Source organism: Arachis ipaensis, chromosome B5 (assembly GCF_059453495.1).
Source record: "Arachis ipaensis isolate K30076 ecotype BB chromosome B5, ASM5945349v1, whole genome shotgun sequence".
NCBI lineage: Eukaryota > Viridiplantae > Streptophyta > Magnoliopsida > Fabales > Fabaceae > Arachis > Arachis ipaensis.
Window position 1 is genome coordinate 78,833,962 of NC_142440.1, and position 72,089 is coordinate 78,906,050.

The window sequence follows — 72,089 nt, forward strand, 5'->3', positions numbered from 1 at the left end:
ATTCAAAGAGTTAGTGTGTTAGTTAAAAATTAACGAAACAGAAAAGAAAAAGTGCTTGATCTAGATCTCCACTTCACTTAATCATTGTCAATCTAATCAATCCCCGGCAACGGCACCAAAAACTTGATGGTGTATTTTTGGAAAATGAATTCCAACACCCAAAACTAACCGGCAACTGTACTGGGTCGCATCAAGTAATAATAACTCACATGAGTGAGGTCGATCCCACAGGGATTGAAGGATTAAGCAATTTTAGTTTAGTGGTTGATTTAGTCAAGCGAATCAAGTGTTGATTTGAGTGGTTTGTAATTGACAGAAGCTAAATTGCATGAAATGTAAAGGGAGAGGGAAGAATTGCAGTAAATTAAAGAGAACAGAAAGTAAAAGTGCTGAATCTTAAAGAACAAGTAAATTAAATTGCAGAAGCTTAGATTGCAAGAAATGTAAATGACTGAATCTTAAAGAGCAAGGAAAGTAAATTGCTTGAATTATAAAAGGGTTCAGGGAGCTGAGATTGCAGAAATTAAACAAGCAGAAATGAAAATAACAATTAACAGAGAAGGAGATGAATTAAATTGAAGTAGATCTCAAACAGAAAAGTGAAAATGCTTGATGAATGAAAACAGAAAATAAATGTAGCTTAATTACAGAAGTTAAAAGAGAAATTGAAGATCTCAGGAGTGGAAGAGACTAGAAAATAAGTCTAGATCTCAAATCCTTCCTTGATCCAACAAGAACAATTGCAAAAGAAATTGGAAAATTAAATTGCAGAAGAAGTAGAAGAGTGAAAGCAGTAAACAGAATTTGCAATCAAATCAAAGTTCTTAGAATTATGCAAAAAGATAAAACAAGAGATCTCAAGGTGAGATTGAAACAGAATTTCTTCAATTCTTCACCCAAAATCCCAGACAATAAGTAAAGAGTGCTCAAGCAAGAACAAGGAAGAAGAGAGATCAATTCTCCATCCAAATTCTCCAAGATCAAAATTCAAAGTAAAAACTCTAAAAATTCTAAAATGAAAATTCTCAAAGAACCCAAAGGTCCTAACTAATTCAAACTAGCTTCTATTTATACACTTTCTATTCTTGGATTTTAGAATTTGGATGGGCTTTTTAATTTGGTGAATAATTGAATTAAATTGGATTTTTAATTGACTTTTCAGCCCATATGTTACTCCCAGTGGAGTGCTCTGCTCTTGTGGGGAGCGGAGCATCAATGCTTGTGTTGGAGCTCTTTGTTGCATGCCAAGTTGGGGAGCATTCAGGATAGCGCTCCGTTCTTGTGGGGAGCGGAGCATTGTGGCTTGTCTTGGCATGTCTTGCGCGCATCAAGTCCTCCTGGCCGTGTCAAGTTGTGCGCTCCAAGCTTCCCTGGCCGTGTCAAGCTTGTGCAAGGAATGATGAGAGTAGCGCTCTGCTCTCCTTGGGAGCGGAGCATTGGTACTTCCAAGGGAAGGTCCTTGGTTCGATTCTTGCTGGAGGCATGCTGGCTGTTTTTCTTTGTGAAGGAAACAAGGGTGGCGCATGCATTGAGTGGGAGTGTCTTGGGTTCGAAACTTGAGGGATGCCTTTGGCCAATTTTTGGCTTATTTCCTTTGTGAGTAGCGCTCTCCCACTCCCCCTTGCTCATGAGTTCGAGCCTTGTAGCCTTCACTAGCAAACTTCTTCCTTGAATTTATTTTTGAGTGAAGCCCGATAATGCTCTTGGCAAGAGCAGAGCATCATTCTTCTCCCCTCTCTTTCTTGGTTCAAAATTGTGCTCCACTCTCAAGGAGAGCGTAGCATCCAAGCTTGCTTCCCTCATTGTGCCACACCTCTTTGTTTCTTTTTCCACATTCTTCTCTTCCTTGGGCCACGCTTCTTAGGCCACGCTTTCTTATTTTCTTCTTTTCTTTACCTACAAGTAATCAAAACAACCAATCAAAGTATCACCAAATTCACAAGGTTTATAAATCATTTAAATATCAATTAAATTTAGCTTAAACTTCATGATTTAATATTAATTAAATAGTGGTTGATTGATTCAAAAAAACCATGCAATTCCATTCTAAATTACTTACTTACAATACAAGAAAGTGCATAAAATTTAATAAAAACAAAGAAATAGACTAGTAAAACTAGGCTAAAATGACTTGTCATCATTAGTCAGGCAGATCAGAAGGTTGTTGATTTTATGTCAGATATGGAGTTGTAAGAGTAATGTACGAAAGGAATAAAGCAAAAGAGGTAGAAAATACTGATAGGGATAGGGTTAAGTATTGGAGTTGCTTTGTCTTTCTGAATTAACTATGGTACTACTGTCTCCTTTGCTTGTGAATGATCTTCTTCTATGGCAGGCTGTATGTGATCAACGCCATGGTCCATGGTCATTGATCTCCTCTGCTACAGATTGAACGCCATTGGCCGTGGTCATCCTATCTGACGAAGGGTGAAGCGCTAGCAAGTCATTCTTCTGGCGATCCTACTCAAAGCGCCACAGGCAAGGTCGAATCTTCCAGATCAGAGAATGCTGATTCTTTGGATTCTAGCCTATACCACGGAGACCCTAATCTCCCCGAAAATTGACTGAACTGGTGTCTCGAGAAGTTTCCAACGAAGTCGTGGATTAACCGTCTGAAGGATGTATAAACATAGCTATTGGCTCGTGCTTTCCAGTCACGTATTCACACAAACCCAAGTAAGGGTAAAATAGTCTTAATGTGATGAACAGAGCTAATTTGTCAGATTATCCTATTCACCACGATGAAGATCAGATGTACATCTTAGAGATAGATCAAACATGGATCGAAGAAGAAACAGTAATACTTTTATTAATTCATAGGACTCAGTAGGGCTCCTCCCCTCAACCTAGGAGGTTTAGAAACTCATGCTGAAGTAAAATACAATGGTAAAACTCGAAAATAATGGCTGTCCTCCAAAAGAGATCTGAAGACATTGTGTAAAATAACTCTTAAATATTGAACAGATGACTAGTAAGGGTAAAATAGTCTATTTAGTGCTAAAATCCACTTCTGGGACCCACTTGGTTAGTGTTTGGGCTGAGCTTTGATGAGATCTACATGCTATGAGATCTCTTGGGCATGGAATGCCAGCTAGGGCCTCATTGGGCGTTTGGATATTGGTCTCTGCTCTTTGGGCGCTGGACGCCTAGAAGGGGGCAGGAAGTTGGCGTTGGACGCCAGTTTTGGGCCTTTTAATCCGAAGCAAAGTATAGACTATTATATATTGATGGAAAGCTCTGGAAGTCAGCTTTCCAAAGTCGTTGAGAGGGCTCCATTTGATCTTCTATAGCTCCAGAAAAGATCTTCCGAATGCAGGCAGGTCAGATCCGGAGAGCATCTACAATGCTTTCTCTGCCTCTGAATCAGACTTCTGCTCCAACTCCTCAACTTCAGCCAAAAAATACCTGAAATTATACAAAAACACAAAAAACTCATAGTAGAATCTAAAAATATGAATTTAACACTAAAACCTATAAAAAATTAATAAAAACTAAATAAAACATACTAAAAATAACATGAAAATGATGCCAAAAAGCGTATAAAATATCCGCTCATCACAAAACCAAACTTAAACTGTTGCTTGTCTCCAAGCAATTAAAACACAGTAGGATAAAAAGAAAATTAAGATACAATAAATTTCTAAGTTTTAAATGAAGCTTAGTTAAAATCAAATGAGCGGGACTTAGTAGCTTTTTGCTTCTGAATAGTTTTGGCATCTCACTATCCATTGAAACTCAGAATGGTTGGCATCTTTAGGAACTTAGAATCTAGATGATATTATTGACTCTCCTAATTAAGCTTATTTTGATTCTTGAACATAGCTTTCAGAGTCTTCGCCGTGACCCTAAGCACCTTGTTTTCCAGTATTACCACCGGATACAATAATGCCACAGACACTTTAACTGGGTGAACCTTTTCAGATTGTGACTCAGCTTTGTTAGAGTCCCTAGATAGAGGTGTCCAGAGTTCTTAAGCACACTCTTTTTACTTTGGACCACGACTTTAGCCACTCAGTCTCAAGCTTTTCACTTGACACCTTCACGCCACAAGCACATGGTTAGGGACAGCTTGGTTTAGCAGCTTAGGCCAGGATTTTATTCCTTCGGGCCCTCCTAACCACTGATGCTCAAAGCCTTGGGCCCTTTTACCCTTGTCTTTTGGTTTAAAGGGTTACTGGCTTTTTTAATCTGCCCTCCTTTTCCTGCATTTTTGGGCAGTAATAGATTTTTCTACTTTTTTATTTTATTTTTTTCTTTGGCTTTTTTGCCATTTTTTTTCTTTCTTGCAGGCATATATATTTTTTTCTTTTGCAACATGCTTTTTCTCTTTTTCTTTTTGTTGCTTTTTTTTTGCTTGAAGAATCAATAATATTTTTCCTTTTCCTTTATTCTTTCAAAAGCCAACATTCTAAAGTCACAACTTCAGTTATGCACTGTTTAATCATACATTCAGAAAACAAAAGTAAATGACACCACATCAACATAATTAAACTATTCTTATTTTAAACTTGAAATTCATGCATCTCTCAATTCTTTTCAATTAAAATTTTTTATTTAAGCAAGGTGAGAGATATATAGAACATTTTACAACTTTTAAGACATCAATGAAAATGATCATGCAACTAGAACACGAGCACAGATAAGTAAATAGACACAAAACAGAAAAATAATAGGAAAGGAGTAACAGAGAACGAATCCACCTTTAATGGTGGCGGCTAGTGCTCCTCCTTGAGGATGCAATGTGATGCTTGATCTCTTCTATGTCATCTCTTTGCCTTTGTTGCTCCTCCCTCATAGCCCTTTGGTCTTCCCTTATGGCTCTTTGATCTTCTCTTATTTCATTGAGGGTGGTAGCATGCTCTTGATGCTCCATCCTCAATTGCTCCATGTTGGTGCTTAGTTCTCCAAGAGAAGTCTTCCATTGATCCCAATAGCTTTTGGGAGGAAAATACATCCCTTGAGGTATCTCAGAGATCTCAGGATGAGGCAGATGCACAGGCTCTTGTGCATGCTCTTTGATTTGCTCCATCCTTTTCTTAGTGATGGGCTTATCCTCCCTAATGGAGACATCTCCATTTATGACAATTCCAACTGAATTACATAGGTGACAAATGAGGTATGGGAGTGCCAACCTGGCATTGGTGTGAGGCTTCTCAGCTACCTTGTATATTTCTTGAGTAATCACCTCGTGTACTTCCACCTCAGTTCTAATTATGATGCAATGAATCATGATGGCTCTGTCAACAGTCACTTTTGATTGATTGCTAGTGGGGATGATGGATCTTTGGGTGAATTCCAACCATCTTCTAGCTCTGGGCTTAAGGTCAACCCTTCATAACTAAATGGGCTTGCCTTGGAAATCCCTTTTCCACTGTGCTACTTCCACACAGATATCTGAGAGTACTTTATCCAATCTTTGATCAAAGTTGACTTTCCTAGTGTAAGGATAAGGATCTCCTTGCATTAGAGGCAAGTTGAATGCCAACCTCACACTTTCCGGGCTGAAATCTAAGATTTTTCCTCAGACCATGGTGATCTAATTCCTTGGATTTGGGTTCACACTACTGTCATAGTTTTTAGTAACCCATGTATTAGCATATAACTTTTGCACCATGAGAATCCCAACATCCTGAATGGAATTGGTTAGGACTTCCCAACATCTTTTCCGGATCTCTCTTCGGATTTTTTGATACTCATTCTTCTTAATCATGAAAGGGACCTCAGGGATCACTTTCTTCTCAGCCACTACTTCATAGAAGTGGTCTTGGTTGGCTTTGGTGATGAATCTCTCCATCTTTCAAGATTCAGAAGGATTGGCTACTGCCTTTCCTTTACTCTTCCTAAAGGATTCTCCAACCTTGGGTGCCATGAATGGTAATGGAAAGAAAAAAGCTATGCTTTTCCAACACCAAACTTAAAACTTTGCTCATCCTCGAGCAAAATTAAAGAGAATAGAAGAATGGAGTAGAAGGAGAAGAAAATAGAAGGATAGAGAGGGGGAGAGAGGGCTCGGCCTTGTGGGTCTCAAGAGTGTATGAGAGGTGTGTGTATGAAGGGTTATGGAGAGGGGTATTTATAGGATGAGGGTAGGTTAGGTTTCGGCCATAGGGTGGGTTTTGGGTGGGAAACTAGATTTTGAAGTGGGCAGGGGTAGATGGGAGTTATAATGGTTTGGGGAAATGGTATGGATGTGATTGGGCTAGGGTTTATAGGGAAGTATGTGTGGGGAAGTGTGAAAGTAGGTGGGAATAAATGGGGTAGGTGAAAGATACTGCAGGACCAACTAGTCTTGAGAGGCTAGGGAATCCAGATTCCCTGCTTCTCTGTACTGGCATCTAAACGCCCAGGGGCTGATCCCTGATGAGTGGAAATTAATGGTGTAGAATTTCACTAATGAAATCGCGTTGCAAATATAGTTTCTAAACCAACAATAATCTTTTCATGCAAAAATTTGATTGTCACAAGTACAAACCCCTATTTGATGAGTGGAAATTGATGGTGTAGAATTTCACTAATGAAATTGCGTTGCAAGTATAGTTTCTAAACTAACAATAATCATTTCATGCAAAAATTTTTTTGTCACAAGTACAAACCCCTAATAAATCTAATAACTGAAGTATTCAAACCTCGGGTCGTCTTTCAAAGGAATCGCAGGATAGTGTTCTTGTTATTGGCTATGGACATGTATATTTTGGGGTTTTGAATAAGAGATAAGAAAAGTAAGTGGTAAAGGAATTCAAATGATGAAAAGGTCTTGGCAGGGTATGGTGGTCAAGGATCTCTATCCTTATCACTAACCACAATATGATAATTGCAAGGATTAATCCCATTAAATCATTCCCTAACAAATAGAGGAAAGTCAAATGAGCTATATCAATCCAAGTACATAAGTCCTAGCTATTCACTAATTGAATTAATGAGAGCTAGAGTCAATGGCTACCAACTATCAATCACTTGGACATTAGTAACTCAAGAATTCCTAAGTTACCTTCCCAAGCCAAGAACATAAAATTCTACTCTAACATCCTTTCAAGCATTTTGACAAATACTTGGAAGGCATAAAAGAAAAGCATAGTAAATTGACAACAAGAATAAAATCTAACAACAATTTATTGCAAAGAATTAGCAACAACAAGCAAAGAGAATGCAATTAATATGAATTACCTCAAATTGTATTAAAAGAAAATAAAAGGAACAAGAGTAGATCAACAACAAAGTATAGAAACAAAATAAAGGGAATTAAAACAAGAGAATAGAAGAACAAGATGTAACAACAAAGAATTGAAAGGTAGAAGTAGATGAAAGCATGAATTAAAACCTAGATCTAAGCTTATTAACCTAAACCTAATCCTAATTCTAGAGAGAAGGGAGATATTCTCTCTCTAGAAACTAAACTAAAGCTAGTTCTCATGTGTGAATGATGGAATCCACCCAATGATGCCTCTCCCTTCAATACTTGGTCCTTTTAAGTGTTTTGGTGCCAAAGTTGGTTCAGATTGGCCCCACAGCCTTTGTGAATTCGCTGGGCATGATTTCACTCAAAAATCACGTGCCAACACTGACGCGTATGCGTACAACACGCATGCGCGTCCTTGGGGTTTCACAATCCACGCGTGCGCGTCCCTTGCACGTGCGCGTGGATGGGTGCATCCGAATCTTTGGCTTTTTCCGTGTGTTCTCCACTTTGCATGCTTCCCTCTTCACTCCTTTGATCCATTCCTAGCCTTTTTGATCTAAAATCACTAATAAACACATCAAGGCATCTAGTGGAATCAAAGGAAGATTAAAATTATCAAATTAAGGTTCTAAAAGCATGTTTTCACATTTAAGCACAAATTAAGGAAGAATCACAAAACCAAGCTATTTCATTGAATAAATGTGAGAAAAGGTTGATAAAATACTCTAAATTCAACACAAGATAAACCCTAAAAACAGGGTTTATCAACCTCCCCACACTTAAACCTTAGCATGTCCTCATGCTAAACCAAGAAGGAAACAAGGGGTATGACATTTATTCAATGCAACTAAACTATATGCAAACTATCTAAATGCAACTACCTATTATGAACGCAAGTGCTTGGTCGAAACAAATCAACTTCCAAGAGAACATATGTAGGGATAACGGCTATAGCAATAGGAATCAAATCCAACCCACAATTGTATTGAATTATCAAAAATATTTACAAACTTGCATGAATAAGAACGATTATGGTGAAAACATGTAATTGAGCAATCGAACCCTTACCGGATGTGTATCCGCTCTAGTCACTCAAGTGTTTAGGGGTTGATTCACTCAATTCCTCCCTAATCATGCTTTCCAAGATTTGTTCTTCATCTAATAATCAACAATTATTTAATGCATGCATACAATTATCATGAGGACTTTCTCAAATGTTGTAATGGGGCTAGGGTTAAGGTATGGTCATATGGTTAAGTGGACTATAATTTGAATCTTTGATTAACCTAGACTTTTCCACCTAACCTATGATAACCTATACAATTGAGTTCTAACCTAACTACCCATTCTTCACTTTTTCACATACTCATGCATTCCTTTTTATTTCACAACACTTATGTATTGATTCTTATTGTACTTTACTTTGGGGCATTTTGTCCCCTTTTATTGTCTTTCTCTCTAATTTTTTTTAATTTAATTTTTTTTCTTTTTTTTAATTTTCTTTTCTTTTTCTCATTTTTATTTCTTTCAAACTATATACAAGAACATCAATGCACAAGATTTAACATTTGATTAATGCATGCGTATGCACCCAATTCCCAAATATAAAAAATACAAAGCACCCTTTTATCCCAACCAATGTTTCCAAATCTCCCCAAACTTGAATAGTAAACACTCTCACTAGCCTAAGCTAATCCAAGATCCAAACAAGGGACATTTATTATTTTTACGCTTTAGGCTTGTAATGTGCTAAAATAAAGAATAATTGGGTTAAGCATAGGCTCAAAATTGGCTAACAATGGGAGGTAAAAGGTAGGCTATTTGGGTAGGTGAGCTTAATGAAACAATGGCCTCAATCATATAAATACATGTATACAAGGAATAATGGACATATAGAATTAAACAAATCAAGGATCACAATCATAGAAAGAGAACAATTGCACACAAGAAGGAAAATAAGTGGTTATAAGATGTAACCACATCATTAGGCTCAAATCTCACATGCTTATATTCTTAGCTCAAAACATGCTTCACAAAATATATAATTCAAGCAAGTTCCACAAAAATTTTCTCAATCAATTGGGGTGGTGCCTTATAGATAAATTCTTTGGAAAATTTTATTGTTTTGACTAAGCTTATCCTAAATGCAATGTTGTGATTTAGAAATTTCAAAATTTCCTTAGTTGATCCCTTCTTTTTCAATCAAACCAAATTTCTTATGTAAAAAGGGTAAACTTGCGTTTCAACAATCCAAATTGTTTTTCTAATCACAACTAAAGAGCTAAACCAACTACATAAAGCAAATCTAACTAGAAACGTAATATCTACTAACCAAGGTGTAAAATGAAACAACTAAAATAAAAGTACCAAAATAACAAATATATACAATAATCCCAAAAGTGCAGTAAAAATAAAGTGCAAAGTACTAAAAATAACACAAAATAAGTGATAGATGTCCGAAATTGTTCACCCAAAATAACAATCCACCGACGGTGACGACGATGACCTCCCCACACTTAGAATGAAGCATCGTCCTCGATGCTACTGCTCGGGCTTAGGGTGAGGTTCGACTGTCGCGTCTGGCTGGGGCTGAGGCTGTGATTCCTCGGGGGGCTGCTGCGCCTCCGGGGTAGCCTGGGTCTGTGGGGGTGCCTCTGGCTGAGCTTGCTCCTCCTCATGCTCCTCCTCCTCTGCTGAAGAAGGGTCGGCAATAGGGGGCAACTCGACGCCCAGTGCTATAAATATCTGATCCACTCTATCAAGGCGTCGCATGATGCAGCGCTCACTACACTCCATGAAGCAGAAAAGACCCTTACCAGTAGATATGTCGGCTGGGGTACTGGTGGTGCTATAGGTGCTGCTGGTGCTGTAGATGAACCTGCTATTGTTGAAGATCCAGGTGTCACTGCTGCGGAGGCTCGAGCTCTAGATCAACGCCGAGATGGAGGCTTCTTATTCACCCATGTCCCCCACGGAATCAGGCTCTCCTTCCCGTGGACTGGGGGAGGTGACTCATCATCCGCCCTCCGTGGAGCACTGGCTCGCTCAGCCATTTGAGTGACCAAAGTCGAGAATGGGAGTGTGCCACAGACATGCCCTTGCCACATGAATCTCCTGATCAATCGGGGAAAGTATACCTCCTTCCGCTCCATAATACAGCTAATCAGGATGAGCATGTCCACCGGAATCTTAGTAAAATATGTGGACGGCATGACATAGTGGGCAAGGATCTGCTGCCATGTCCTAGCCTCCCTCGTCAGATGAGCAAATAGCATCCCCTTGGGTTTCCTGTTATCAGCATCCATCTCCCAAGGGGCATAAGGGGTGGCAACAATACACCTCAAGGCATCATAATCATATGTCATACAGTGTATCTCGACTCCAGCCTGTACATACGCATCTGTGTCACTAGTCTTAGGCAGACAGCTGAGTGCATCCTCAATAGCGAAAATGACCAGTGACGCGTACGCGTGACTGACGCGTATGCATGACATGCGCTACCTGCAGAAATTGCAGAAAATGCTGGGGGCAATTTTGGGCCAAGTTTGGACCCAGTTTTCGGCCCAGAAACACAGACTAGAGCCAAGGGATAAGCAGAGACTAAACCGACATTCTCATTCGCATAGTTTTTAGTTTTAGATTAGAATGTTAGAGAGAAATCACTCTTCCTCTAGGTTTTCTACACACTCTTAGATATCTAGTTTTGATGCTTTTTCTTTGGATATTGAGAAGAGTCATTACCTCCGTTGAAGTTTTCATTATTCTAGTTTGCTTTCTTATTCCCTTACTCTTTTGATTACTAATAAACCCATATTTTATGATGTATTTTGTGCTTAATTTGAGTGATTTATTCAATCCTTCACACACTTATTCATATTAATTGCATGATTTTACTTTCCCTTCCTTATTATGTGATGTATGTGAAAAACATGTTTCCTATGCTTTAAAATTAATTATTAATTACCTTTATTTTCATTCGATGTCGTGATTAGTGTGTTGAGTAGTTTCAGATCTTCTAAGGTAGGAATGACTTAAAGGATGGAAAAGAAAACATACAAAAATGGAAGGAAAGCACAAAACAGAGTTTCTAAAGGAACTCTCATCCACGCGATCGCATGGGCGACACAGACGCATGCCAAGCGCGAATCAACAGCGACGCGGCCGCATGACTGACGCGACCGCGCGCCTTAAGCAAAACACATATGACGCGGCCGCATGACTGACGCGACCACGTGACAAGAAAAGCTCCGAATGACGCGACCGTGTGACCTATGCGAACGCGTGACAGAGGCCACGCACCAGAAATTGCAGAAAACGCTCCCAGCGATTTTTGAAGCCCTTTTTGGCCCAAATCCAAGTCCAGAAGGCATAGACCAGAGGTTATAAAGTGTGGGAATGCATCCATTCAAAGGGAGCTCGCCAATTTAGTTACTTCTCATGATTTAGATTAGTTTTGAGAGAGGTTCTCTCCTCTCTCTCTTAGGATTTAGGACTTCTCTTAGTTTTAGGAGTGACTCTCAATCCCAGGTTCTTTATTTTTATTTATTTTCCCAATTTAGTTTATGAATTCTTCTATGTTACAGATTACTCTTTTGAATTAATATTACTTGAGGTATTTCAGTTTAATATTACTTTCTTTTATTTATGCTATTATTGCTTTTACTCTGAAGACATCTTTATTCCAATAGATTTACTTTTCCCCTTTTGGTCTTGGTTAAGAAATCAGTAACTCAGGAGTTATCTCATATCAATATAATTGATAACTGTTATCTTTGCTAATTGAACTGAACTTCAATAATCCCAACCTTTTCTTAGGAAATAAATAGGATTCGAAGATCAAGCTAATTAGTCCCTTGACTTTCCTTTGCTTTAGTAAAGGTCAACTAAGTGGAATTAAGATACAATCTTCTTTATTATTGAGAAGGGTAACTAATCTGGACTTCCAATTTCTCATCCCTTGCCCAAAAGTTTGCTTTACAGTTATTTATTTATTTTTAATTGCCATTTAAATTATTTGTCATATTTGTTCCTCATTCTTGAAACCCCAAATCTACAATCTCCATAACCAATAATAAGAACATACTTCCCTACAGTTCCTTGAGAAGACGACCCGAGGTTTGAATACTTCGGTTATCAATTTGTAAGGGATTTGTTACTTGTGACAACCAAAACGTTTGTATGTAAGGACTTTTGAAGGTTTAGAAACTATACTTGCAACGAGGATTTATCCGCAAATTTCTAGACCACGCAAAAGCTCTCTCATCAAAATGGCGCCGTTGCCGGGGATTTGCTAACGTGTGCCTTATTATTGGTTATTGTAAATATTTTTCTTTTACTTGTTTATTTATTTCTATTTTTCCTTTTTAATTTTATTTGCTACTATGAAATCTCACCCTTCTCGCTTTGAGTTTGGTTCTAACTTTGTTGAAGGAAATAGAAGTTACAGCAGGAATATGCATCAAGGTCAGACCAATCAAGGATGGATGGAACCAAGAGTATCTAATCAATCCTTTAGGCAACAACACCCTCCAAGATATCATGGACAACGACCATTCTACAATGCATACCCAGCTGATAGATATGGTGGACAACCTTGTAACTACCAACAAGCCCTACCCCGTGCCTACAGACCATCCTCTCAACATAACCTCGAACCACCACACTCACAAGCTTCTCTTCACCATTCGCCACCACATGATCCCTATTTACCCCAGTTCCAATCCAATCACTCCCAAGCACCACCACTTTCCTATGTATCATGTCCAAATCCATCACCCCGAGAATCAGAGGTTCGCTTCAAGGAAGCAGTAAATAAGTTCAAACAACCATTCGACAACTGGAGCAAGCAGTAATTCAATTAGCTTCTAGACGTTCGAACATTCAAGGACCAACCACAGCCCCGTGTGAACAATCTAATGAAGAGCGTAGCATGAAGGAAATACTAGGAACTCCAGTGGACAAGACAGAGAATGAATTCGCACTAGAACAAGTAGAAGAAGCTGTCATTACGCAAGAAGAAGAGTTGGTTGAAGATCTAGGAGACGCTGAACCTCCATGGGAATTCAGAGCCGAAGAGAACTCCGTCAAGGACGTTACAGTTAATGCTAAGGAGGATATTGCACAATCCCCAAGGCAAGTCGTTTATGAAGAACTAGACGGAATAACCCAGGACACAAATTCCCTTGATGATGATAGTCACAAGTCAAGTTCTCTTAGTGATGAACTTGCATCCGCAAGTGAATTCTCTGAGATCGAAGAATCTTCCCCAAATGAATACGAAGATGATGCAGAGGTAGATTTCTCTCAACCTCCAATCTATGACTTAAGTGATGAGGAAGACACAGAAGACTTTGACCAGGACACAGATGCATTTGAAGAGTCTTGCAAAGAAGTGGAGGAATTCACAGAAGAGCACAAGGGAGTAGAACTTACAGAACCACTGGAAACACCTTCCCCAAGGCCATTACCACCCAATACAAGCTTCAAGTGGGTACAATCCTTAACCTTTAACTTTACTTTTTCACTTGAATACGGTTTGCTTGAAACATATGGCCAGCTTAGAGCTCTCTGCGGCTTTAAGAGTAAAAGGGAAATGGCTCGTGCTCAGAGCTGGTGCATAAGGTTCAATAAGGTTCCACGCTTCAACTTGAAGTGCACGGATTGGTATCATATTCAATCGAATGGATCTCAGTAAACGTTTGGTCACCATGGTGAGAATCTACTTTCTAAACCGCCCGAATGGAAAAATATAGATCAAGACAGAGGCGGATTTAAAAGCAAAGTTTGGGATCCTGGAATCTATCCTGACATTCGTCATTTCGGGAGCCTAAAAATTTGTTTGAAGCTGCTCAGGAGCTTTTCATGCCTAGTTTGGGACCCCGGAGGCTATTGGCATTCCAAGCATTGGTGGAGATTTTTGGATGAATTTAAGCATAAGCCGCCATAACAGGAAGCTCTTCCAATGTCCAACTTAAGGACTTTAACTAAAAGTGCTACGTGGGAGACAACCCACCATGGTATGATCGTTCATTTTTCAATTTTTATTTCGTTTTGCTTGTTTTCAAGTTTTATTTTATTTTATAATATTGAACCTGGAACTTTGCATCGCATTCCTATTAATCATTGCATTCTTCATACTGCATATAAAAAAAGGGTGCGCGATACGACCGCATCACTCATGCTATCGCGTCATATTGCGAAAAACACTACCCACGCGACCGCGTCATCCATGCGGTCGCGTGACCTGGAGATCGGCGTAAAGATCCAATGTCCAGAAAGTTAGGCTGGAATCGTGCGGCCATTGTGCGTTTCACACAAATGACCCACGCGATCGCATGCCCCATGCGATCACGTCACTTGCACAATGCCAACCCCATGCGACCGCGTGAGCGACACGACCGCGTCGCATGGATTGCACGAACACCCCAAAAGAGACAGAGAGTTGCGCTGAAACGACGCTGGATTCGTGCGTTTAGCACAAATCCCAGCGACACGATCGCATGCCCCAGGCGATCGTGTCATTCACTCTTTTAGCCATTCTATGCGATCGCGTCACCCCCCATTTTGCTCAAGCCACGCGACCGCGTGCCCCACGCAGCCGCGTGGATTCAAATTTATAACCCCCAAACCACGCGAACCCTATCAGTCGCGCCACCCCCCCTGAAATCCTCTCCTCCCTCTCTTCCCCTCCAATCCAACCACCACCCTCCAGCCATCATCACCGCCACCCCCAGACGCCGCTGCCACCTACCCCCTTCCTCCTCCCCCTTCTTTCTTCTTCCTTCTCCTTCTTCCCACCATCTCCGCCACTGCCCCCCTTTGCAACCACCACCAACCGCCACCGCCCGTCCCAGCCGCGCCCCCCCATCCGCCACGCACACACCTACCCCCTCCCTTCCCCTCTCACCCCCTACCCCATTAGCCAACCCTTCTACCCCCTGCCCCGAACAGCCGTGCCACCACCGCCAGCTGCCACACCAGATGCCGCCACCACCACCCCCAGCCCCCTTTCTGTCCACTCTCTTTATTCGGCCTACCAGGTTCCGACGAACGCCACCCTTCTATCCGTAGTCGTTATTTCATTATTTTCTGTTTATGTTCATGTTTAGGCTAGTTAGATATGCATGTTGTAGTGGATTTTAGGTTGTTAGGTAGCCTAGGATGTGGTTAGTGGATTTAGGCCTGTTTACTTGCACTGTTCATGTTTCTATTTTATCAAATTTGCAATTCTGCTGTTGTTGTGATATTTGTAATGTTCATATGCTGTGATTTCTTATTTCATGCTGCTCTTTACACTGAATTTTCATGATTATATTTCTTATATGTAATTGCAAGCTTCAATTTTAATTCATATGAACTATTTGATTGCTGTTTATTTTCCGGGACAATCCAATTTTAGCCGGAATGCTGCCCAAATTTCTATAAAAAATTTTTTCCTTCATGTTTTGGTTTTGGCATTTTGAAATCTGCTTCCTCTACTTTACCCAAACCCATTCATGAATGCCGGGCACGTATTCTTCTTCTCTTTGATTTCCTGGTTCATATATTACATTTTTGATGTTTGATTCCAATTTTTGCTATTCCTATATCTATTTGAATCATCATCAACCTGTTTTCCTTGTCGGTTATGAGTTACCTATAGCTTCTATTTATGAATGATTGTTACTTAGAAACTTATCCTTATGCCACTTACCTTAACCCATTTTTCATTAACTCACTAATCCTAATTTCCTGAACTCTTTTTTTTTTAATTCTAACTAAACTAACCTTTTAAAATCTTTTTTCTGGTTTTTCACTTTCTTTTAACCCTCTAACCATGGCATACTGATAATTTTTCCTACTTAACATGCCTTCTATTACATTTTAGATTGTAAATTTTTCCTTTCGAACTTTTAACTCCTATACAATCCTTAATGCACTTTCCTTAACTCATTTACCTCATTTTAATTCTCTTTTGCCACTGTGTGTTTCTTTTGACTATTTGCCTATTTGTTTTCCTATTTTTATTATATCATGGTTCTTTGTTTTTCAGGATGTCGGATTCCCAGAGAAAGGGAAAAGGAAAGGCTACCACTGGCAAACGGAAAAGAGGAGAAGCCTCTATGTCTATCATAGATCTCATGCATGATGCCTCCTGGCGAGAGAAAAACTTCACCCCGCAGGAGAAAGCCGACCAGCTGCTCCCTGCTAATGACCCAGTGAAGTTTGCAAACCGATACTGTGAGCTAAAGTATCTGGTATTCGCAAACTCCAGGAACCTATACCTGGAAAGGACCTTGAAAATCCCAGGAGAACTCCAGCAATACACCTCTGATTAGATCAAACAAAGAGGCTAGTTCTTCCTGGAGAGACCCCTGACTGAGGTCAATGCATCTTGGGTTAGAGAATTCTACTACAATTACTTCAAGACCTCCCTAGATGCAATAAACCTCAGAGGAAAGCAGATTCTGGTTACTGAAGAGGCAATAGAAGAGGTTCTGAAGCTTCTGCCTAAATCTGATCAGCCAGATGGTTATCAGAAAACTGAGGAAGACATGCGCTTTCTAAAGTTTGATTGGGATGCAGTCAAGGCCTGGATAACCCTTGACCCGACCGTTCCTTGGATTATGGGTCAGAACACCACCATGCCCAAGGGAATCAAGCGGGCATACTTGAATGATGAGGCTCGGCTGTGGCATCAGATACTTAGCAACTTCGTTATGCCGAGTACTCATGAGACAGATATACCTGCCGCTATGATCACCATCCTATGGTGTGTGATGGAGGGTAAGAACCTGTACCTGCCACGCTTTATCCGGTTCTACATGGCCAGGGTCCATGTCCGAGGCACTCTTCCCTTTCCATACTTGATCACACAGCTAGGCCGTCGAGCTGACGTGCCCTGGGAGGATGCTGATGAGAGGCCACCTGCTGCAGAATGCAAGAAGATCATCCCGCACAGCAGGAACTTTCTGGCCTTGGGCTACAGACCTCCAGTCCTCACTGCTCCTAGTGACACTGCCACACCATCTGCCGGCCCCTCTTCCTCTACAGCTACACCTTCCACCACCACTGCACCTCCACCTGCCCCAGAGCCCATCTATCATCTAGTGCACCGCCTGTTTCGACGGCTTGACCAGATGGAGCGTCGCAACAAGCGACGCTATGAGCACCTGAAGCTGATGATATGATCTGGCGACATCCCCTCCGAGCCTGACACACCATCCGAGGCATCTGAGTAGGAGGCGGATGCGCCCGAGGCAGAGACCCACCCACAGCAGGAGGCAGAGCAGGCAGGCACCCAGCAGGCAGCACACTATCAGGAGGCTCCGCCCCAGATCCAGGCTGTAGACCCTGAGATCCCTCTTCAGTCAGCACCTCCTCCACAGCAGTCAGACCCTCAGATCACCACCTCAGAGACTCCAGCTACCATCCCATCCAGTGATGACACTCCTTCACACCCTGCTTGAGTGAGCATCAGGGACGATGCTACATTTTAAGTGTGCGGAGGTCACCATCTCTGGCGTATTATTTTGGTGAACCACTACAGACTCTTTTTCTCTTATTTTGGATATTTTTCTGTATTTTTCTCTTTATTTTTATTTTATTTTCTGAGTACTTATACATTGCTACTTTCATGTATTTTTACTCCATTTCTGCATTTTGCATTTTTAGTTCATATTTTAGCCACTTAGTTTAGTTGCAATTCTAACTTATTAGTTATAGAAATTGTGGATTGATTAGTATAGTTTACCCTTTTTAGCATAAGATAACTCAGAATAGATTGAAAAGAAAAAAGAAGTAAGCTAGAGACTTTAACAGAATCAAAACAACCCACACCTTGTATATATAGCATTATATGTTAGTTAACAACACTTCATCAAGGAGAAACACTAGAACTTTAAAGCCATTTAATATAAGTTTTACATTGAGAATAATGAGAATTTTTAACTAAACCTGCATGACATACATAAGTGATAAATGATTTTTGAGCTAGAGAACACATAGCCTGTGAGTTTTGAGCTTAATTGTATGGTTACATTCAAACCATAATTTTTATTCCTGTGTGTTCCGCCCTTCTTTTATATTCTGGTGTTCTCTACTTTATTTTAATCTATATGTCTGATTATAGAATGTAGATACATACCAAGAGAGTGATTGAGGCCATTATTTGATTTTAGCTCACTTAATCCCAAAATAGCCTACCTTTTACATCACCCTTGTTAGCCCCCTTGAGCCTTTAAATCCCCTTTTATTCTATTAGCCACATTATTAGCCTTAAGCAGAAAAACAAAATAAAATCCCAAGTTGAATCCTTGGTTAGCTTAAGATAGAAAATTATGTATAGTTTAAATGTGGGAAAACCTATTGGGAACATGAAAAATAAAAACAAAGGGTAGAATGTTGAAAAAAAATAAAGATGTTTCAAAATAAGAATTTTTGGGAAACATACTCATGTGAAAGAAATTAAATTACCATGTGCATTAAAAAAAAAAGAGAGAGTGTTATGAATAAAGGGGACACAAAAAGAATTCCCCAATTATGAAATAAAGCAATGCACATGGGATAAAAATAAATATTGAGATATGAGCATGTAACATCAAAAGTGGGAAAATATGGAAAAAATAGGTAAAGAAGCTTTGATTTAGAAAGTATGTATGTTACGTGAGATCTTAGTCTAATTAAGGATTCACTTATTAGCTCACTTAGCCTTATACATATACCCTTACCTTTACCTTGGCCCCATTACAACCTTACTTAAGACCTCGTGATTTTTGGTATGACTATATTCTATGATTGTTGATTGGTTAGATGAAGAACAAAGTTATAGAAAGAGAGAATAAAAAGAAGAATAGAGTGATTAACCCAATAAACACTGAGTAATTAGAGAGTAACCACAAGATCCAGTGAGGGTTCAATAGCTCATTAACATTTATCTCTGTTTAAATTGTTAGTTGTCTTGCAAGTTTTTAAAATGTCTTTCACTCCCATCTCAATTGTAAAGGCACTTTATCACTATCTAAGGATTGGCTATATATATACATGACTCCTTGAGAATGTGAATTAATTTAACTACATACAAGCTTTATATTCAAGTAAATCAAAATTAGAATTGCATGATGCATCATTCATCTAGGTAGTTGCATTTAGATTAGGTTGCATTGCATGACATTCCACCACTTTAACCTTAACTTTTTGCCTTGGATTTAGCATGAGGACATGCTATTATTTAAGTGTGGGGAGGTTGATAAACCCATATTTTATGATGTATTTTGTGCTTAATTTGAGTGATTTATTCAATCCTTCACCCACTTATTCATATTAATTGCATGGTTTTACTTTCCCTTCCTTATTATGTGATGTATGTGAAAAACATGTTTCCTATGCTTTAAAATTAATTATTTTAATTACCTTTATTTTCATTTGATGCCGTGATTAGTGTGTTAAGTAGTTTCAGATCTTCTAAGGCAGGAATGACTTAAAGGATGGAAAAGGAAACATACAAAAATGGAAGGAAAGCACAAAACGGAGTTTCTAAAGAAACTGGCATCCACGCGATCGCATGGGCAACGCGGACGCATGCCAAGCGCGAATCAACAGTGACGCGGCCGCATGACTGACGCGACTGCGCGCCTTAAGCAAAACACATACGACGCGGCCGCATGACTGACGCGACCGCGTGACAAGAAAAGCTCCGAATGACGCGATCGCGTGACCCACGCGGACGCGTGACAGAGGCCACGCACCAGAAATTGCAAAAAATGCTCCCAACGATTTCTGAAGCCCTTTTTGGCCCAAATCCAAGTCCAGAAGGCATAGACCAGAGGTTATAAAGTGTGGGAATGCATCCATTCAAAGGGAGCTCGCCAATTTAGTTACTTCTCATGATTTAGATTAGTTTTGAGAGAGGTTCTCTCCTCTCTCTCTTAGGATTTAGGACTTCTCTTAGTTTTAGGAGTGACTCTCAATCCCAAGTTCTTTATTTTTATTTATTTTCCCAATTTAGTTTATGAATTCTTCCATGTTACAGATTACTCTTTTGAATTAATATTACTTGAGGTATTTCAGTTTAATATTGCTTTCTTTTATTTATGCTATTATTGCTTTTACTCTGAAGACATCTTTATTCCAATAGATTTACTTTTTCCCTTTTGGTCTTGGTTAAGAAATCAGTAACTCAGGATTTATCTCAGATCAATATAATTGATAACTGTTATCTTTGCTAATTGAACTGAACTTCAATAATCCCAACTTTTTCTTAGGAAATAAATAGGATTCGAAGATCAAGCTAATTAGTCCCTTGACTTTCCTTTGCTTTAGTAAAGGTCAACTAAGTAGAATTAAGATACAATCTTCTTTATTATTGAGAAGGGTAACTAATCTGGACTTCCAATTTCTCATCCCTTGCCAAAAGTTTGCTTTACAGTTATTTATTTATTTTTAATTGCCATTTAAATTATTTGTCATATTTGTTCCTCATTCTTGAAACCCCAAATCTACAATCTCCATAACCAATAATAAGAACATACTTCCCTGCAGTTCCTTGAGAAGACGACCCGAGGTTTGAATACTTCGGTTATCAATTTTTAAGGGGTTTGTTACTTGTGACAACCAAAACGTTTGTATGAAAGGACTTTTGAAGGTTTAGAAACTATACTTGCAACGAGGATTTATCCGCAAATTTCTAGACCATGCAAAAGCTCTCTCATCAATTACTTATTAACCCTGTTCAGATAAGGATGTTGCATTTTGGGATTTATTAATGCAAAGAACTATTTTTACTTTTAATTAATTTTCAATTCCTATTTTATTTAATTTATCATGTCTTCTTCTTATATTTCTGTGAATGTTATATTCATGTCAATGGAGTAGACCCCCAACTTGACTTGGGGGTTGATTAAAAGGAGGCCCTTGAGTTGGAATGCTCAAGTGATTAGTTAAATTAGAAGTTGTTGGCTAACTCTCTAGGCACTAACGCTAATTCTTCCCAAGGAAGAGGATTAGGACTTGTGAATAAGAGTTAGCTCAATCACTTGACTTTCCTTTATTTAGTAAGGGTTAACTAAGTGAAAACAACAACCTCTTGATACTATACTTGGAAAAATCTAACAAGGATAGAACTTCCAATTAATCTTCCCCCAGTCAAGACTTTTTATTTTGAATATATAAATCTCTTTTAATCCACATTACTTTAATTTACCATCATTTAATTTTCTGTTCTTCAACTCTTAAAATTTCTCGGAATAATTCTTGATTAATAAAATAGCACTCTTTTGTCAACTCGTTGGGAGATGACCTGGGATTTCTACTCCCATTATTTTTATTCTAATTTTGTGACAACCTTTCTAAATTGATAAGCGGATTTTTGTCGGTTAAGAACTGTACTTACAACGCTGTTCTTACTATAATTTCTTAATTGGCTGATTTCTTCCTCCATCAAAGCAAAAGAAGGTTCAAACTGATGAGTTAGGCAAGGTACTATTTGACACAGAAATCCGACAAATAATTCCTTGAACTAACATGTTTCAATGCGTATCAACGGGAAACAAAATAAAAACAAAAACGCCAACCAAAGTGGCCTAAGAATTGAACTTGGCGTAAGTGAAGTAAATCTCCAAGTCAAAAGGGTCAAGTTCAATTCCTAGGTCACAACTTGAAGAACAAAACAATTTCTAGAAATTTTGGCAGCATTCCAGCAGTAATTCGGAGGTTCCCGGGTAACAAAAAGCAGCAAATTAACACGTATGATCCATCAAATATGTAACAAGCAGCAAGTTCATATGGTTTAGGCGACATCAGGTAAAATTACTCAGCAAGGCAGCAGTGAAACAATATATGAACCAAAAGCCAACACAGCAATGACAGGAATGTACAGAACAGTAACATCAACCACCATTCAACAAAACAATTTCAATTTAGCCAATTCGGATAACAAGAACGGAGCACTTATTAGGCCTAGAATCCTCTAACCACAACCTAGCTACCTAACCACATGCATTTCTATCTAACCTAAGCAAAATAGAAATTAAGAAACAGCTAACACTACAGGATAGAATTGACAAAAGAAAAGTGAAAAACAGGGCAAAATATGTTGAAATAGAGGCATCTGGGAGCAGTAGCAGAAACAGAGTTGGAATACGAGTGGTAAAAGGAAATAGTGCCACCCAAGGACAGTGGTAGCTTGGTGACCCGCGGTGGTAGAACGGAGGTGCTGGGAAGGGGAGAAAATGGAAGAAAATGTGTTGGTGGTGATGATTGATGGTGGTTGAAAGGAGGGGCGACGGCGGCAATTGAGGCCGCGATGGAGCTCGGTGGCAGGGGCGAGAAAACGAGCGGAGAAGGAAAGAGAGGGCGAAGAAGAGACGGAGAAGAGAAGAAGAAAGAGAAGAGAGAGGGGAATAGGGTGGCGGTGGCGGTGGTGAGGTCAACGTATGGTGGTTGCAGAGCTTGGGGCAGCAGTTATAGGGGCTCTGTGATTAGGGGGAGGAGAAGTGAGCAGTGGAACATTGGAGATGAAAGGATGAGGATTGCGCGAATGGCTAGGGCTTCTGCGTCCTTGGGGGTTATGATTTTGAATCCACGTGTACGCGTCTATTGTGCATCCGCGTGGGTGGGCAAAAAGATGATGGGAGCGGAAGCGTCATGTACGCTTAAGCACGGTGGGAGAGAGTATGCGTTGACGCGCACGCGTGCTATACGCGTACGCGTGCATTGAGGATTGGGCCAGAAGCACAGCGTTGGCCCCAAGTTGGCATGACTCTCGGGTAGAAGTACGGGTGCTGCACCTGCATGTGGGTTGCGGCTTGTGCGAAAAGCCCAACGTTCGCACCAAACTTGCGCAACTCTCTGGAAAATATACGGGGCTGCATTCACTCATCGACGCATACGCATACAGCATGCGTACGCGTCCCGCCCCCTTTTTTTAGAAGTACTAAAAACAGCTTAAAATCCCCCTAATACTACCTACAAACCAAGACCAACCAAGAATGAAAAATCCAAAAAAAAATATTTTTAGCTTTTGAAGGATTTTCAAGTACAAGCAAGGGAAACTTGCATCACAAGCACTAGCAACCAAGTTATTAAAGTAATGATATGAAGAGGAAACTACTTACAATGGCAACTCAAATCACTTATTAATCAAATCCACAAGGGAGAATGGAAAGAGTTTACCATGGTTGGGTGTCTTCCACCTAGCACTTTTATTTTAAGTCCTTAAGTTGGACATTTGGGAGGCTCTTTGTCATGGTGGCTTATGTTTGTACTCATCCTTGAATCTCCAAAGATCTTTGCTCCTCAAATGGTTGATAGAAATTCCAACCATCTCCACTAAACTTGGGTGAAGTTCAACCCAAGATATGAGTTCCCAAAGTTGGTTGTCATGCTTCAATCTGGGATCCCATATCTTATTTTTGCACCCGTTCTGAAGTTGATTGTTATGGTTCTTCCATCCGGGTGGTTGACACATAGAATTCCCTTTAGCACACCAAAGTCTCCTCCTAGACCCACACAAAGTAGCATTCATCCAACCATGGTCCCTACGCCTTGAAAGTTCAAAATTAATGAGCCTAATACCAAACTTCCAACCACTACACAACTCCCTCTTACCATTAGCTCCACAAAGAGCTCTAAGTTGCCCATCCATCTCAATCAAGCCATATTCAAGTGAGAAAGTGAAGCTTAAGGGAAACAATTTTACCCACTTGAATGTTGTGTTGGATGGTAATTTAGGAAGGGGAACCTCCCCATACTTAGACCATGCGAGATTTACTCCCTTAGGCTCTTCCTTAGTTGTTTTTGCCTCTTGACAATTCCTTTCAATTTCTTCTTGCTTGTCAACTTCCTTCAATTCCTCCTCATCATCAATCGAATCAAGCTTTGGAGGTTGTGTGAAGTCTAATTCAATCTTAGCTTCACATCCAGTGGAAGGGTTTTCAACAAGGTCACCAATGTCACTTGGCTTGGAGCTGTCTTCAATAACTTTAATTTCTTGTCCAACGGGAGGTGATTCAATTTTGGATAGAAAGTCATTGATGATTGAATCCATCTCTTGATCAGCCTCTTCATATTCTTCAATTTGGATATTTTTCGGAGGTTTTTGAGACTCCCATGGAGGTTTTGCATCCCCGAAATCTTCAACCACGTCTCCCTTTTCTTCAATAATCGTAGGTTCCTCCAATTGCTCCAATACAAAACTCAACTCCTCTTTCTCCACCGGACTTTCCAATCTCTCCTCCATGCTTTGCTCTTCTTTGGAACCTTCACATATAGCTACGGAAGTACCTTGAGTGTTCAAGCATTGATAGGCTAGAGTGTGCACTACCTTGGTCAAGTTAGTCACAAACTCTAGTGTGTTCCTTTACATATCCGCTTGTCCTTGAAGTAGCAAGGTGAAAGAATCATCTATTGGGGCTTGGGGTGGATAAGAGGGTTCACCACTTTGGAGAAAGGGTTCATAGTAGGAAGGTGGTTCTACTTGGTAGGAGTATGGAGATGGTGTGTATTGAGGTGGTTCTTGGTAGTAATCATGATGGGATTGAGGTGGTTCTAAAGGTTCTTGCTCATAATGGTCACAAGGATATGGTATGGGTGGTTGGTCATATAATGGATATGGATCGTAGGAAGGTGTTCGGTAAGGAAGGGCTTGTGAGTATGGTTGAGGTTCATGTTGAGGATAGGATTCATAGGCATATGATGGTGGTTGTTGATTGTCACAAAAAGAGTTACCATAGCCATTGAATTGACATGCATTAGGATGGTGAGTATACCTATACGTATCCGGAGGTTGTTGCAAATAGCAGTGATCAATTCCTTGAGGCTTCTCCCATCTTTGTTGGCTCTGTCCTTGATACATGTGGTCATTATGATAAACCCCGATTTTGTGGTTTATCTTCTGCTTATTTTAGGGGATTTTATCGCCTTTTTCCATATTTATTCAATGAAATAGCATTGTTTTGTAATTCTCCCTTAATTTATACTTAAATGTAAAAACATGCTTTTTAGGCCTTAAATTGGTGATTTTAATTCACCTTAATTCCATTTGATACCTTGATGTGTTTGTTGAGTGATTTCAGGTTCATAAGGCAAGTATTGGATGGAAGAAATGAGGAGAAAAGCATACAAAGTGGAGAATGCATAAAGAAACAAAGATTGGGAATGCATTGATGGGCGCGCACGTGTACAAGGCACGCGCATGCGTACATGACTCGTCCGCACAGATGAAGAATTAAGCCAATCGACGCGCACACACACATGGCACGCGACTCACTTAAAGGCAAAATGCTGGGGGCGATTTCTGAGCTGCCCAGGCCCAAATCCAACTTGTTTCTGAGTGTATTTCATGCAGAATTGAAGTCCAAGCAAAGGGTGAGCAATTGTTTGGTAGTATAGCATCATGTAGGTTAGTTTCTAGAGAGAGAAGCTCCCTCTTCTCTCTAAAATTAGGTAAGGACAATCTCTTCTAGATTTAGATTCAATTACATATTTTCATCTTGTTCTCTTTACAATTTCATGCTTCTACTCTTTCATTCTCATGATTTGTAGTGTTAATTTCCCTTTTTGCTTTCTTTTGTGATGATGAACTCATGTTGGATTTGGATTTTCTTTTAATGAAATTTGATATTTGATGTTTCTTTATTGATGATTTGAATTGTGAATTTACTTTTCTTGCAATTGGTAGTTGGTAGATTTATTATTCTTGCATTTTTACTATGCTTTCCTTTTATGCCTTCCAAGTGTTTGACAAAATGCTTGGTTGGGCTTTAGAGTAGATTTTGAGCATTCTTGGCTTAGGAAGAGTAATTGGGCAATCTTGAGTCATTAATACCCAATTTAGATTGGTGATCTAGAGTTGTTAGTTAATATAATTTCCATTGACTCTAATCTCTTGCTAATTCCATTAGTAAGTTATTTAGGAAATTTGGATTGAGGTTAACTAGTCTTGTTTGACTCTCTCTAATGGAAGATAACTTACACCTTCTTCCAACATTGGGGATGACAAAATAAGATAAATTCTTGTTAAGTATTTTTATGATTAATGACTAGGATAGAAAGCCTATGATCTCAAACCTTGCCATGAATGTCTCTCTTTATTAATTGCTTTCTTTAATTGCTTGTTTGAATTACTTCTCTTGCCATTTATTTTCTTGTCCTCTTATCAAATCAACCCCCCCTTGCACCCTCATAGCCAATAATTGAGCACTTCATTGCAACTCCTTGTGAGACGACCCGGAGTTTAAATATTTCGGTTAATTTTTATTGGGGTTTGTACTTGTGACAACCAAAATTTTTGATGTGAGAATTGTTTGTTGGTTTAGAACTATGCTTACAACGAAGTAATTCTTTTCTATAAGAAGAAAATCTAGACCGACACGACAATTTTCTTAAATCAAAATGGCACCGTTACCGGGGAATTACAATGGTGTTAGGTTATTGGCTATTGTATATATGTTAATATGCTTCTTTGCTAGTTTTTGCTTATTTTAGGAGTTAGTTTTTATTAGTTCTTATTAGTATTTGTTTTATTTTCTCTTACCACTATGAATTCTCATCACTTTGGCTATGAGTTTGGTTCGAGTTATGTTGTAGGAAATGAAAGCTTTAATGAGGACATGCATCAAGGATTTGGAGATCAAAGGTGGGAGGAGCCCCAATCTTATGGACAACCTTCTTGGCAACAACCTCCTTCCGAATCAAGTCTGACAAGAGTACTTGGGGACATGACTACTATCCTCACGGAGATACACAAGGACCAAAGGGCATTCTATGCCACCCAAGCCGTCCAAGCATCACCCCAACGTAACTACTCTCTGGATTCTTATGGGTATAATTCTAATCCTAATGCATATCAATCTAATGGATGTGGTGACCCTTATTGTGATTGTCAACAACCACCACCACATGCCTATGAACCACCTCCCCAACAAAGTTTTGCACCACCGCACTCACAAGCCTCATACCACCAAACACCCCCATATGATCCTAACCCATATCCACCATACCAACCACCTTGTGAACCATATGAACCATATGAAGAACCATCCCAATTCAACCCTCAATACCCTCAAGAACCACCACCTCACTATTCTTACCAAGATGAATCACCTCCCATGTATGATAATTTTTAACCACAAAATGAATTCCCCTTTCCACCACAACCCTCTATGGAAGAATACCCATATCGATCAATCCAAGAGCAATATGATCCTGCTTATACTAGCCAAGTGGAACAAGAGCCAATGGATCATCTCAAGCAAGCAATGGATCGGCTTCAAGCGATATTCCGTCAAAAAGAGCAAGAGGAAGCCCAAAAGAGAAACAAAACTATCAAGGCTAACCTTGCCAAAATTAAAGCCAACTTGGACTCATGGGACTCATGCAACAAGCAAGGCATCTCCACGGATGAATGTGAGAAATCAACCGAAGAAAGGAGCATGAAGGAGATTTTAGAATCTCAACATGAGGACAAGGAGATGGGGTATGTCTTGCAACAAGTGGAGAGTAAAGAGATTGTTAATGAAGAAGAAGTGGTTGAAGAGCTAGAGGAAGTTGAACAAGAGGTGGATTTCAAGCTTGAAAACACTTCCACACCAAGTGATATTGTTGATGATCTTGTGGAAGTTGTTGAACATTCTTCCATTAAGCTTGAAGGCAATGTTAAGGAGGGTGCGCAATCTCCTAAGCATATAATAAATGATAAAGAATTAGAAGAAGGTGAGCAAATAACAAATCTTCCTCTTGGAGATGAGCCCACACCAACACATGATCCTTTGGTATTTGAGGAATTTTCTTCTATTGATATTGAAGTAAATGTTGAGATAAGTTTCACATTACCTCCATGTTGTGAAATGAAGAGTGGGGAAGAGCTAGAAGAAGTTGGTGAAGAGGTGGTTGAATGTGAAGAACTTTGTCAAGAGGAAGAGGTTGAAGTTGAAGAAGCTTGCCAAGAGGTGGAGGTAATCAAGAAAGAGCACAAGGGAGTAGACCTCGCATTGTCTAAGTGTGGGGAGGTCCCCCTTCCTAAGTCACCATCCAACATAACATTCAAGTGGGTAAAATTCTTATCTCTAATCTTTACTTTCCACTTGAATATGGTTTAATTAAGAATGATGGGCAACTTAGAGCTCTTTGTGGAACTAAGAGTAAGAGGGAGATGGTTAGTGGTTGGAAACATCACTCTAAGTTCATGATGGTTGCATGCTCAAAGTTGAATGGCAATGGTTGGTGTAAAACCAAATTGCATGGGTCTAGGAGAATGTTTGGAGATCTAATTGAGAATTCACAAGCCTTGTCACCCAAATTTAACTATGGCAGTCAACGAGAAGATGGGTGCAAGAACAAGGATTGGGACCTCGGAATTCATTTCAACAATCAAAACTCTTGGGGCTTTGTCATCTACCTAAGCTTACTTGAAGGCCTTGTGCGCCTAGTTTGGGATCCCGGTGGACATTGGAGATACAAGAAATGGTGGGGATTCAAGGATGAATTCAAGCATAAGCCACCCTAGCAAGGACCCCCACCAAATGTCCAACTTAAGGACTTAAACTAAAAGTGCTAGGTAGGAGACACCCCACCATGGTAAACTCTTTTCATTTTCTCTTTTGTAAATATTGGTAGAATAGGTTTGATTTCATATTTTATTTAGTTTGTTGAGTATATTTGGTAGTATAATATGTTAAATAAGGTTTTAGGGTGTTTTGGTAGCTGTTTGGAGGTTTGGAAGGCTTGGTTTGGTGCAAGAACTTGGAAAAATTTTGAAAAACAGAGTGCGCGCACGCGCGCCTCAAGCATTTTCGACCATCCACGCGGACGCGCCATGTACGCGTACGCGTGGATGGAAAAATTCCACCCCCAGCCAAAAACCCGAGAGTTAGGCCTGCACTGTGCGAACATTGGGCCTAAGGCACAAACCAACCCGCGCGTGAGCGCACCTAGCGCGTACGCGCCGTTGACTCTAATTGTGCAATGCACGCGCACGCACGCTGTGCGTGCGCGCACCGATAGCGCCACCTACCCTCCTGGTACAAAAACCAGAGAGTTGTGCCAAAGTTGTGCCTACTCTGTGCCTGCGACCAGACGCGCAAGCGTACGTGACGCGTCCGCATCGGTCGCCAACTTCATCAAGCACGCGTATGCGTACTGTACGTGTCCGCGTCGCTTGTTCCTTCGGCCAAACTGCGCATCGGTGCGTAAGCGTGCATGACGCGTCTGCGCTGGTAAAAAAAAGAGTTTTTTTTCTCATCTTCCATTTTCTTTTGTCCATTGCATTCGCATACTTTTATTCTTTGCATTTTTATTTTATTTTTTATAGCTTCTTTTTACCTTCTTTTTTGAGTTTCTTATTTGAATAATGGTGTTGTATTTTTCTACTCAATTGTTGAGAATTTCTTGGTTAATCTTGGTGCTTCTTGAATTCTTTGATATTGATGGGTAATGAAATCTCTAATTCAATGCTTACCCCTTGATGATCCTTGTATCCTTTGTGCATTGATATGAACTTGCATGTCTTTCATGACCCACTCTTTCTAGTTGAACTTGATGCTTTTGAGTGCTCTTCATGCTTTGACTTTACTCTTGCATCAAGAATTAGTTGATATGCCCTTTGCCTATATTGTTTTCTCCCTCAAATGCGTAGCTAACATGTAGTGAGAACCCTACTTTTATTTGGCATTAGCCCCCGCCTATGTTCTATTTGCTTTGATATCTTTGTCATAGGTTTAATTCTTCCTTCCTCTTCTTTCCTTTTAGGTTGGCTACCAAGAAGGAAAGGAATGGAAAAGCTTCTAATGGGGCAGCAAACAAGTTCATTCGCACAATCCTTTGAGGAAGCTCATCAATTATAGAAACCCGTCCACCTTGCTCTTCTTTGCATGCACCGAGGACAGTGCAAATTTCTAAGTGTGGGGAGGTCGTCCGACCGATCTCCATGGGTAACAATTTCTTTCTTTCAACACCAATTCTTGATTTCCTTTGCTAGTTAGTTGTTGCATTGCATGATAGGTTGCATGATTAGTTAGAATTTGTACATATTTCACAATTTCTTTTTATGTTAGGACTACTTGGTTAGGGTGATGATTTCTTTTCCAAGAAAAATTGTTCTAGGGCACCCTACCAATTTGAAAAATTTTTTTGTGATGAACTTGCTTGAAAAATGTATTTTGGAACATGGTTTTTGAGCTAAGAACACAAGCATGTGAGTTTTGAGCCCAATTGTGTGGTTACATCATATAACCACTTATTTTCCATTCTTGTGTGTATTTTTCCCTTTCTATGATTGTAATCTTTGATTTGTTTGATTCTTTATGTCCGTTATTCCATGTATACATACATTTATATGATTGAGGCCATCATTTCAATTAGCTCACTTAACCAAATAGCCTACCTTTCATCAACCATTGTTAGCCAATTTTAAGCCTATTTAATCCCTTTTGTTCTTAATTTTAGCACATCACTACCCGTAAGTGAAAAATAATAAATGTCCTTAATTTGGATCTTTGATTAGCTTAGGCTAGTGAGGGTGTGTATCATTTGGGTATGGGAAACTTGGGACAACAGTTGAGGTAAAAGTGTAATTTTTATTTTTGTTGAAAATATTGGAAATTGGGTACATATTCATGCACTATATGTAAAACCATATGCATTGATGCATTTGTATATACTTTAGAAAAAAATGATAAAAAAAACATATGTATATATATATATAATAAAATAGAAAAAGAAAAAAGAGAAAAAGAAATAAAAAGGGGACAAAGATACCCCAAAGTAAAGTTCAATAAAAATCAATGCATATGGAATGTGAATTAAAAAGAATGCATGAGTATGTGAAAAAAAGTGGGAATCATGGGTAGCTAGGTTGTGTATTAGAATTATATTACAATGCATATGGAATGTGAATTAAAAAGAAAGCATGATTAGAAGAGAATTGAGTGATCGAGCCTATACACTTGAGCGACTAGAGCGGATACACTTCCGGTGAGGGTTCGATGCTCAATTCCTTGTTCCCGGCTTTCATGAGCTTTTCTTCTTGCAAGTCTACTTGTACTTCAGTTTGATATTTGAATTGGTAGGATTCATGAGTCATCATTCTACTTACCCCTACACGTGCATATATGTTCTTGGGGATTGATTTACTTTTAACCAAGTAGATAGAGTCATATTGCATTTAGTTGGATGCATGTAGGTAGGTGCATATAGTTTATTTGCATTGAATAAATGTTCATACCCTTGTGAAGGGGGAGCAAAGGGGGAGCAATTGTTTGGTAGTATAGCATCATGTAGGTTAGTTTCTAGAGAGAGAAGCTCCCTCTTCTCTCTAGAATTAGGTTAGGACAATCTCTTCTAGATTTAGGTTCAATTACATGTTTTCATCTTGTTCTCTTTACAATTTCATGCTTCTACTCTTTCATTCTCATGATTTGTAGTGTTAATTTCCCTTTTTGCTCTCTTTTGTGATGATGAACTCATGTTAGATTTGGATTTTCCTTTAATGAGATTTGATATTTGATGTTTCTTTATTGATGATTTGAATTGTGAATTTACTTTTCTTGTAATTGGTAGTTGGTAGATTTATTATTCTTGCATTTTTACTATGCTTTCCTTTTATGCCTTCCAAGTGTTTGACAAAATGCTTGGTTAGGCTTTAGAGTAAATTTTGAGCATTCTTGGCTTGGAAAGAATAATTGGGCAATCTTGAGTCATTAATACCCAATTTAGATTGGTGATCTAGAGTTGTTAGTTAATATAATTTCTATTGACTTTAATCTCTTGCTAATTCCATTAGTAAGTTGATTAGGACATTTGGATTGAGGTTAACTAGTCTTGTTTGACTCTCTAATGGAAGATAACTTACACCTTCTTCCAACATTGGGGATGATGAAATAAGATAAATTCTTGTTAAGTATTGTTATGATTAATGACTAGGATAGAAAGCATATGATCTCAAACCTTGCCATGAATGTCTCTCTTTATTAATTGCTTTCCTTAATTGCTTGTTTGAATTACTTCTCTTGCCATTTATTTTCTTGTCCTCTTATCAAATCAACCCCCCTTGCACCCTCATAGCCAATAATTGAGCACTTCATTGCAACTCCTTGTGAGACGACCCGGAGTTTAAATACTTCAGTTAATTTTCATTGGGGTTTGTACTTGTGACAACCAAAATTTTTTATGTGAGAATTGTTTGTTGGTTTAGAACTATGCTTACAACGAAGTAATTCTTTTCTATAAGAAGAAAATCTAGACCGACACGACAATTTTCTTAAATCACATTGAAGTTCACATTTCCTACAACACAATTAGAACCAAACTCATAGCCAAAAGGGTGAGAATTCATAGTGGAAGCAAAAACAAACTAACTAAGTATTTCCTAAAGCTAATAAGAACTAACAACCGGGCAAAAGACAAACATATTCACAATATTCACATATATACAATAACCAATAACGAGGCACACAATTGCAAGTCCCCGGCAACGGCGCCATTTTGATGAGTGGAAATTGATGGTGTAGAATTTCACTAATGAAATCGCGTTGCAAGTATAGTTTCTAAACCAACAATAATCCTTTCATGCAAAAATTTGTTTGTCACAAGTACAAACCCCTAATAAATCTAATAACCAAAGTATTCAAACCCCGGGTCGTCTCTCAAAAGAATTGCAGGGTAGTGTTCTTGTTATTGGCTATGGCCATGTTTATTTTGGGGTTTTGAATAAGAGATAAGAAAAGTAAGTGGTAAAGGAATTCAAATGATGAAAAGGTCATGGCAGGGTATGGTGGTCAAGGATCTCTATCCTTATCACTAACCATAATATAATAATTGCAAGGATTAATCCCATTAAATCATCCCCTAACAAGTAGAAGAAATTCAAATGAGCTATATCAATCCAAGTACATAAGTCCTAGCTATTCACTAATTGAATTAATGAGAGCTAGAGTCAATGGCTACCAACTATCAATCACTTGGACATTAGTAACTCATGAATTACTAAGTTACCTTCCCAAGCCAAGAACATAAAATTCTACTCTAACATCCATTCAAGCATTTTGACAAACTGATAAACCACTATTTTATGGTTTATAATGTGTTTAATTGTGTGGTTTTATCATGATCTTTACCCACTTATTCATATGATTAGCATGCATTTATACTTCCTTCCTAAAATTATTGAATGATTGAAAACTTGCTTCCTAGATACTTTTAACTATGTATTTTAATTCTCCTTTATTCCATTCGATGCCGTGATCTATGTGTAAGTGTTTCAGGCTTTATAGGGCATGAATGAGTTGGAGATTGGAAAGGGAGCTTGCAAAATTGGAAGGAACACAGGAAATTAAGGAGATGACCAGCGAAAAGTGACGCGGCCGCATGGCTCACGCGACCGCGTGAAAGAGAGGAAATCGCAGTGACGCGGCCACATGGCTCACGCAACCGCGCGGATTGGAATAGCACAAGTGACGCGGAGGCGTGGACGACGCGCCCGCGTGGCAAGAAAAATGCCGAATGACGCGTCCGCATGAATGACGCGATCGCGTGACGTGCGCGATCTGCATAATCTGCAGAATTCGCTGGGGGCGATTTTGGGCCCTGTTTTGACCCAGTTTTCGGCCCAAAAAAGCATACTAGAGCCAGAAAACATGCAGAAACCAAGAACAACATTTATTCTACACAATTTTTAGTTTTTAGATCTAGTCTTACTCCTCCTCTAGGTTTTCTCTCTACACATTCATAATTCTTAGGATTTTTATTTCTATTGCTCTTTGCATTGGGATATTGAGAAGAGTTATTACCTCATCAAGACTTTGTCATTCTAGTTCGTTTTCTTTACTTGGCTTTACTCTTCCATGTCCTTTAATTTACTCAATTTTACTATTGGATTATTTTAGAATTTATTAATACAAGAATTACTTTTATTTTTAATTGATTCCTTTGAGTTTTATTTATCATGTCTTTCTTTAATTCCCTTTCCTATGTTATGAGTTCTACATTCACAATGAGCGAGTAGTTTCCTAACTTGATGGGGAGTTGATTGAAAGGAACCCTTGAGTTGGGATGCTTAAAAGAAAAATTGTAATCGGGTTTATTGTTGGAATGCTCTCTAGTCACTGACACTAATCCTTTTCAATAAAATAGAGAAAGAAAAAAGAGAAAAAGAAATAAAAAGGGGACAAAGATACCCCAAAGTAAAGTTCAATAAAAGTTCAATAAATTGAGTGGATTGGAACTTGTGAATAGAAACAGTATTCCAACTTGTTTGACTTTCTCTTACCTAGTAAAGGATAACTAAACAGAACAACCTTCAATTATCAATTAATCTTAAGAGTACTTCAACAAGAATAGGGCTTCCAACTAATCTACTCCCAGTCAAGGCTTTTATTTAACTTACTTAATTTCTCCAATTTAATTTCCTGTTTATTCAACTCAAACCCTTTTTGAAAACATCTGATTAATAAAATAGCACACCTTTCTGCAACTCGTTGGGGGACGACCTAGGATTCATACTCCCAGTATTTTAATTTTGATTTTTGTGACAACCCTTCTAAATTGATAAGCGGATTTCTGGTTGGTTAAGAACTATACTTGCAACGCATATCTCATAACAATTCTTAATTCGCCAATTTCCGCCACGTCAATTTTTGGCGCCGTTGTCGGGGAGTTGCAATAGAGTGCTAAAGTTATTAATTGGAATTTATTTATTTGCATTTTATTTTATCTTGCTACTATGAGCTGCTTGTTTCTTTCGCTAGATGACGCGTTCACTTCCTGATCCAAGCTTGCCAGTATTCGATCCTGAGATTGAAAGAACTATTTCACGAATAAGGCAAGCTCGGCGTCGGTTAGTCCTCTCTAATGGCGGATCTGAAACGTCATTTGAGGAAGAAATCAGCCCCCGTTCTACTGATTCGGTTGATTTACGTGTAGGTGATATGGCAGAACCTAGGAGAGTTACTATCCAGGAGGCTGGACCCCCTGATTTTACAATGCAACCATTTCAAGCGCATCACTCAGTGGTGGCTACAGACTTTGAAATAAAGACTTCACTGCTCAATTTGATGCCCAAGTTTCGTGGCTTACCTGCTCAAGAGCCTATCAAGCAACTGAGAGATTTTCAAGCAGCCTGTTCTACTGTCAGGCATGATGGTGCAGATGAAACTTCAATTTTATTGAAAGCTTTCCCATTTTCACTTGAGGAAAAGGTAGGAGAGTGGTACTACACTTAACCCGCAACAACTGTATCCAACTGGGATACACTTAGAAGAGAATTTTTGGAAAAGTTCTTTCCAGCTGAAGTTACTGATAAACTGAGGAAAGACATTTCCATGATTGTTCAGGACGAATCTGAGACTCTCTATGAATACTGGGAGCGCTTCAATAATCTTCTGGAAGCATGCCCCCACCATATGATTGACAAGATAGTGTTGTTCGGTTACGTCACACAGGGCATGAGGCCCCAAGATAAGACCACATTGGAAAGTGCTAGCAATGGGTCTATGAAAAAGTACAAGACCACTAATGAGGCATGGCAATTGATCAGCGACTTAGCTGAATCTACTCGGAATCACAGGCAAAAACAAGGCCATTCAAAAGCCTTTGTAGAAGTATCCTCTAGCAGAGAGACTGCTGCTCTAACTCAGAGTATCTGTGAAATGACCAACTTGCTGAAGCAGATGCAATTGAATCAACAACAAGTTCAGCAAGCTCAACCTTCTCCACCACAGCAAAGCCAACAGTTAGTCCCACAGAGAGTTTGCAGAATCTGTGCTGATTATAGCCATTATACTGACGAATGTCCACAGCTCCAGTAGGAAGACAACACTGTGGCAGCCACTCATAACTTCTATGAACGCCCCAACCAAGGGTACAATCAAGGTGGCAATTACAGCCATGGATGGTAGGACAATTCTAACCAGAATTGGAGGGACAACAACAACAGAGGTGGCAGAGACAATCAGGGAAATCAGAGGTGGAATAACAACAACAACAGGCAGCAGAACCAGAACCAGCCTTACAGAGCACCTCACCTGAGGCAATCACAAGGACCACAGAATATCCAACAGTAGACCTCTCAAATTACTTATCCTTCTTCATCTGCTAATGATGACTTACTATAATCTATTGATCAAAGACAACAGACCATGGAAAATAACCTTTATGCTACACTAAATGGTCTTAACTCTACCCTGCAAGCTCTTGTCTCACAGATTGGATAAATGAATAACTCCAATAACCAGCCTTTGAGCTCCAATGGAATTTCCTCTCAACCATTACCCAATCCAAAGGGTGGCATTAATGCCATCACCCTAAGGTCCGGAACCACACTGCAGGAGAGGAATCAGGAGGAGCCAAGCCCACCAGAACACGCCTCAGCTGAAGAGGTAGTGGAAATAGAAGATGTTGAAGAGGAAGAGGACATACAGGACATAGATGAAAAAGAAGAAGTTCAACCACAGGAGGAAGCACCAAAGGGCACAGACACTGCAGAAGACACCACTCCCATTCCATTTCCACAACTTGCAAGGAAGCCCAGGAAACAGCTGGAACCTGATCCCAAAATGGTAGAGATATTCAAAAAAGTTGAGGTAACTGTTCCTCTTTTTGATGTTATTCAACAGGTACCTAAATATGCCAAGTTTCTAAAAGATTTATGTATACATAAAGACAAAATTAATGAATTAGAAACTATTCCTTTAGGTAGTTCCATATCTGCTTTAATTGTATGGTTAATTATATTATTGGTGGTGTGGTATTTTCTGACTGCATGTATGATTTAGGAGCATGTGTGAGTATGATGCCTTTGTCTATATATGATATTTTGAGCCTCCCTCCCTTAAAAAGGTCGGCAGCTCGTTTTGTGTTAGCAGATAAAAGCATTATTACAGTGGCTGGAGTTATTGAAGATGTATTAGTGGGCATTAAGGGGCTCACATTTCCCATTGATTTTTATATCCTGGAGATGCCCCAAAATGACTCAGAGAAGCCATCATCAATCCTACTCGGAAGACCATTCCTGAAGACCTCGAAGTTCAAATTAGATGCTTTTTCAGGAACATACTCTTTTGAAATAGATGGCCGAGTAGTAATCTTCAATCTGAATGGAGTTATGAAGCATCCTCCGGAGGATCATTCTATCCTCCAGTGTGACATCATAGATGAAACCGTGGCTGAAGTTCACCATGAGGAATTTGAAGAGAAGTACATAGGATAAGGTCCAAGTGTGGGGACATTCTTAGAGGACAATGACAGTGCTTTACCTTTGTCACCAGCTCCAGACAACCCAGAGCCTGACCATGATCAGAAGTTAGAATTAAAACCCCTTCCTCCACACCTCAAATATGCTTACCTTGAGGACGAGCAGAAGTTTCCAGTTATCATTGCAAGGGAACTCACTTCTCAACAGGAAGAGCAGTTACTTAGTGTGCTGAGGAGGCACAAGAAGGCAATTGGTTGGAGTTTGTCAGACATAGTAGGCATCAACCCTCAAGTCTGTGAGCATAGAATATTTTTAGAAGGGGGAGCAAGACCTGTCCGTCAACCCTAGAGAAGACAAAACCCCACTATCTTAGAGGTTGTCAAAAAGGAAGTGACCAGACTACTTGAGGCAGATATCATCTATCCCATCTCAGACAGTGAATGGGTAAGCCCAGTACAAGTGGTGCCCAAGAAGTCTGGAGTCACTACAGTGAAGAATGAGCATGGAGATCTCATTGCAACCAGAGTTCAGAACGCTTGGAGGGTCTGCATTAACTACAGACGCCTCAACCAGGCCACTCGTAAGGATCACTATCCTCTTCCATTCATTGATCAAATGCTGGATTGCCTGTCAGGTAAATCACATTATTATTTTTTAGATAGATGTGTCAGTACAAACCTTGTATTAAATTTTGAAAAATGTCACTTTATGGTAAAACAAGGTATTGTACTAGGACATGTTGTGTCTAATACTGGCATTTCTGTAGATCCAGCAAAGCTGGATGTTATTTCTAGTTTACCTTACCCCTCTTCTATGAGGGAAGTCCGTTCGTTCCTTGGCCATACAGATTTTTACAGGAGATTCATTAAGGACTTCAGTAAGGTAGCAATTCCTTTATCTAGACTACTGCAGAAGGATATTGAGTTCGAGTTCAGTGAGGATTACAAACAAGCATTTGATAAGCTGAAGACTGCCCTGACTTGGGCTCCAATTGTGAGAGAACTAGACTGGAGCCAGCCATTTGAAATAATGTGCGACACCTCCAACCATGCAATAGGAGCAGCACTGGCTCAGCGTGAAGGTAAGGACTCCTTTGTTATTGCTTATGCGTCTAAAACTTTAGATGCCGCTCAGTCCAATTACACTACTACTAAGAAAGAGCTTCTTGCTATTGTTTTTGCTCTGGATAAATTTAGAGCCTATTTACTTGGTACGAAGGTAGTAGTGTACTCAGACCACGCAGCTCTAAAGTATCTATTAGCTAAAAAGGAGTCCAAACCAAGGCTTATACGTTGGATACTGCTATTACAAGAATTTGATTTAGAAATTAAGGATAGGAGTGGTAACCAGAATTTAGTGGCAGATCATTTGAGTCACCTTGAGCACATTACAGATAACCCCACTCTTATAGCTGATAATTTCCCATTTGATAACCTGCAAGCGGTATCTGAGGTAGTCCCTTGGTATGCACCTGTAGCTAATTATCTAGTTAGCCGCACCTTTCCTCCAAACTTTTCTAAGCATCAAAGAGACAAGCTGAAAAGCGAGTCTAAATATTATATATGGGATGACCTATATTTATGGAGATGTGGCGCTGACCAGGTAATTAGACGGTTTGTACCTCAATCAGAATTCCAGTCCATCTTAGAGGCATGTCACTCGTCTGAGAGTGGAGGACATTTTGGCCCTCAAAGAACAGCTAGAAAAATCTTAGACTGTGGATTCTGGTGGCCTACACTTTTTAGAGACGCTGCTGAATTTTGTAGATCTTTTTTCCCATGCCAAAAATTTGGTAATATATCCAAGAGGGATGAGATGCCTCAACGAATTATGCTTTTCTGTGAAATTTTTGATGTTTGGGGCATTGACTTCATGGGTCCAGTTCCAAATTCTAATGGTTATTTTTATATATTGTTAGCTGTGGATTACGTTTCCAAATGGGTGGAAGCAATTCCTACCCGCACTGATGATGCTAACACTGTTGTTTCCTTTGTGAGAAACCACATTATTTGTCGCTTTGGATCACCACAAGCAATCGTGAGCGATCAAGGCACCCATTTTTGTAACAGAAGACTAACAGGATTAATGAAGAAGCATGGGATAATTCATAAGGTTGCAACAGCCTACCATCCTCAAACTAACGGGCAAGCCGAGGTGTCAAACAGAGAGATAAAGCGTATCTTGCAGAAGATAGTCAAACCTCATAGAAGAGACTGGAGCACTAGGCTACAAGATGCACTCTGGGCATACAGAACAGCATACAAAACACCCATTGGGATGAGTCCTTTCCGCTTAGTTTATGGCAAAGCTTGTCATCTCCCTGTTAAAATAGAGCACAAAGCCTTTTGGGCAGTAAAGAAGTGCAACATGGGAATTGAGAAAGCCGGAACTGAAAGGAAGTTGCAACTGCAAGAACTGGAAAGCCTTCGCCTAGAAGCTTATGAGAATTCAAGGCTTTACAAGGAGACGATAAAGGCTGTACATGATCAGCACATCAAGAGAAAAGAGTTCCAACCTGGGGATTTAGTCCTCCTTTACAAATCTCGACTGACGCTAATGCCAGGCAAGTTGAGATCAAGATGGGAAGGTCCATACAGAGTAGAGAAGGCCGAACCGTACGGAGTTTATCACCTAAGCCATCCTTCAAGCTCTGAACTTATCAAAGTTAATGGACATCGTTTAAAGCTGTACCATGGCGAGAAGCTGAAGAAAAACAAGGAGCTCGAGATCTTCCTCTTGGAAGATCCCCACATAGCCGAAGCCTAAGCTAGTGGAGCGTCCAACTTACGGACTTTAAAGCAAAGTGCTAGGTGGGAGACAACCCACCATGGTATGATCGTTCTTTTCTTTATTTTTAGTTTTCTCTATTCAATAACTCTTCTCTTTATCAGTACATTTTGGGCATCTGCATTTACATATTTAAAAAAAAATTTACGCGACATGACCGCCTCATTGACGCGTCCGCGTCACAGGAGATGGGAGGAAATAATAAAACGAACAGAGAGTCCCGCAAGAGCGTGGCTGGAGGCGTGCCAGTGGCACAAATCGCCCCATGTGACCGCGTCGCTGACGCGTCCGCGTCAAATGGGAACATTGGCCTCCCACGCGACCGCATCACTCACGCGGCCGCTTGCCCTGGAATTCGACGTAAAAAGGGTGCACGACCGAAAGTTATGCGAGAGTGGTGCTGGATTGGTGCTGAACACACAATTCTTTCCACGCGGCCGCGTGACCGACGCGACCGCGTCATATCCTTCTCATGGCCACTCACGCGATCGCATGCCCCACACGATCGCATGCCCCACGGGATCGCGTCACCCCAGATTTGGCAATAAATAAAATTTCGAACAGAGAGTTGTGCAAGCGCGAGGCTGCCCTCGCGCCAGTAGCATAAAACGGGTCACGCGACCGCGTGACCAACGCGATCACGTCAATTATTATAAGCACAATTCGCACGACCGCGTGCCCCACGCGACTGCGTTGCTTGCGCCGCAGCTTCCCTGATTTGCCAATTATCTTATCTTTCTTTTCCCCAAATCCTATTTTCTCTTTTTTCCCCCTTATTTCTTCTTTCTTCCTTCTTCCTTCTTTCTCCCTTTCTACTCTTTCTCTCTCTCTCTCTCTCTCATTCCCATTAACAATGTTTTCTTTTCTTCTCCCCCCCTTACTTTTCTATTATTCTTCTTATTTTTATATGTCACATTCTTTTCTTTTCTTTTTACTTTCATTATCCATATTTTCTTTTTTCTTTCTTTTTCCTTTTTACTTGGTGTTGGAAATTTAATTGAGTCATTATTTCTCATTATATGCTTGTGGATCGTTGTAAAATTGTTTGGCAATTATATATTACCTTTTTAAAGGGTTGCTTGCATGTTCACTTTAATACTTTCTATACCTTATTTACCATGCATGCTATGTGTTTGTGAAAAGGCCAATATAGCATTATGCATTTTTCTACGTTATTCTATTCTACTATTAAATGCTTATTTTTCACAAAACCCCTTTCATATTTTATTTGTTGAAAATAATTGTCAATACAAATGTGATGGTTTGTTACGAGTGATGCTTGACCTATGCTACTCATGCCTTTGCCGGCATGCCAATAAACATCTTGCATCTAATTACCCAAACATGCACTTGCTTTATTCCCTTTGATGAACTTTTCACATGTAGTCATGACTATGTGTTCACTTCATTCATCTTTAATGTGCATTGATTGCCACCAATACCATCATATTCCTTGCTTTACCCCTTGACATTTTGACATACTTCCTCTTTTCTCCCTTTCAGGATGGCCACCAAGAAAGAAAAAGAGAAAGCTACTCCTAAACCACCAGCAAGAAGAGGAACAAAAAGAGCATTAGTGGCAGAGCCCTCTTCAACTGCGGTTAAACCCTCAACAAAAAGAACTAAGAGGATTATAAAGGTTGATGATAAAGAAAAAGCCTTCCCAGCAAAGGACACTGCGCGATTTCCCAATCGCTGCTGTGAGCAGATGTTCCCCATCCTGGCAGAAAGGAGTTACAACAACGAATACCTTCTTCTCCTCCCAAACCATATTGCTACCTTTGTTGAGCCGCAAATTGCACAAAGACAATGGGGTTTCCTACAGAGACAGCCGAGGCATGTCAATCTTTCTTGGGTAGTCGAGTTCTACTCCAACTTCCACCTGCCAACCCTGCAGTCTGTCTTTGTCCGTCAGAAGCAAGTCCCCATTACAGAAGAGGCCATTCAAAGAGCTCTAGATCTTCCCCCTACTCCGAAAGGATTGGACACCTTTCAAGAAGCCGCACTCAAGCGCCAGATGTACCAATTTGACTGGGACGCCGTTCTCAGAGTTATCGCACTACCTGGCAGCCGTTGGATCTACAGATACCATCGTACCCGCCCTAAGGGAATATCGGCTTCAGCACTTACCTTGGAGGCTCACGTATGGGCAGAGATCATGTCTCATTACGTCTTTTTGAGCACTCACGAGTCCTCCTTCACTGCGGACATGGCCGTTCTACTATGGTGCATCCTTACAGACCAACCTCTGAACCTACCAAGACACATCCGGAATGCCATGGGACACGTACAAATTGCGGACAACTTACCTTTTCCCGCCTTAGTCTCAGATCTTGTCTCAGCAGTTGGAGTCTCCTACAGAGCTGGGGACACCAAAGCCATGCTTCCACGGGATGATCAGTATGTCCCTAACGGGAAATACATCAGACCTCCACCAGCTGCCACAAGCCATCCTACTAAACCGGTTGAAGATATACCTTCTTCAACACCACAAGCACCTACTACAGACCAACTGCTCCATCAGATACTCAAAAGGTTGGATCGGCAGGAACACAAAGCTAAGATGAGAGAGCGCCATAACAAGCGCCGATTCACATACCTCAAGGAGCTGATTATGGGAAAATTCAAGGACTCAGACACCCCGGACTCCACGTCCTTTACTAGCACAGGAAGCCATGATGGCCCAGACTGTGGAGATACTACTACCAGCCCACCTTTGTTTCTGACAGATGGCACCGAGGACGGTGCAAACCCTTAAGTGTGGGGAGGTCGGTCAGTACCTGACTTCCGGAGGTAATTTCTCTTCCCTAAACACCAATAAATTAGGATATTTAGTTAGTTTTTCTTTTGTAGAATAGGATAAATTGCATAGTAATAGATTAGTTGCATGCATGTTCTACTTGATTAAAAAGACAATAAGTTTCTTCTAAGACTCTATTTTTGGAACAAAATTTCACTAATTTTAATTAAAACTTTTATGTTAAATTTGCTTGAAGTTGTATTTGAAACATGATTTTTGAGCTAAAGAATACACAACCTGTGAGATTCGAGCCTTTATGCATGGTTACACTATTTAACCATAATTATTTTATTCTTGTGTGTTTACTTCTCTATGATTGTAATATATATTTTGTTTCATCCTATATGTCCAATGTTTATTATATTTATATGTTTGCATATGATTGAGGCCACTAATTGTTTAGCTCACTTATCCAAATTAAGCCTACCCTTTCAATTACCTTTGTTAGCCACTTTGAGCCTTTAAATCCCATTTGTTCTATATTTTACCACATTACTACCCTTAAGCAGAAAAATAATTATATATCCCAAACTGAATCTTTGGTTAGCTTAAGATAGAATTATGTGTGCTAATATAATGGGAAATTGTGGAAACAAAAGATAATAAGGGAATGTGTCATGATAATATAATGGGAATTCGGACACCTACTCCTGTGAAACTATAAGAATTAAAAATCAATGTGCATTGATAAGCTATGTTTATTTTTATGTTTATGTTAAAAAAAAAACCAAAAATATTCAATAAATAAATAAGGGGACAAAATTACCCCAATGTTAAGTTAAAAATTCAAAAATCAATGCATGTATGATAAAATTAAGATAAAAAGTTGATACATGAGTGTGGAATGTGAAAGGGAAATTCTGGGTAGCTAGGTGTGAATTCTAAAGTTATATAGAATATATATATGTTATGTTAAAGCTTGGGTAAATTAAAGATTCAGTTTATAAGCTTACTTAGCCATATATGTATCCTTACCATTACCTTAGCCCCATTACAACCTTGAAAAGACCTCGTGATGTTTGCATTGGTATATTAAATGTTGTTGATTGGTTAGGAGAAGAACAAAAAATTAGAGAGCACGATTAGAGAAGGATAGAGTGATTGCCCTATACACTAGAGAGATTAGAGCGTACATACATCATCAGTGAGGGTTCAATGCTTAAAATTCTATGTTCCCTGCTTTCATGAGCTACCTTCTTGCATTTTTATCTGTTCTTACTGTATATGAATTAAATTAGTGGAATTTGATTTGTAATTATTTTGAAGAGCTTATTTACTATTGATCAAGTGGATAAGAATCATATAGTTGCATTCATATATATAGGTTGCATTGCATTGCATGAGTTTTACATGTTCTTACTCCTTTATTTTATCTCCTTTAACTAAGCATGAGGACATGCTAATGTTTAAGTGTGGGGAGGTTGATAAACCACTATTTTATGGTTTATAATGTGTTTAATTGTGTGGTTTTATCATGATCTTTACCCACTTATTCATATGATTAGCATGCATTTATACTTCCTTCCTAAAATTATTACATGATTGAAAACTTGCTTCCTAGAGACTTTTAATTATGTATTTTAATTCTCCTATATTTCATTCGATGTCGTGATCTGTGTGTTAAGTGTTTCAGGCTTTATAGGGCATGAATGAGTTGGAGATTGGAAAGGGAGCTTGCAAAATTGGAAGGAAGACAGGAAATTAAGGAGATGACCAGCGAAAAGTGACGCGGCCGCATGGCTCACGCAACCGCGCGAAAGAGAGGAAATCGTAGTGACGCGGCCGCATGGCTCACGCAACCGCGTGGATTAGAATAGCACAAGTGACACCGAATGACGCATCCGCATGAATGACGTGATCGCGTGACGTGCGCGATCTGCATAATCTGCAGAATTCGCTGGGGGCGATTTTGGGCCCTGTTTTGACCCAGTTTTCGGCCCAGAAAAGCATACTAGAGCCAGAGAACATGCAGAAACCAAGAACAACATTCATTCTACACAATTTTTAGTTTTTAGATCTAGTCTTACTCCTCCTCTAGGTTTTCTCTCTCACATTCATAGTTCTTAGGATTTTTATTTCTATTGCTCTTTGCATTGGGATATTGAGAAGAGTTATTACCTCATCAAGACTTCGTCATTCTAGTTCGTTTTCTTTACTTGGCTTTACTCTTCCATGTCCTTTAATTTACTCAATTTTAATATTAGATTATTTTAGAATTTATAAATACAAGAATTACTTTTATTTTTAATTGATTCCTTTGAGTTTTATTTATCATGTCTTTCTTTAATTCCCTTTCCTATGTTATGAGTTCTACATTCACAATGAGCGAGTAGTTCCCTAACTTGATGGGGAGTTGCTTGAAAGGAACCCTTGAGTTGGGATGCTTAAAAGAAAAATTGTAATTGGGTTTATTGTTGGAATGCTCTCTAGTCACTGACACTAATCCTTTTCAATTGAGAGGATTGGAACTTGTGAATAGAAACAGTATTCCAACTTGTTTGACTTTACCTTACCTAGTAAGGGATAACTAAACAGAACAACCTTCAATTATCAATTAATCTTGAGAGTACTTCAACAAGAATAGGGCTTCCAACTAATCTACTCCCAGTCAAGGCTTTTATTTAACTTACTTAATTTCTCCAATTTAATTTCCTATTTATTCAACTCAAACCCTTTTTGAAAATATCTTATTAATAAAATAACACACCTTTCTGCAACTCGTTGGGAGACGACCTGGGATTCATACTCCCAGTATTTTAATTTTGATTTTTGTGACAACCCTTCTAAATTGATAAGTGGATTTCTAGTTGGTTAAGAACTATACTTGCAACGCATATCTCATAACAATTCTTAATTCGCCAATTTTTGCCACGTCACAAACACTTGGAAGGCATAAAAGAAAAGCATAGTAAATTGAGAACAAGAATGAAATCTAAAAATAATTTATTGCAAAGAATTAGCAACAACAAGCAAGGAGAATGCAATTAACATGAATTGCCTCAAATTGCATTAAAAGAAAATAAAAGGAACAAGAGTAGATCAACAACAAAGTATAGAAACAAAATAGAGGGAATTACAACAAGAGAATAGAAGAACAAGATGTAATAACAAAGAATTGAAAGGTAAAAGTAGATGAAAGCATGAATTAAAACCTAGATCTAAGCTTATTAACCTAAACCTAATCCTAATTCTAGAGAGAAGGGAGAGCTTCTCTCTCTAGAAACTAAACTAAAGCTAGTTCTCATGTGTGAAGTGATGGAATCCCCCCAATGATGCCTCTCCCCTTCAATCCTTGGTCCTTTTAAGTGTTTTGGCGCCAAAGTTGCTTCAGATTGGGCCCCACAGCCTTTGTGAATTTGCTGGGCACGATTTCACTCAAAAATCATATGCCAGCATCGACGCGTACGCGTACAACATGCATGTGAATCCTTGGGGTTTTACGATCCACGCGTGCGCGTCCCTTGTGCGTGCGCGTGGATGGGTGCATCCAAATCATTGGCTTTTTCCATGTGTTCTCCACTTTGCATGCTTCCCTCCTCACTCCTTTGATCCATTCCTAGCCTTTTCAATCTGAAATCACTAACAAACACATCAAGATATCTAGTGGAATCAAAGGAAGATTAAAATTATCAAATTAAGGGTCTAAAAGAATGTTTTCATATTTAAGCACAAATTAAGGAAGAATCACAAAATCATGCTATTTCATTGAATATATATGAGAAAAGGTTGATAAAATACTCTAAATTCAACACAAGATAAACCCTAAAAACGGGGTTTATCACTCCCTGGCTGGTGTTCAACGCCAGCAATACTGCCCATGAGGGGCGTTGAACGCCCAGTGAGGGCTTCCTCACTGGGGTTCAACTTTGACACTCTATTCGGAGTGTTCTATTTTCACTCCTGTGAATTCTGTCTCTTGACTGATGCATATGATCATGACTCTAATAACTGAAAGAAAAACAAAATAAAAATAAATGTAATTGAGTAAGGTTGGGTTGCCTCCCAACAAGCACTTCTTTAACGTCATTAGCTTGACCTTTAGCTCCTTATGGAGGTGAGTATGGGCTCAATTTTTTGCCCCTGACAGTGAATTTTCTTCCTGTCCTCTCATAAATGAGCTCTAAATGCTCTAGAGATAGAACACGACTCACTATATGTGGTAAGACTGGATTCTTGGTGAAGACAAGTCTCATGGCAGGTGAGAGGCCTTCAGTTGGGACTTTCTTGTCCCTCCAGCCTTTAGGTACTTTCTTTTTAGTACCTTTGCGCTTAGAGCTTGTTGATGGCTGCCCAACACCAAACTTAGAATTGATGTATGGGGGCTCTGCAGAGCTCTACACAGAAAGAGAGGGTTGGCACACTAGGTGTTGCACAGTTATCTCTCTCTTAGAGGAAGAATTGGGATGAGTTATCTTGAATAAGATGTGATCCTCCCCTAACTTTAGGGTTAGTTCTCCCTCAGGCACATCAATGATGGCATTGGCTGTGGCTAGGAAAGGTCTTCCAAGGATGACACAGTCATCCTCATCCTCTCCTATGTCCAAGACAATGAAGTTTGCATGGATGTAGTGGTTTTCAACTTTAACCAAGACATCCTCCACTAAGCCATAAGGCTTCTTCATGGTCTTGTCTGCCATCTCTAATGAGATGTGTGCAGCTTGTACCTCAAAGATTTCCAACTTCTCCATTACAGAGAGTGGCATGAGGTTAATGCTTGACCCTAGGTCACACAGAGCCTTTTCAAAGGACATAGTGCCTATAGTGCAAGGAATCAGAAAGCGTCCAGGGTCTAGAAGCTTCTGAGGTAGCTCTTGCTGAACCAAAGCATGGAGTTCTTTGGTGAGTAGTGAAGGTTCTTCTTCCAGAGGCTTTCTACCAAATATCTTGGTATTCAGCTTCATTAGAGCTCCTAGGAAATGAGCAACTTGCTCTTCCCTAGTGTCTTCATCCTCATCTGAGGATGAGTAGTCATCAGAACTCATGCACTGTAGAAGTGCATTTAAAGGAACATCAATGGTTTTTATGGTTTCCTTTGGTTCTAGGCTAGAGGGTTCTTGAGTGGGATTTAGGCATTCAAAGGGTGTGCTCTGAATGGCATTCAATGCCAGCTCTGTCAGCTTATTGGGCGTTGAACGCCCTTGCTGTCCACCCTGACTAGCATTAAATGCCAGTCCCTCTAGCATTCTGGGCGTTGAACGCCAGGCAGGGATGTCCTTGCTAGCGTTCAATGCTAGTTTCCCTGGGTGAGTGGGCATTAAATGCCCAGTGAGGGGTTCCTCACTGGCATTCAATGCCATAATGGCTGCATGCTTGGGCGTTGAACACCTAATGAGGGGTTCCTCACTGGCGTTCAGCGCTAGAAAGCCTTTCTATTTGGGCGTTGAATGCCCAACCAGTACTCCCTGGCTGGTGTTCAATGCCAGCTTTTTTGCCATGATGGGCGTTGAACGCCCAGTAGGGAGTTCCTTACTGGCGTTCAGCGCCAGGCTTGCTTCCAGTTTAGGCATTGAACGCCCAGTGAAGGATTCTTCACTAGCGTTCAATGCCTTCCTAATCTCCTCTAATTCGGCCTCTACCTCCATAATTATGGCCTTGCACTCTACTCTTGAATTTAACTCAGTGTTACTGGGAAGAGTATCAGGAGGAGTCTTAGGGATCCTCTTGCTCAGTTGACCAACCTGTACCTCCAAGTTTCTGATGGAGGACCTTGTTTCATTAATGAAACTATGGGTGGTCTTAGTAAGGCTGGAGACTAGAATGGCTAAGACAGAAAGGCTCTTCTTAGAGGTCTCCATATTCCCTTGAGAAGATGGGAATGGTGGTCTGTTGTTGAACCTATTCTGGTTCCTACCACCTTGATTGAAACCTTGCTGAGGTTTCTGTTGATCCTTCCATGAAAGGTTAGGATGATTCCTCCATGAAGGGTTGTAGGTGTTTTCATAGGGTTCTCCCATGTAATTCACCTCATCCATGGTAGGATGATCAGGATCATAAGCTTTTTCTTCAAGAGAAGCTTCCTAAGTACTGCCAGCTGCAGTTTACATTCCAGTCAGATGCTGGGAAATCATATTGACTTGCTGAGTCAATATCTTATTCTGAGCCAAGATGGCATTGATAAACCACTATTTTACGGTTTATTTTGTATTAAATTTAGTAGATTTTATCAATTATTCATACACTTATTCATATAAATTGCATGTTTTACATTTTCCTTCCTAATTTTGTGCTATAATTGAAAACATGCTTCTTTGGCCTTAAAATTGCTAATTTTTAATCTTCTCTTATTACCATTCGATGCTATGATGTGTGTGTTAAGTGATTTCAGGTTTTACAGAGCAGGAATGGCTTAGATAATGGAAAAGGAGCATGCAAAAGTGGAAGGAACACAAGATATTGATGTTTTGAGAAGCTGGCAGCGATGCATACGCATGGACGATGTGTACGCATAACTGGCGTAGCATACATACGACGCGCACGCATGGCTGACGCCTACACGTGGCCAGTGCCGAGTCCAAACGACGCGTACGCGAGGCTGATGCGTACACGTGATAGAGCGTCACGTGCTGCAATTACAGAAAATGTTGGGGGCAATTTCTGGGCTGCTTTTAACCTAGTTTCAGGCTCAAAAATTCATATTAGAGGTTGCAGAGTGGAGCTGGAGGGGGAACGAACTTTCATTCATTCACACACTTTAGGTTTTAGATGTAGGCCTCTCCTCTCTCTAGGTTTTAGGGTTTTTAGTCTTGTTCCTTCTCAAATTCAGATTTCTACCTTACTTTAATTTAGTTTTCTTCTACTTTTATATGTTCTAGTACTTTGGTTTATCTACTCTTCTTATTGATTTCTTTATGTTGCCAATTTAATTTATGAATTCCTCTTGTTTCCTTTAATCCATATTAATGCAATTTATGTTTTCATATTTATGATTGCTTTCTTTAAATTGTTGCTATTGTTCCCTCTTGCAATTGTTCGTCTTAGATTTTGCTATGTCTTGTTAGTTTTCTATGTTTTTATTTTATGCCTTCCAAGTGTTTGATAAAATGCTTGGTTGGATTTTAAAATAGATTTTTATGTTCTTAACTTGGATTGATCAATTAGAGACTCTTGAGTTATCAAAACTCTTTTGTTGAATGGAAATTGAAGATTGTCGGTTAGATTGAACTTCACTAATTCTAGTCTCTCACTATGATTGAACGCCATTGGCGGTGGTCATCCAATCTAACGAAGGGTGAAGCGCTAGCAAGTCATTCTCCTGGCGATCCTACTCAAAGCGCCACAGACAAGGTCGAATCTTCCGGATTAGAGAACGCTGCTTCTTTGGATTCTAGCCTATACCACAAAGACCCTAATCTCGCCAAAAATTGGCTGAACTGGTGTCTCGAGAAGTCCCCAACAAAGTCGTAAATTAACTGTCTGAGAGATGTATAAACATAGCTATTGGCTCGTGCTTTCCAGTCACGTATTCACACGAACCTAAGTAGACGCGGGTGTTTCTCAGGCACATTTATCTTAATGTGATGAATAGCGCTAATTTGTAATATCATCCTATTCACCACGATGAAGATCGAATATACAACTTAGAGATGGATCAAACACGGATTGAAGAAGAAACAGTAATACTTTTATTAATTCATAAGACTTAGCAGGGCTCCTCCCCTCAACCTAGGAGGTTTAGAAACTCATGCTGAAGTAAAATACAATGGTAAAACTCAAAAATAATGGCTTTCCTCCAAAAGAGGTCTGAACACATTGTGTAAAATAACTCTTAAATACTGAACATCTGACTAGTAAGGGTAAAATAGTCTATTTAGTGCTAAAATCAACTTCTGGGGCCCCCTTGGTGAGTGTTTGGGTTGAGCTTTGATGAGATCCACGTGCTATGAGGTCTCTTGGGTGTGGAATGCCAGCTAAGGGTTCCTCATTGGGCGTTTGGACATTGGTCTCTGCTCTTTGGGCGCTGGACGCCTGGAAGGGGGCAGGAATCTGGTGTTGGACGCCAGTTTTGTGCCTTCTAATCCGAAGCAAAGTATGGACTATTATATATTGCTAGAAAGCTCTAGAAGTCAGCTCTCTATATCCGTTGAGAGCGCTCCATTTGGACTCTGTAGCTCCCGAAAAGTTCTTCCAAATGCAGGCTGGTCAGATCCAGACAAAATCTGTAGTGCTTTCTCTGTCTCTGAATCGGACTTCTGCTCTAACTCCTCAATTTCAACCAGAAAATACCTGAAATTATACAAAAACACAAAAAACTCAGTAGAATCAAAAAATGTGAATTTAACAATAAAACCTATAAAAACTTAATAAAAAATAATAAAACATACTAAAAACTACATGAAAATGATGACAAAAAGCGTATAAAATATCCGCTCATCAGCAGGCATACATCATATGCATTTCTTTGTTTTGTTTGCTTGTGCATTATTTGGGCTTGATTATGTGATTACTATGCTTAAGTGTATTAATTGCTATCTGCTGTATTTGTATTCTATTTATGCTTTCCTTGTCTAATTTGTGTGTCTGTGTAATTGAGATGACCCTTGTTTAGCAGAGGAGAGGTGAGGGCAGTTCCACCGAAGTTTCGAAGGATTGGAGGAAGGCAAAGAATTAAGGGACTTAGTTAGAGTTTAGTTAAGATTAAGAACCTTAGATAGCTACCCTGCTTATGGTTTCCCATTTTGTTCTTTAAGTTTTAAAACTAAGTGTTGAAGTTCTAGGATCACCTCTGGCTTTTCCGAGACCATATATATTATTTATATGGATACCATTACCATGCTGAGAACTTCCAATTCTCATTCCATACATATATTTGTGGTTTTTAGATGCAGGTCGAGAGGCACCTCGCTAGGCATCTGGATTTACTCAGCAAGCGATGTTGGGGAGCTGGTTTTGATATTTTGCTATGTGTATATAAGTCTAGACAAATTCTCTGTGTATATTTCTATATATCTTGAATCTGATCCTCTTAGAGGCTTTTGGGTAGAGGACTAAGTGTATGCTTATGTATTTTGGGTTTACTAGGTTATATATGTGTATATATATTTACGTAAATATTCTTCGGCCGGCCTTGGCCTTGCAGGTCGAGCATGGAGTTTGATATTATGTATCTTTTAACCCTCTGCTCTCATTATATTCTTGTGTCGTTACTTTTCTTTGTACGCAAGTTTACGTTCAGACGAGCGATGCGCTTTTTTTTCTGACTTGTTGCTTAAGCTTTCTTTCAAGGCTCCTTGAATATTAAATTATATATATATATATTATTTTTAGAGGTTGTAATACCTCACCACCTCTGTTTTATGACTCAAGCATAAAGCTCTGTGTGGTAAGGTGTTGCACTTTGAATGTGGTTATCCAGGTCTTTCTTTGTGAACCCGACATTAGCATAACCACCGGCTTGGCCTATCATAGTCCCATTATTTTAGAGGTTGATAGACCATTATCATGCATGGTGTTTGCCTGAGCTTTTTGAGCCTCAATCAATCATCAGTGGTTTGGAATTAGGTCTACCAAATATTAGGGGACAAGATCGTGGTTGTGCTTCTCAACTAATTTTTTAACCCTCCAAGTTGAAGTTTTGGTATCATAGTACACTGCAAGCATGGCTTTACAACCAGTACAAGTTAGCGCTTTATGCTCCCTCTTCCTCTTCGAATTAAAGATGTATTTCTCGGCTCTCTTTCCTTCTTTATTGCTAAAAAATTGCCTTCTGCACTGTGTTACACATTTTCCACGTCCTGTATCACCCATGCGAACTCCAAACCCGACACACCTTGCATAACATACATACAAGTTATAAGCTGAATTCGATGTTTCAAATGTCTAGTTTTATAATATCATTGGCCGTCACAAAAACACACTTGCTACTGCTGCCACTGCAATCATAAGTGCAATTCACATTCTCTTCCACATTAGTCATCATGCAATCTTTAATATTGTCTTGTAAACTAAGTAGTTCCAAATCAACATCCATTGCATCCACACTCGTTTTCTTTCAAATTTTATAGATAAGTGAAAAATTACCCCAGAAACAAGAACAGGTAGAAGTACGATATAACTTCATAAGACATCTTAACCTAAACTAAATAATAGACTACAATAGAAGTTAATGAGAGCATTGTATGCTACTAAAGCCTTAAAGCAAAAATTAATAAATTTAAACTAAGTTGTGGAGAGCAAATGCAACATACCAAGACGAATTGTAGCCCAAGGGGCCTAGAAGTAACTAATTCAACTCAGTGATGGCTTTCAGCAACAAAAAAATTTAGCTAAGTAATTATTTAAGTAGAACAACAATAAATTCAAAATTCAGTGAATGTTGTCAATAACAAATTCATCTTAATGATTTTTCAGCAACAAAAAAACTAGCTCAGTGAATTTTCATTAACAAATTATTTAAGGTTCAGTAAAGTAACAAATTCAAGGTTCAATCACAAACAAATTCAACTCAGTGATAATTTTCAGCAACAAAAAAATTAGCTAAGTAATTATTTGAGTAGAATAGTAACAAATTCAAAATTCAATAAATGTTATCAATAACAAATTCAACTCAATGACTTTTTAGCAATAAAAAAAACTAGCTCAGTGAATTTTCGTCAACAAATTATTTAAGGTCCAGTGAAGTAAAAAATTCTAGGTTCAATCACTAACAAATTCAATTGAGTGATGGTTTTCAGCCAAAAAAAATTAGCTAAGTAATTATTTGAGTAGAATAGCAAAATTCAAAATTCAGTGAATGTTATCAATAATAAATTCATCTCAATGATTTTTTAACAAAAAAAAATTGGGCTGGAAGGTGCGGCTAGATCACCTCCTTTTTCAGGAGAGCTAATGCTTGTTGGGTAGTTTGAAGAAAAGGGGGAAACAGATACTTAATTTCAAAGAGGGGTGCCTTCGAGAACGCGGACATAGGAGGTGCATGGCTGTCGTCAGCTCGTGTAGTAAGGTGTTAGGTTAAGTCCCGCAACAAGCGCAACCCTCGTCCTTAGTTATCAACATGAAGTTTGGAATCCTGAGCAGACTACAGGTGATAAGCCGGAGGAAGGTGCTCGATGAATTTTCATAAACAAATTATTTAAGGTTCAGTGAAGTAACAAATTCAAGGTTCAATCACTAACAAATTCAACTCAGTCATGATTTTAAACAACAAAAAAATTTAGCTACATAATTATTTGAGTAGAATAGCAACAAATTCAAAATTCAGATCAATAACAAATTCATCTCCGTGATTTTTTACAACAAAAAAACTAACTCAGTGAATTTTTATCAACAAATTATTCAAGATACATAATCAGTAACAAATTCATATCGGTGATTGTTTTAAGCAACAAAGAGACTAATTCATTAATATTTTCAACAACAAAATCAAAGACAGCAACAAAACAGAAAAAGGGAAGAATAAGAGGATTTGTTGGAACTCAGCAAATCGGGACCAGCTTTTGGTTGCGCGAAGGAAGCCAATAGCAGGGAGGAAGCTGACAGCGAGAGTTGCTGATGGCGAGATTTGCTAATGGCAAGGAGGAAGCCTCGAGCCTGCTGCTTCTTCCTCCAGCGACGACAGGTGCAAGAACAGCGTAGGACTGACTGCGAGCCAGTTCAAAGAGCAAAACCGTTGGTTAAGAATTTCTTCTCGGTTAGAGGAAAATAACTTCGTTCCAAGTATAGTTCTAAACTGACAAGTAATGCTCAATCAAAGTTTAGAATTTGGTTATCATAAGTCCAACCCAATAAAAGTAACCGAGAGTATTAGTCCCGGGTCGTCTTCTCAAGGAATTGCAGTGAGGTGTGCGTACTATTGGTTATGGTATCCATGGGTGGGTTGGTAAAGGTGTAAGAAATTAAATGACAACAAAGGTAAAGCAAACAATTAAAGAAAGCAAATAATAATGAGAGACATTCATGGCAAGGATTGAGAATCTAGGCTTTCCATCCTAGTCACTAATCATATCACAATAATTATCAAGAATTTATCCTATTTAGTCTTCTCCAACATTGGAAGAAGGTACAATGTTATCTTCACATGAGAAAAAGTCAAATAACACAACTTAGTCTCAATCCAAAAGTCCTAATCAACTTACTAATTGAATTAGCAAGATATTAGAGTCAATGGAAATAATATTAACTAACAACTCTAGATCACCAATATAGGTTGGGTATTAATGACTCAAGATTTCCTAATTTCTCTTTCCAAGCCAAGAATGCTCAAAAATCTACTCTAACATCCAACCAAGCATTTTATCAAACACTTGGAAGGCATAAAAGGCAAGCATCATAAATTGCAAGAAATAATAAAATCTACAACTACCCAATGCAAGAAATTAACAATAACAACTAAGGAAAGCACATTAAACATGAAATACCTCAAAATTGCACTAAAGAGAATGAAAATTAACAAGAGTGCATGAACATAAAAGAAACCAAAATGAGAAATTAACAAGAAGAAATAGGAAAATCAAGACAATGGAACAAGAAATTGTAAAGAAAACAAGATGGAAACAAGAAATTAAACCTAGATCTAAGAAGAAAATTAACCTAAGAACCCTAATTCTAGAGAGAAGATGGAGCTTCTCTCTCTAGAAGCTACCTAAAGCATGATCCTATACCAATTAATTGCTCCCCCCTTTGACCCATCTTGAATTCTGCATGAAATAGTCTCAGAAATGAGTTGGATTTGGGCCTAGGCAGCTCAGAAATCGCCCCCAGCATTTTGCCTTTAATGAGGTCACGTGCTGATTGTGACGCGTATGCATGGCCCACACGTACGCGTCGTCTGGCGTATTCTTTGTCATGCGTATGTGTCATGTCATGCGTACGCGTTGCCTTTGACGATGCACCTCCTCACGCGCGTGCGTCTGTCATGCGTGCGCGTCGCTCTAAGCACTCCAAATCCTTGTTTTTCCATGAATCCTCTACTTTGTATGCTTTTCTCTTCACCTCTTCCATCCAATACTTGCCTTATGAATCTGAAATCACTCAACAAACATATCAAGGCATCGAATGGAATTAAAGTGAATTAAATTTAGCCAATTAAAGGCCTAAAAAGTATGTTTTTACTCTTAAGCACAAATTCAGGGAGAATTGCAAAATCATGCTATTTCATTGAATAAATGTGAGATAAGTTGATAAAATTCCCTAAATTAAGCACAAGATAAAACACAAAATTAGGATTTATCAAACCTCCCTGACGAGTGAGGCAAAAGTCGGCTAATTAAGAAATCAAAATAGAGAATGCGTTGAGAGTATAGTTCTTAACCAGCTAAGATCTGCCTTGTCAATTTAGAAAAGTTGTCACAAAATTTTAGAAATAATAATACTGGGAGTATGAGTCCTAGGTCATCTCCCAACGAGTTGCAGGAAAGGGTACTAATTTATTAATTAGGGAATTTCCGAAAGAGTTTAAGTTTGGGTATTGAGCAATTAAATAATTATAAATTAAAGCAATAAAACTAAGAATTATTATTAATATAAAAAGCCTTGACTGGGGAAATGATTAATTGGAAGTTCTATCCTTGTTGGGATCTCTTAAGTGTAGTATCAAAAAGGTTGTTGTTTTCACTTAGTTAACCCTTACTAAATAAAGGAAAGTCAAGTGATTGAGCTAATCCCTATTCACAAATCCTAGTCCTCTCCCTTGGGAAGGTCTAGCGTTAGTAAATACAGAACTAGCCAACAACTTCCAAATTAACCAACACTTAAGCCTTCCAACTCAAGTGTCTCCTCCTAATCAACCCCCATGTCAAGTATGGAGTCTACTCCATTGACATGAATATAATACTCAGAAAAATATAAGAAGACATAATAAATTAATTCAAATAAAATAGAGACTAAAAATTAATTAAAAGTAAAAGTAATTCTCTTTATCAACAATCCATGAAAATAATCCAATTAGAACTCTAAATAAAGTAAATAAGGATATAGAAAAGTAAGGGACAAAGTAAACAAACTAGAATAATATCTTCAACGGAGGTAATGACTCTTCAATATCCAAAAGCAAAAGTAATAAATGCAAAGTGAACCTAGAGAGAAAGTAATCCTCTCTAAATTTAGATCTAAAAACTAAAAGTAATCGTAAAGTATCTCTGTCTATGTGTGTCTAAGATGTGTGTTGAGTCTCTGCATGTTCCTTGGCTTTATTCTGTGTTTCTAGGCCGAAAACTGGGTTAAAACGCGGCCCGAAATTGCCCCCAGCATTTTCTGTTAATTTTGTAGATCGCGCAGGTCACGCGTACGCGTCGTCCACACATTCACGTCATTCGTGTAAACTCCGATCCGCGCGCTCGCATCAGGCATGCGCTCATGATGCTGCGATTTTCTTCATTCTGCGCGCTCGCGTGAGCCATGTGCGCGCGTCAGTATTCGCTGGTCATCTCCTTAGTTTCTTGTGTTCCTTCCACTTTTGCAAGCTAGAACTGCGTCATTTGGACCTCTGTAGCTCAATTTATGATCGATTTAGTACCAAGAGATCAGGCTGGACAGCTTTAGCAGTTCCTTTAGTTTCTTGTATTCCTTCCACTTTTGCAAGCTTCCTCTCCATTTTCTAAGCCATTCCTGCCCTATGAAGCCTGAAACACTTAACACATGGATCACGGCATCGAATGGTATAAAGGAGGATTAAAATATACTAATTAAAAGATCTCTAGGAAGCAAGTTTTTAACCATAGAATAATATTAGGAAGGAATAAAAAAAATCATACAATTAGTATGAATAAGTGGGTGAAGACTTGATGAAACCATTCAATTAAACACAATGTAAACCATAAAATAGTGGTTTATCAACCTCCCACAGTTAAACATTAGCATGTCCTCATGCTTAGCTTAAGGAGATAAAATGAATGAGTAGGGAAAAGTAAGACTTATGCAATGCAATGCAACTTATGTATATGAATGCAACTATATGATTCTGTCTACTTGGTTAAAATAAATAAGTTCTTCAAGACAAAAATAACTCAAGCTTCACTAATTCAAACTATACAGTAAAGACAAGTAAACTTGTAAGAAGACAGCTCATGAAAGCAGGGAACATAGAATTAAGCATTGAACCCTCACTGGTAGTGTATATGGACTCTAGTCTCTCTAGTGTATTGGGTAATCACTCTACTCTTCTCTAATCATGCTTTCTAAACCTTGTTCTTCACCTAACCAATCAACAAATATTTAATGCACCAATGCAAACATCATGAGGTCTTTTCAAGGTTGTAATGGGGCCAAGGTAAAGTTGAGGGTATATATATGGCTAAGTGAGCTATAAATTGAATCCTTGATTAACCTAAGCTCTTACCTATATACACACTCTTATTTTTTTCTTAGAGCATCCTTAACTTACCCAAAGTTTTCCCACTTTTGTATTACATACTCATGCATCAACTTTTCTCTTAACTTGTATCACATATGCATTAATCTTTTCATTAACTTAACTTAGCATTGGGATAATTTTGTCCCCTTATTTAATTACTTAATTACTTGAATATTTTTGGATTTTTTTTAGCATAAAAATAAACATAACATTACCAATGCACATGGATTTTTTATTTATCTAGTTTCACATGAGTAGGTACCCAAATTTCCATTATTTTATCATGACACATTCCCTTATTAACCCATGTTCCCACAAGCTTCCCAAACTCAATTGACACACAATTTCTATCTTAAGCTAACCAACGATTCAATTGGGATATTTAATTATTTTTGCGCTTAAGGCTATTAATGTGGTAAAATATAGAACAAATGGGATTTAAAAGGGTCAAAGTGGCTAACAAAGGTAATTGGAAGGGTGGGCTATTTTGGGATAAGTGAGCTTAAAACAAATAATGGCCTCAATCATACATATGCATTTAATACATTAAATATTTGACATATAGGATGGAACAAAATATATATCACAATCATTGAGAAGTAAACACACAAGAATAAAAATATTTATGGTTAAATAGTGTAACCATGTAATTAGGCTCAAATCTCACAGGTTGTGTGTTCTTAGCTTTTTAACTATGTTCCAATTACAACTTCTAACAATTTTAACACAAATATTTTGATTAGTGAAATTTTTCAAAAATAGGATCTTAAAAAGAAACTTATTAATTTTCTAACCAAATAGAACATGCATGCAATTAACCTATTACTATGCAATTTATCCTATCCTAAAAAAAAGAAAAATTAACTAAATATCCTATTTTATTGGTGTTTAAGGAAAAGAAATTACCTCCGGAAGTTAGGTACTGACCGACCTCCCCATACTTAAAGCTTTGCACCGTCCTCGGTGCCATCAGTCAGGAACAAAGGAGGGCCGGTAGCAGCATCTCCACCATCGGGACCGTCATGGCTCCCTGTGCTGGTAAATGAAGTAGAGTCCAGGGTGTCTGGGTCTTCTTTAGGTGGGTGGTTACAAACAAGTAGCTCCTTGAGGTATGTAAATCAGCGCTTGTTATAGCGCTCTCTTTGCTTTCTTTTCCGGTCAAGCCGGTCTAGCCTCTCAAGTATCTGATGGAGCAATTGGTTTGTTGAAGGTGCTTGTGATGTGGAAGAAGAAGGGATATCTTCTGCTGGTTCTGTGCTCCGGTTGATAGTGGCTGCTGGAGGTCTGATATACTTCCTGTTAGAAACGTATTGATCATCTCGTGGAATCATGGCTTTGGTGTCCCCATCTCTGTAGGATACTCCGTCTGCTGAGACTAGATCTGAAACCAAGGCGGGAAAAAGTAAGTTACCCGCAATCTGTACGTGTCTCATAGCATGCCGAATGTGTCTTGGTAAATTGAGGTGCTGGTCTGTAAGGATACACCAGAGTAGAACAGCCATGTCTACAGTGAAGGAGGACTCATGAGTGCTCGGAAAGATGTAATGGGACATGATCTGTACCCAAACTCGAGCCTCCAAGGTGAGTGCTGAAGCTAATATGCTCTTAGGTCGAGATCGATGGTATCCATAGGTCCATCCACTGCCAGGTTGTGCTATAACTCTGAGAACAGCATCCCAATCAAATTGATATGTCTGGCATTTAAATGAGGCTTCTTGGAATGCGTCCAATCCTTCTGGAGCAGGGGGAAGATTCAGAGCTCTCTGAATGGCCTCTTCTGTTATGGGGACTTGCTTTTGACGGACATAGACAGACTACATGGTTGGCATGTGAAAATTGGAGTAGAATTCAACTACCCATAATAGATTAACCTGTCGTGGCTGTCTCGGTAGGAATCCCATTATCTTCGCTCAATGAGCAGCTCAACAAATTCAGCAATGTTGTTTGGGAGGATAAGAAGGTACTCGTTGTTATAATTCCTCTTAGCCAGGATGGGGAACATCTGCTCACAGTAGCGGTTAGTGAACCGCGCAGTGTCCTTTGCTGGAAAAACTTTTTCTTTTTCATCGACCTTGATGATTCTCTTGATTCGTTTTGTTGAGGATTTCACTGCTGTTGAAGATGGCTCTACCATTAGTGCTCTTTTCATTCCTTTCCTTGCTGGTAGTTTGGGAGTAGCTTTTTCTTTACCCTTTTTGGTGGCCATCCTAAAAGGGAAAAGGTAAGTACTTTTAAAATTTCAAGGGTTAGAGCGAGGAATATAATAGGATATGTTATATCAATGCACGGTAAAGAAGGATGTCGTTAACACATGGTCATGACTACATGTGAAAAGTTCATCAATGGAAATATTGCAAGTGCAGGTGATGACAATTCAATGCAAGATGTTTATTGGCATGCTGGCAAAGGCATGAGTAGCATAGATCAAGCATTAAATGTCCAAGTTAGATTACCAACTCTTTCAAATTAACAACCTGTTTGTATTGACAATTATATTTAATCAATAAAATATAAAAGGGGTTTTGTAAAAAACAAGCATTAGAGTAGTAGAATGACATAAAAGTAATGCATGATGCCATACGGGCTTTTTCACAAACACTTAGCATGCATGGTAAATATGTTATTGAAAATATTAAATTGAACATGCAAGCAACTCTTTAAGAAGTAATATTAATTGTCAAACAATTCCACAATAATTCACAAGCAAAAATATAGAAGAAAACAATTACCCAAATAAATTTCTAATACCAATTAAAGGAATAAAAAGAAAAGAAAAGAAAGAAAAGGAAAATAATGATAGTGAAAAGTGAAAGAAAACAGAAATAAAAATAATAAAGGAAAAGTAAAAAATAAAGAAAGAAGAAAAGAACCTTGATAATGGATGTGAAAAATAAGGGAGGAGAAAGTAAAAAGTGAGAAAGAATAAAGGAGGAAGAAGGTAGAAGAAAGAAATAAGAAGGGAAAGAAAAGATTTGGATTTAGGGAACAAAAGATAAGATATTTGGCTGATTTGGATAAGCTGTGCGCCACATGTGACGCGAACACGTGAGTCACGCTATCGCGTGGTGCGTGATAATTTTCAGGTGACGCGGACGCATGGATCACGCGATCGCGTGGCCTAATTTGTGCTATTGGCGCGAGTGCAGCCTCGCGTACACACAACTCTCTGTTTTATACGCATTTTGCCAAAAATCTGGGTGACGCATTCGCGTGGTTGACGCGATCGCGTGAATGGTCATATTTTGAAAAACGACACGGACGCGTGGGGCACGCGTTCGCGTGATAAGGCTGGTGCTTCTAGCACCATTCCAACCTAGCTCCATCATAACTCTCTGCCATACACTTCTTTACGTCGATTTTGCAGGGTCACGCGTTCATGTGGGTGACGCGGTCGCGTGGGAGGCTCTTTTTCAGAATGACGCGGTCGCGTGGGTGACGCGGTTGCTTGGGCATGTTTGTGCTTAAGGCACGCCTCCAGCCACGCTTTTGCATGACTCTCTGCTTCCTTTCTTCTTGTGTCCAAGGCACATATGACGCGGACGCGTCAGCGACGTTTACGCGTCACGTGCATTTTTTTATATATGCAGTATGCAAATGTAAATGCAGGATATATGCAACTATATGCAGAGATTATGAGAAGAGTCATTAACAAAAATAAAAATAGAATAAAGTAAAATAAAACTAAGACTGAAACTAAATGATCATACCATGGTGGGTTGTCTCCCACCTAGCACTTTGCTTTTACGTCCTTAAGTTGGACGTTCTTCAGGCTCATTCTGCTTCTGTTGGTGGGTCTTCCAAGAGGAAAACCTCTAACTCTTTGTGATCCTTAATCTTTTCTCCATGTTAAAGCTTCAGGCGATGTCCATTGACCTTTAGGAATTTGGAGCTAGAAGGATGATGCAGGTGAAAAACTCCGTATGGCTCTGCCTTTTCTACTTTGTAGGGACCTTCCCATCTTGATCTCAGTTTACCTGGCATGAGCCTCAACCTGGAGTTATATAGAAGAACTAACTCCCCTGGTCTGAATTCTCTCCTTTTTATGTGCTTGTCATGGACAGCCTTCATCTTCTCCTTGTAACGCCTGGAGTTGTCATATGCTTCTAGGCGAAGATTCTCCAATTTTACTAGTTGCAGCTTCCTTTCAGCACCAGATTCTTCAAAATTCATATTGCACTCCCTCACTGCCCAAAAAACCTTGTGTTCCACCTCTACTGGAAGGTGGCAAGCCTTTCCGTATACTAAGCGAAAGGGGCTCATCCCAATGGGTGTCTTGTACGCTGTTCTATATGCCCAGAGTGCATCTTGTAGTCTGGCACTCCAGTCTTTCCTATGAGGTTTTACTATCTTCTCCAAAATACGTTTAATCTCTCTGTTAGACACTTCTGCTTGTCCATTGGTTTGGGGATGATAAGCTGTTGCTACTTTGTGGACTATCCCATGCTTTTTCAGTAGTCCTGTTAGTCTCTTGTTACAAAAGTTAGTGCCTTGATCGCTCACAATTGCTCGTGGTGATCCAAAGCGACAAATAATATGGTTTCTAACAAAGAAAATAACAGTGTTAGCATCATCAGTATGGGTAGGAATTTCTTCCACCCATTTAGAAACATAATCTACAGCTAACAGTATATAAAGGTAACCATTAGGGTTCGGAAAGGGTCCTATGAAGTCAATGCCCCAAACATCAAAAATTTCACAGAAAAGCATAATCTATTGAGGCATCTCATCCCTCTTGGATATATTACCAAACCTTTGGCATGGGGAACAAGATTTACAAAATTCAGCAACATCTTTAAAAAGAGTATGCCACCAGAATCCACAGTCTAAGATTTTTCTAGCTGTTCTTTGAAGGCCAAAATGTCCTCCACTCTCAGAAGAGTGACATGCCTCTAAAATGGACTGGAATTCTGATTGTGGTACACATCTTTTAATTACCTGGTCAGCACCACACCTCCATAGATATGGGTCATCCCATATAAAATATTTAGACTCGCTTTTCAGCTTGTCCCTTTGATGCGTAGTAAAATTGGGAGGGAAAGTATGGCTAACTAGATAATTAGCTACAGATGCATACCAAGGAACTACTTCAGATACTGCTTGCAAACTATCAAATGGGAAAGTATCATTGATAGGGGTAGATTCATTCTTAATGTGCTCAAGGCGACTCAAGTGGTCTGCCACTAAATTCTGGTTACCACTCCTATCCTTGATTTCTAAATCAAATTCTTGCAGTAATAGTATCCAACGTATTAGCCTTGGTTTGGACTATTTTTTAGCTAGTAAATATTTTAGAGCTGCATGGTCTGAGTATACTACTACTTTAGTACCAAGTAAATAGGCTCAGAATTTATCCAGAGCAAAAACAATAGCAAGAAGCTCTTTTTCAGTAGTAGTGTAATTAGACTGAGCAGCGTCTAAAGTCTTAGACGCATAAGCAATTACAAAAGGGTCCTTACCTTCGCACTGAGCTAGTGCTGCTCCTACTGCATGGTTAGAGGCATCACACATAATTTCAAATGGCTGGCTCCAGTCTGGTCCTCTCACAATTGGAGCTTGAGTCAGGGCGATCTTCAGCTTATCAAATGCTTTCATGCAATCCTCACTGAACTCGAACTCAATATCTTTCTGCAACAATCTGGATAAAGGTAATGCTACCTTACTGAAGTCCTTAATGAAGCTCCTGTAAAAACCTGCGTGGCCAAGAAATGAACGGACTTCCCTCACAGAGGAGGGGTAAGGTAAACTAGAAATGACATCTACCTTTGCTGGATCTACAGACATACCAGTATTAGACACAACATATCCTAGTATAATTCCTTGTTTTACCATAAAATGATATTTTTCAAAATTCAATACAAGGTTTGTACTAACACACCTGTCTAATACTCTAGACAAACTATCCAAGCAAACGCTAAATGAATCACCATATACGCTAAAATTATCCATAAAAACTTCCATACAGTTCTCAATAAGATCAGAAAAGATACTCATCATGCATCTTTGGAAAGTAGCAGGTGCATTACATAATCCAAAAGGCATTCTTTTATAAGCATACGTTCCAAAGGGACATGTAAAAGTACTCTTCTCCTGATCTTCAGGAGCTATATGAATTTGAAAGTAACATGTATAGCCATCTAAAAAGCAATAATGGAATTTACCTGACAGGCGATCAAGCATCTGATCAATGAATGGCAAGGGGTAATGATCCTTGCGAGTGGCTTGGTTGAGACACCTATAGTCAATGCAAACCCTCCATGAATTCTGTACTCTAGTTGTCAAGAGCTATCCATGCTCATTCTTTATTGTTGTGACTCCAGACTTTTTGGGCACCACTTGTACTAGACTGACCCATTCACTGCCTGAGATGGGGTAAATGATATCTGCTTCAAGTAACCTGGTCACTTCTTTCTTGACAACTTCTAAGATGGTGGGATTCTATCTTTTTTGAGGCTGACGGACAGGCTTTGATTCCTCTTCTAAATATATTATGTGCTTACAAACTTGAGGACTGATACTTACTATATCCGCCAAGCTCCATCCAATTGCTTTCTTATATTTTCTCAGCACACTGAGCAGTTGCTCTTCTTGTTGAGAAGTGAGTTCCCTTGCAATGATAACTGGGAACTTTTGATTATCCTCAAGGTAAGCATACTTGAGGTGTGGAGGAAGGGGTTTTAATTCTGATTTAGGCTCTTGGCTAGGCTCTGGATCATCTTGAGCTAATGATAATGGTAAAGGGTCCTCATTGTGTTCAGAGGGTGTCCCCACACTTGGACCTTGCTCCATGTCTTTTTCTTCTATTTCTTCTTGGTGAACTTCAGCTACAGTTTCATCAATGATGTCGCAATGGAAGATAGAATGATCTTCCGGAGGGTGCTTCATAGCTTCATTTAAACTGAAACTCACTGCTCTGCCATCTATCTCAAAGGAGTAAGTTCCTGAGAATACATCCAGCTTGAACTTTGAAATCTTCAGGAATGGTCTTCCAAGCAGGATTGATGATGGTCTGCCTGAGTCATTAGGGGACATTTCCAGGATATAGAAGTCAATAGAAAATGTGAGCCCCTTAATGCTCACTAATACATCTTCAGCAATTCCAACTACTGTAATAATGCTTTTATCTGCTAACACAAAACGAGCTGCCGACCTTTTTAAGGGAGGGAGCCTCAAAGTATCATTTATAGACAATGGTATTATACTAACACATGCAATCAGAAAATATTACACCTCTAATGGTACAGTACCATACATGGACCTGGATCACTACATTTTTCAGGTATACCTCCCATTGAAGGAGATATAGAACTACCTAAAGGAATAGTTTCTAACTCATTAATTTTATCTTTATGAATGCATAAATCTTTTAGAAACTTTGCGTATTTAGGTACCTGCTGAATGACAACAAAAAGGGGAACATTTACCTCAACTTTTTTGAATATTTCTACCATTTTGGGATCAAGTTCCATCTGCTTTCTGGATTTCCTTGCAAGGTGTGGAAATGGGATAGGAATGGTGTCTTGTACAGCTTCTGTATCCTTTGGTGGTCTATTCCTTTGCAGATCTACTTCTTCTTCAACCTTGTCTTGTACCTTATCTTCTTCTTCAGCATCTTCTATTTCAGCATCTTCTACTCCTATCACATCCTCAGCTGGGGTGTGTACTATTGGGTTTGGCTCCTCCTGGTTTCTCTCTGGCAGTGTGGTTCCGGACCTCAAGGTGATGGCATTGATGTAACCCTTAGGGTTAGGTAAGGGTTGAAAAGGAATTCCATTGGAGCTTAAAGGTTGGTTAGTGGAATTAGGTAATGAATCTATCCTGGAGGCAAGAGCTTGTAAAGTGGCATTCAGACCATTTAAAGTAAAGTTTAGCTGTGTCTGCATCTCTTGTTGTCCTTGTGCAAGAGAACGAAGCATCTCGTCATTTGATGAGGAATTAGGATAGGTGATCTGAGGAACTTGTTGTTGGTTATGCTGGGATCCTTGAGATTGTCTTAGGTGAGGTACTCTGTAAGGCTGGTTCTGATTCTGCTGTCTGTTGTTGTTATTCCACCTCTGGTTTCCATTGTTATCTCTGTTTTTTCTGTTATAGTTGTCCCTCCAGCCATGGTTGGAATTGTCCCTCCAACCTTGGTTGGAGTTGTCTTGCCATCCTTGGTTATAGTTTCCACCTTGGTTGTAATTTCCACCTTGTTAATTGTATCATTGATTCGGGCGGTCATAGAAGTTATGAGTAGCTGCCACAGTGTTGTCTTCTTGTTGGAGCTGCAGACATTCATCATTATAATGACTATAATCAGCACATATTCTGCATACTCTTTGTGGGATTAAATGTTGGCTATGTTGTGGTGGGTGAGGCTGAGCTTGTTGTTGTTGGTTCAACTGCATTTGCTTCAGTAGGTTGGTCATTTAGCATATACTCTGTGTAAGAGCAGTAGTTTTGTAAGAGGAAACGTCTGCAACAGCTTTTGAGTGGTTGTGTCTGTACCTGTGATTCCTAGTGGACTCAGCTATGTCGCTGATCAGTTGCCATGCTTCATCTGTGGTCTTATACTTTTTCATAGAACCATTACTAGCACCATCCAGTGTAGTTTTATCCTGAGGCTTCATGCCTTGTGTGAAGTAGCTGATTAACACCAGTTTGTCAATCATGTGATGGGGGCATGCGTCAAGAAGGTTCTTAACGCGCTCCCAGTACTCATAAAATGTCTCTGATTCTCCTTGAACAATGCAGGAAATCTCTTTTCTTAGTCTATCTGTGACTTCAACTGGAAATTATTTTTCCAAATATTCTCTCCTGAGCGTATCCCAGTTGGTAACAGTCGCTTCAGGTTGGGAGTAGTACCACTCCATCGCCTTTCCCTCAAGAGAAAACAGGAAGGCAGTTAACAGAATAGAAGTTTCATCTGCACCATGACGCCTAATAGTAGAACAGGCTGTCTGGAAATCCCTTAGGTGCTTAATAGGCTCTTGAGCAGGTAGGCCATGAAACTTTGGCATCAAGTTGATTAGTGTAGTTTTCAGTTCAAAATCTACAGCCAGAGTTGGATGATGTACTTGATACGGCTGCAGTGTAAAATCTGGGGCTCCAGCCTCCTGGAGAGTAATCCTCCTGGGTGCTGCCATTCTATCTGCACGTGAATTAACTGAATCAGTAGTAAAGAAGCTTATTTTGCTCTCAGATGGCGGTTTAGATTCACCGTCAGATGAGACTGGTGAATCGATAACAATCACTTCACCACCCTCAGAGGCTATCCTGTGTCGAGCTCGCCTAATACGTGAAAGAGTTCTTTCAATTTCAGGATCAAACGTGGCTAAGCTCGAATCAGGCAATGAACGCGTCATTCAATGAAAGAAACATATAGCTCATGGTAAAAATAAAAATAAAATATGCAAATAAAATAAAATATGTACACTAATTAATAATCTAGCACGCTATTGCAACTCCCCGGCAACGGCGCCAAAAACTGATGAGTGAGGCAAAAGTTAGGTAATTAAGAAATCAAAATAGAGAATGCGTTGAGAGTATAGTTCTTAACCAGCTAAGATCCGTGACGTGGCAGAAATTGGCGAGTTAAGAAATTATTATAAAAGATACGTTGCAAGTACAGTTCTTAACCAGCCAAAAATCCACTTATCAATTTAGAAGGGGTTGTCACAAAATTAAAATTAAACTACTGGGAGTATGAATCCCAGGTCGTCTCCCAACGAGTTGCAAAAAGGTGTGCTATTTTATTAATCAGATGTTTTCTAAAATGGTTTGAGTTGATAAACAGGAAATTAAATCAGAGAAATCATGTAATTTAAATAAACACCTTGACTGGGAGTAGATTAGTTGGAAGCCCTATCCTTGATGGAGTACTCTCAAGATTGATTGATAATTGAAGGTTATTCTGCTTAGTTATCCTTTACTAGGTAGAGGAAAGTCAAAGAAGTTGGAAAGCTATTTCTATTCACAAGTTCCAATCCTCCCTCTTGGAAAGGATTAGTGTCAGTTACTAGAGGACAATCCAACAATAAACCCAATTACAATTTTTCTCTTGAGTAATCCAACTCAAGGTTTCCTTTCAATCATCTCCCAATCAAGTTATGGAACTACTCGCTCATTATGAATGTAAACATCACAACATAAGAAAGGGAAATAAAGAAAGACATGATAAATAATAATAAAAAAAGATCAATTAAAAATAAAAATAGTTCTTGTATTAATAAATTCTGAATAAATTGAAGACATGGAAGAGTAAGAGATAAGTAAGGAGAACAAACTAGAATAGTGAAGTTCTAACGGAGGTAATAACTCGTCTCAATATCCCAATCCAAAAAGCAATAAAATCAAAATCCTAAGAACTATGAATGTGTAGAGAGAAAACTTAGAGGAGAGTAAAAATCAGATCTAAAACTAAAATTATGCGGAATGAATGTTATGATCTGTCTCTGCATGTTCCCCGGCTCTAATTTGCCTTTCTAGGCCGAAACTGGGTCAAAACAGGGCCCAAAAATCGCCCCCAGCGAATTCTGCAGATTCTGCAGATCGCGCACGTCACGCGATCGCGTCATCCAGGCGTTCGCGTCATCCAGCGTTTTGCCTTGCCATGCGTGCGCGACGTCCACACCTTTGCGTCACTGGTGTAGTTTCCAATCTGCGTGGTCACATGAGCCATGCATCCGCGTCACTGCAATTTCCTCTATATCGTGCGGTCGCGTGAGCCATGCGCCCGCGTCACTTCTCGCTGGTCATCTCCTTAATTTCTTGTGTTCTTTCCATTTTTGCAAGCTTCCTTTCTAATCTCCAAGTCATTCATGCCCTATAAAGCCTGAAACACTTAACACACAGATCACGGCATCGAATGGAGTAAAGAAGAATTAAAATACAAAATTAAAAGTTTCTAGGACGCAAGTTTTCAACCATAAAGCATTTTTAGGAAGGAATTATAAATGCATGCTTATTTAATGAATAAGTGGGTAAAGATTTGATAAAACCACACAATTAAACACAATATAAACCATAAAATAATGGTTTATCAACCTCCCCACACTTAGATATTAGCATGTCCTCATGCTTAGTTGAAGGAGATAAAATAAATGAGTAGGAACATGTAAAACTCATGCAATGCAATGCAACCTATATATGTGAATGCAACTATATGATTTTTGTCCACTTGGTCAAAAGTAAATAAGCTCTTCAAGACAATCACAAATCAAATTCCACTAATTCAATTCTTATACAGTAACAACAGATAAAAATGCAAGAAGGTAGCTCATGAAAGCAGGGAACATAGAATTTAAGCATTGAACCCTCACTGATGATGTATGTATGCTCTAATCTCTCTAGTGTATAGGGTAATCACTCTATCCTTATCAAATCATGCTTTCTAATTTTTGTTCTTCACCTAACTAATCAACAACAATTAATATACTAATGAAAACATCATGAGGTCTTTTCAAGGTTGTAATGGGGCCAAGGTATGGGTAAGGGTATATATATGGCTAAGTCAGCTTATAAATTGAATCTTTAATTTGCCCAAGCTTTCACCTAACACATATATATTCTTTATAGCTTAAATTTCATACCTAGCTACCCAAAATTTCTCTTTCACATTCCTTACTCATGTATCAAATTTTATTTTTATTTTATCATACATGCATTGATCTTCGAATTCTTAACTTAACATTGGGGTAATTTTGTCCCCTTATTTAATTGTTGAATATTGGTGCGCAGAAATCGTGACGGTTCCATTCCTTGGTAACGGCGCTGAAAACTTTATACGCACGTTCATAATCTTAATTCTTTATCACAACTTCACACAGCTGACCAGCAAGTACACTGGGTCGTCCAAGTAATAAACCTTACCTGAGTAAAGGTCGATCCCACGGAGATTGTCAACTTGAAGCAAGCTATGGTCACCTTGTAAATCTCTGTCAGGAGGATTCAAATATATTAAGAGATTGTAGTGTACTAAAAGATAATTAAAATAGGATAGAGATACTTATGTAATTCATTGGTGAGAGTTTCAGATAAGCGTATAGAAATGCTTTCGTTCCTCTGAACTTCTGCTTTCCTGCTATCTTCATCCAACCATTCCTACGCCTTTCCATGGCAAGCTTTATGTAGGGCATCACCATTGTCAATGGCTACATCTCATCTCTCTGTGAAAATGGTCCAATGCGCTGTCACTGCATGGCTAATCATCTGTCGGTTCTCGATCATACTGGAATAGGATTTACTATCCTTTTGCGTCTGTCACTACGCCCAGCACTCGCGAGTTTGAAGCTCGTCACAGCCATCCCTTCCCAGATCCTACTCGGAATACCACAGACAAGGTTTAGACTTTCCAGATCTCAAGAATGGCCATCCATGGGTTCTAACTTACACCACGAAGATTCTAATATCTCGGACTCGATCCTCTGTATTAGATATCTAAGAGATATTCATTCTAGCTTGTTTGCATGTAGAACGGAAGTGTTTGTCAGGCACGCATTCATAAGTGAGAATGATGATGAGCGTCACATAATCATCACATTCATCATGTTCTTGGGTGCGAATGGATATCTTAGAATAGGAATAAGCTTGAATTGAATAGAAAAATAGTAGTACTTTGTATTAATTCGTGAGGAACAGCAGAGCTCCACACCTTAATCTATGGTGTGTAGAAACTCTACCGTTTGAAAATACATAAGTGATAATGGTCCAGGCATGGTCGAATGGCCAGCCCCCATGAAAGTCTAAGATAGCATAAAACTGATCAAAGATCTCCTACAAAGATAGTAAAAAGTCCTATTTATACTAAACTAGTTACTAGGCTTTACAGAAATGAGTAAATGATGCAGAAATCTACTTTCGGGGCCCACTTGGTGTGTGCTTGGGCTGAGCATTGAGCTTTACACATGTAGAGGTCTTTCTTAGAGTTGAACGCCAGTTTGTAACCTGTTTCTGGCGTTTAACTCCACTTTGCAACCTGTTTCTGGCGTTTGACTCCAGAATGCAGCATGGAACTGGCGTTCAATGCCAGTTTACATCATCTATCCTTAATCAAAGTATGGACTATTATATATTTCTAGAAAGTCCTGGATGTCTACTTTCCAACGCAATTGAGAGCGTGCCATTTGGAGTTCGGTAGCTCCAGAAAATCTACTTTGAGTGCAGAGAGGTCAGAATCCAACAACATCTGCAGTCCTTCTTCAACCTTTGAATCTGATTTTTGCTCAAGTCCCTCAATTTCAGCCAGAAATTACCTGAAATCACAGAAAAACACACAAACTCATAGTAAAGTACAGAAATGTGAATTTTAAATAAAAACTAATAAAAATATACTAAAAACTAACTAAATTATACTGAAAACTATGTAAAAACAATGCCAAAAAGCGTATAAATTATCCGCTCATCAAATATTTTTGGATTTTTTTTAAAAACATAACATAAAAATAAACATAGATTATCAATGCACATAGATTTTTAATTCTTGTAGTTTCACATGAGTAGGTACCCAAATTCCCATTATATCATCATGACACATTCCCTTATTATCTTTTGTTCCCACAATTTTCCCATACTTAATTAACACACAATTCTATCTTAAGCTAACCAAAGATTCAATTGGGATATAAAATTATTTTTCCGCTTAAGGCTAGTAATGTGGTAAAATAAAGAACAAATGGGATTTAAAGGCTCAAAGTGGCTAACAAAAGTAATTGCAAGGGTAGGCTTATTTGGGATATGTGAGCTAAACAATTAATGGCCTCAATCATATGCAAGCATATAAATATATTAAACATTGGACATATAGGATGAAAAAAAATATAGATTACAATCATAGAGAAGTAAACACACAAGAATGAAATAATTATGGTTAAATAATGTAACCATGTATAAAGGCTCAAAATCT

The 72,089-nt window shown here is 39.1% G+C and overlaps 1 non-coding gene across 1 annotated transcript; it reads right to left on the reverse strand.

The window, feature by feature from the left end:
- Nucleotides 1-35,445: 35,445 nt before the first annotated feature.
- LOC148564712 (small nucleolar RNA R71) lies at nt 35,446-35,553 on the reverse strand. Its single transcript, XR_015884769.1, has one exon. It is a non-coding gene; the product is annotated as a small nucleolar RNA R71 (small nucleolar RNA).
- Nucleotides 35,554-72,089: the final 36,536 nt, after the last annotated feature.